Consider the following 56,329-nt stretch of genomic DNA (forward strand, 5'->3'; position numbering starts at 1 on the left):
GCCATCACAGAGACCCAAAATAGACTGAGGGCTGTGTTCAAACACTGATAATGTCAGCTTTAGTAATAAACCAGGAGGATTTTTGAAGATATGAGAATAAACATGATCACAACTGAACAAATGTTCTATGTACTAATGGCTTATTTCCACTAGCAAAGTCTCAAAGCAAGGTAAGGTAAATTTAAAAATAAGTTCAATAAAAGTGTAGAATTCACACCTAGGACCAATCACTTATAAAGTACACAGAAAGGGTGCCCAGCTCATGAAGTGAAAAATCCAACCCACTTCTCCCAGTCCACTGAAATATACACACACATTTTGTAAATAACTCTTTAAATGATTTTGAAGGTAGCGGTCAAAGGGCTTTGTTGTTGTGATCAAACTAAAGCTAACCCTAGTAGCTGGAGTCAATATGGCCCGGGATAAGAGCTAAGCTGACAGCTAGCCAGTCACTTCTGGCCCAGAGGCCTCTGCTATTTAACAGAAAACAACTCTGATGAATTCAGGGTGACGGCAGAGCTCAGTAATCTATGCCCAGGACTCATACTTACAATTCACACATTGTTATTAGATCTATATACACAAAGGATAGATAGGCCTTTCTCCATTTTATGTATCCTACTGACCTCAGATTCCCGTTCTTATCTCAGAAATGACTAGCATTATTGACTGATGTGGATATGTGATTGAATTGACTGTAAACATTGGATTGACCACTTAATAATCCAATGCTGTCAAAAATAAACTCATTCTGCTCATTCTGAAAAAACATACACCTATTTTGTGAAATCCGCTGATCATCCCACAAACAAAAATTGCATTAACAATATACTGGTAGATCTCTAGCAGAGAGTGTAATAGCATTTCTTTCTCTTGATGCGTTTCTTCCTTGCACCCTACTACCTTTATAACGTCACTTGCCACTGGCCATTTTAGGGAACTAGATGAGAAGCAATTAAAGGAAGTTGTTCAACCTCAATCCCATTTTCTCGACAATAAACCAAAAAACACTTTAGCTATACAATAAAGCAGCAAACAAAAAATACACACCAGTCATAACCACAAGACACTGAGTCCTGTCATGTTTAGTTGTGGCTCACCTCATCTAAAGCGCATCTATGCAACCCCCATAACCAACTCAGGAGTGTAGTCAGGATATCCACCTTACATTTGTCATAAATTCTACCCCTTAACCTTTTCTTATTATCCCTGTCAGCTGACTTGACAGTGCTGTTTGATTTGTTTTCCAGATAGGTGGCTATGAGGATGCACTTAAGTGCCCATATTCACAGTCTCAGAGTAGGAGTGCTGATATAGAATCATTTTTGCCTTTCAGATCATAATGAAAAGGGGGAGACCTGATCCTAGATCAACACTCCTAGGTCTCGGTCTGCTCTGCAGTTCCTTAAAGTGTCAGAGGCTTTGACCGTGTGTATCAACTGAAACGAATGGTGTCCTTTATGGGGTTTTAATCACGGCATGTGACACAGCTCTGTAACCATACTGATGCTCCTATAGCAGATGATAGAAGGTTATTATAACCTAGCTGGAGGTCACGCACGTCATGGGAAGCACAGTTCACTCAGTCACAGAATGCCCTCTTAATTTAGATCACTCCTATTATGTCTGGGATGGGCTGAAGTTTGGAAACAGCAGATAGTGAAGCCCCAGAGTTTTAGACTTCAACAATGGTCAAAAAAAGTGATACCGGCATTACATGACAGACTCAATAGTCCATTGCTCACTGACCAGCCTCTCACTAATAGAAAAAAAAGTTAATTTAATGTAGATAAAACAGTTATATCAGATGGCGTCACTGTGATATGTAATTGTGTACAAATAAAAGTGTTTAACAGTGCTATGTTTACTAACCATAAAACAATAAATAGTATACAAGTACAGCAAACCAAGGTTATCAAACTGAGTTTTTTTAATAACAATTCAAAAAACTGAAAATCTTTTCCTACCACAGACTGTTAACTTCGAACCCTTTATCCTAATGTAACATAGAACTAGGCTTGCAAAATTCCGGTAACTTTCCCCAAAATCCCAGTTGGTAAATTCCCAGAAACAGGAGGGCATAACCAGGAAATCCTGAATCTTCCAACCAGGATTTCTGAAAGACCTGGGAATTTTGAGAAAGTTAGCGGAATTTTGCAACCCTACATGGAACCCTCTATTGTGTGTACAAAGTGGAGTAATACCTTATAATACTGTATGTACTCTCACACCCGGAATGCTTTTGGGGTTCCTCTTTTTATAATGTTGTGTATAATTTTGTGGCTTAAAACAGGATTGCAGGAGAACGATTTTGTACTGTAAGTAATACAGAGATTGTAGGTTAGGACTGTCGTCGTGTTTCTTGTGCTTAGTCGATTGTGTCACCAGTAAATGCATAAAATGTGGTGTTTTATTAAACACTGCTAATCCTCAAATGTACTCGACAACAGGGAAGTGTTTCGGGTTTTCAGATCAACAATCGACACATTTCTATATAAAATGGTGTTGTACAAGGAAAATGAATCTTGTAAATACAGTACAATTTCAATTGCAGACCCTGCAGCCAATCTGATGCTGTATGAGATATACACTTACTTTGCAATGGCAGAGCACTGTTGATTATTTCCTTCAACGTTATTGGTATGTTTTAACACTCTTTCTTGATAGGGGAAAGGCTGGAAGAGATAACACATTTTTGTATGGAGGTCAAAGCCACAGATTTGAGTGCAGACAACCTTTTACATAAGGAAGCCAACCGCTGACTTATTTGATCAATATTCCACTATCTTAGACTGTCATTCAGGCTAGTTACATTGGTTGCGTCCCAAATGGCACCCTATTTCCTATGTGGTGCTCTACTTTCAAACATATCCCTCTGGGTTTAAAGATCTATGTGTCTGGGCCTTGGTCAAAAGTAGTACACTCTAGGGAATAGAGTGCCATTTGAGAGACACATATTGTGTTAAGTTTATTCTGACCATACTGAGAACATTGCTCTGCCTGCATTATTCTTACTCTCTCAATGTCATAGATTGCTGGTCCTTGTAGCAAGAGCTACAGTCAGGAAACATGTTTTGTACTGCCTAGGAAAGGTGGATCACAGGTTGAGTGTGTGACTACTAAATAATAAACATAGGGCAAGTCTGCATGTACAGTTGAAGTCAGAAGTTTACATACACCTTAGCCAAATACATTTAAACTCAGTTTTTCACAATTCCTGACATTTAATCCTAATAAAAATTCCCTGTCTTAGGTCAGTTAGGATCACCATTTTATTTTAAGAATGTGAAATGTCAGTATAATAGTAGAGATGATTTATTTCAGCTTTTATTTCTTTCTTAACATTCCCAGTGGGTCAGAAGTTTACATACACTCAATTAGTACTTGGTAGCATTGCCTTTAAATTGTGTCAAACGTTTCGGGTAGCCTTCCACAAGCTTCCCACAATAAGTTGGGTGAATTGTGGCCCATTCCTCCTGACAGAACTGGTGTAACTGAGTCAGGTTTGTAGGCCTCCTTGCTCACACATGCTTTTTCAGTTCTGCCCACAAATTTTCTATAGGATTGAGGTCAGGGCTTTGTTATGGCCATACCAATACCTTGACTTTGTTGTCCTTGAGCCATTTTGCCACAACTTTGGAAGTATGCTTGGGGTCATTGTCCATTTGGAAGACCCATTTGCGACCAAGCTTCAACTTCCTGACTGATGTCTTGAGATGTTGCTTCAATATATCCACATACTGTTTGTTCCTCATGATGCTCTCTATTTTGTAAAGTGCACCAGTCTCTCCTGCAGCAAAGGACCCCCACAACATGATGCTGCCACCCCCGTGCTTCATAGTTGGCATGGTGTTCTTCGGCTTGCAAGCCTCCCCCTTTTTCCTCCAAACAGAACGACGGTCATTATGGCCAAACAGTTATATTTTTCTTTCATCAGACCAGAGGACATTTCTCGAAAAAGTACAATCTTCGTCCCCATGTGCAGTTGCAAACCGAAGTCTGGCTTTTTTATGGTGGTTTTGGAGTTGTGGCTTCTTCCTTGCCGAGCGGCCTTTCAGGTTATGTCGATATAGGACTCGTTTTACTGTGGATATAGATTGTTTTGTACCTGTTTCCTCCAGCATCTTCACAAGGTCCTTTGCTGTTGTTCTGGGATTGATTAGCACTTTTCACACCAAAGTACGTTCATCTCTAGGAGACAGAACGCATCTCCTTCCTGAGCGGTACGACGGCTGCGTGGTCCCATGGTGTTTATACTTTCGTACTATTGTTTGTACAGATGAACGTGGTACCTTCAGGCATTTGGAAATTGCTCCCAAGGATGAACCAGACTTGTGGAGGTCCACAATTTTTTTTCTGAGGTCTTGGCTGATTTCTTTTGATTTTCCCATGATGTCAAGCAAAGAGGCAGTGAGTTTGAAGGAAGGCATTGAAATCCATCCACAGGTACACCTCCAATTGACTCAAATGATGTCAATCAGCCTATCAGAAACTTCTAAAGCCATGACATCCTTTTCTGGAATTTTCCAAGCTGTTTAAAGGCACAGTCAACTTAGTGTATGTAAACTTCTGACCTACTGGAATTGTAATACAGTGAATTATAAGTGAAATAATCTGTCTGTAAACAATTGTTGGAAAAATTACTTCTGTCATGCACAAAGTAGATGTCCAAACCGACCTGCCAAAACTATAGTTTGTTAATTAACAAGTGGAGTGGAAGAAAAACAAGTTTTAATGACTCCAACCTAAGTGTATGTAAACTTCTGACTTCAACTGTATATTGACACTATCACAATGTTGCCTTGATGTTGCATAATACAGTTACAATGACCGCAAACCAAATCTGTGTATCAAAAGTGAAAAAAGGCTAACTCAATAAAACAGCTTGTGAAATTGTTGAAACATAATGTGTCTTTTTACATACGACATATAACATGTACACACTGAAACCCATGTGGTAGAAGAATATAAAGCCTATATTTACCAGTATATCCAACTTTCAAACCTAATTTATATCCTATTATAAACTAGGTGGTTCAAGCCCTGAATGCTAATTGGCTGACAGCCGTGGTATACCACGAGTATGACAAAACATTTATTTTTACAGCTCTAATTATGTTGGTAACCCATTTATAATAGCAATACGGTATCTTGGGGGTTTGTGGTATCTGACCAATATACCACAGCTAAGGGCTGTATCCAGGCACTGCGCGTTGCGTCGTACCCATGAACAGCCCTTATTGGCCATATACCACACCCCCTTGGGCCTTATTCCTTAAATATATAACTCCACTTTGTACATTTACTAAACAGTGAATACAAACAATGAGTAGCCTACATACAGTGAAGGTGCCCCATAGCTCAGTGGTGGATCTCAACAACCTGAAGTCATCCCAGAATAACATCTATGTCAGTATTCATCCCTGACCTTCGGACCAAGCCCATTTATTACATCCTAATAAACTGGGGTTATTTTCCATGGGCCAAATGTACAGTGGTGTAGCCTATTTAGCTCAATTCTGATTTCAGTGGTAACACATTATAGACATCGCTACATTTAACAACTTTGCAGATATGAAACAAATAGTAGGCATCCTGTCTAGAATATATGACAAAGTGGCACTTTGGTGAACACAAATGGGCTGTATGTTTATATGAATGAATGAAAATGTATTTTCATGTCAAGTCGCCAGCTGGCAACCCATCCCCCAATGGGATTAATTGACACATAAACAAACATTACAATAATTCACTGTGATAATTCAGTGATGATTCTTCTTCCTTGTATTTAATAATGCTCTGAGGTTTAGGCTAGGTTCTCATCTGTGTTGTGTTTCCTGTGTGCTTGGTTCCGATTGTTGCGTACCACCTGGCTGATGCAGTAGTCGCTCTCCTGGCCCACCTCTGTCAGGCGGATATCACACTCCACCATGCTGCTGTTGTGACACATGCCCTCTTCCAACACTTTACCACCATCCTGAATGAACACACACAAAACACAATGCACACGGCAGTTGGTTAATACACCACAGATATTGTATGATGCCAAAGGCATCATCATCACCACAGTTTTTGCTCAGCACTGAAAGTGCGCCATCTTGAAAAGCTGACATATTACAATCCTAAAAAAGTGTCTAACAGTGGACTAACACTAAAATAGAGTTTATTTGAGTCAGATTTTCACTTAGTCTCCCACTGACATAAGTGCATTAAGTGGGAGTTAGGATTCTCACACTGCCTGGCATCACACCGTAATCTCAGTCTGGAGAAACTTGGAACAGCTGGGGTTAAGGCTACATAGTATGTAATAGGACATGAAGGATGGTTTCAGTCATTGAAACCACTGGCTGAATTTACTGTGGGCTGCGGTGTCATACAAGGCCTCTCCAATGGCCTATTGTACTGTCAACAGTGTTTTATTGTCATGTCTGAGACAAGCGTTTTTCTATTTCAGCGTACACTATACCAAGGTCAGACAGAAATTTTGATGTACGTGACAGTTTTGCTATGCGGGTGATTTTTCACCCTGTGCACTCCAGTTCCACTTCCTGGGATGAACCTGACATCTGAAAGGGGAAGCTGCACATGAGAGAGGGAACAATACATCCCATTGGAAAACAACTCCTACTTAGCTTTCCATTATTGTGTATTTCTGGCATGCATATGAATAATTGAAGATGCAAACAGCTTGGATTGTAGAGCTAACATTTGCCTGTTTACTTTCCCATTGGAACCCAGTCTGTATAAAATGCCCTCTCTTTGTTGCATGTTTGATCCGTTATTTGTAGTTGTTGAACTATAGTACCACCTGAAAGGTGTTAGCAGCAGATATAACGTGGATGCTTCGTTATGCCTACCATATTACAACTTGACTTACTGTTAAATTAGTGACAATTGTTAAATGTTGAATCAGTAATGTGTTTCACTGAATCTAAAGCTGAATGATCTAAAACAAAACAATGCCAACCTTTAAAACAGTACAGTACTATACAACAGCAGACAGATCATACGATGTAGTTTGTGTCTGAGGTAAGTGCCAGCACTCACCATACCCAGCCTGTTACAGGACAGGTTGATGCTCCTAAGCGTATTATTCTGGACCAGGACTTGGGATAGGACCGTGGCTGTGGGCTCTGTCATTTCGTTGCCTCCCAGGTGCAGCCATTTCAGGGTGCGGTTCTTCAGCAGGGCCTGGGCGATGGCCTGGCCACCTTCGTCCCCCAGCCGGTTCAGACGCAGGTTGAGGGACAGCAGGCTGGAGTTCTTGGCCAGGGCATAGGCTATAGCCTGGGCCCCCAGCCCCCGAATGTTGTTGTCGTAGACAGTGAGTCTCTCCAGCTTACTCCTGGTTAGTTTCATTTCATTTTCAATAATTACAGGAGAAAATGTGATAAAAGGGAAGGATGAAATAGTATGAAAAAATGTATCAAAATAAAGTTGAATGAAAATATGTAAATCATTATTTTTTTATGTTGGAAACCCGTTGTATAAAAGTGATAATACCCTCGAAGCCGGTGTTTGGATAATATATTGGCACTGTTTGCCGGACCTCAACTTCATCTTGGGCCTAACAACACCAGTGCCATTATATCCTCCTAACACTGGCTTCTCTGGCATTATCACTTAAAGGGAACACGTGCAGGTGAGGTAGGCAACCTGACAAAATCACACCTGTTGAGCAGCTTGCCGATGGCCCGGGCGCCCCGGTCCCCGATGAGGTTGTGGGAGAGGTTGAGCTCCCTGAGGGACGGGTGGTCCAGGAGGTTGTTCACAAGCTGACGACACTTCTCGTCATCCACTTTGCTTTGGTGGATCCTCAGCACCTGCGGCAATAGCATAGTATGTGGCGGGTAGATCTACGTGTTAAAAAATATATATAAAACAGCAAGCTGGAATCAAATGTCATTCTTTATATATAAATATTATAATATATAAAACAGCACTCTTGAATCAAATGTCATTCTTTCCTCTGATAGAACAAAATGTGATGCTGTGGGCTATTATCTTTTAACAGTTTTGCTCAATTCATTCTAATCAACCTAGCAATTACGACACAGCCCTCACTATTGTCATTGGTTGCACTAATTTAACTGTTGGTCTACATAACCTGGTTCAAGCATTCATGATGCAGTGATGTCAAGACCTTGGTGTTTTTTTACCCAATAAATGACTGGGAGGATATACAATATGGATTGTGCGACTCTCTTTGTTTTTATAGCTTAGTTTATTTTCCATTAGTCAGCACCTCTACATTAAATCATTTTCTCTGGGTGTGCACCAGCTCATGCTTTTTATGTGGTATTATATTATGCCAAGTAGCCAAGAAGCAATGAATCCCTGTGCTGTGCTTGTATGACAGTTGTGTCATACAAGGAAAGGTGTTTAGGGTTTCAGCCTCAGGTATTGTTGTACTTCCTTTGATGTAAGTAGAGAATTATAATACTTCTGTGATACTGCAGTTAGTTTCACCTCATTTGAAACAGAATCTTTGTTACTGATGCTTACTGAGGAAGTGTATGACACAGAGCAGAAAAGAAATGCCCCAGACAACCTGACTCCATCTTGTATAGGAAAGCAGAGCAACAAAGCCAAAGGGCACCATGCCAGTGAACACTGAGAGGGAGTCGATCGATACTCACCCTCAAGGTCTTACAGGACTTCAAGGCCTTGGCCAGAGACTCGCAGTCGCGGAAGGTGAACTCAAAGAGGTTCCACTCAAAGTTCATGCCGCATCCCTTGACCCGGTAGACCACGTGAAACTCCTCCAGATGGCTCAGCTTGTCCAGCAGGATGCAAAAGTCAAAGTGATCCATGGATGGCCCATCCATGCCCATGTCGCTGGCCGAGTCCGAGTTGTCATCGTCCTCTGACTTCTGGGGTTCCTTGATTGGCGGCATCAGCTGTGAGATGTCCAGCCTCTTCACGTAGTTCCGACACAGAGGCACCATGCCCAGCACCGTCTTGGGGTCAGTGGCATCAGGAATGTAGAGCTCGATGATGTTCTCCAGGTGCCTCTCAAAGAACATGCGCTTCCAGCTGTGGCCGTATGAGGAGACGTCACACAGGCCCCAGCGCTGTTTGCAGCAGCGCTTCCAGTAGCCGTCGTCGCTGATCAGGTTGGCAGTCACCTGCAGGGGCAGGGACGGAGAGAGCCTCTCCAGGACATAGTCTTTGTGCCTGGGAAGAAGTTCTTCGAGGATGGGCTTCTCTGTGACCAAGATATAGAGGTTGAATTATGTGATCAAATAAACAACGACTTGATTCATTGACTGAATAAATAACGTAGAACATATATAATAAAACATACCCTGAAAGTTTCTCACTATGTGTTGCAGGCAGAGGTTGGATAAAAGGGGCACTACAGTGAGGGACCACTCTGGATCTTCTGCAATGATCCTGCGCATCTTCCTGGGGTCTGCAGCCAAGTTGAGTTTTGCTACTGGGGGATACATGCCAGCCCCAGGAGACTTGGACATGGTTGCAGTCATGCTTGGGAATTTTGGGGGGAATTACCTGTTCAATATAAGAACAGAGTTTAACCTGAGAGAATTCTCTAAATGCAATGTTATAGTTTGCAAATAAACCATAGTCAAATATAGTATTACTGCCACATTCATTAAAAAAATATCACAAACACTTTTGAGCAGGGATTCTGTAACTTGTTAGGCCCTATCTATCTAGCTACCTTGAACTAATGCTGGCATTATCAGCCCTTCCAAACATGAGAGCTAAGGTTGGCCTAACTAAATTAGTAACTTATCAGCCAGCTAACGTTAGCTAGCTAAGTTACTTGACATAGCAGGATAGTTAACTTTTGCTAACCGCTGCAAAGCATAGCTACCCAAATGCTGCAAATTCTCTATTTATCTGATAACGAGTGCACATGTTAGCTAGCTAGCTTACCTTGTTTTGCCTTTGCTCGACCAACGTTGCCGTGGTTACAAACAAGCACACTTGTTCGAGGGAGAAACGCCCCGGGTGGGAAGTGGTTTCCACTAGAATCCACAGCCACAAAGACAAAATTGGCTATATCGCAAAAATGTATGAAAAAACAGTTATGTCTAGAGTTAGGCATACGTTTAGCAGTGTCGTTATGGTTAGGTTTCACATTGAATTTTAAGAATATAAATTGTAGAAGTAGGCAGAGTTTAGCCATAATTAATAGTTTGTTGCATCAGGACAGTCAAGCAGGGACAATCTGGTAATTTAGTTGCAATGCGCGTAATACCTCCATATACTGACTGAGTGCATGAATGTTTACCTATTATTTTATTATTTCCAGAACCAGAATTATGCATAATTGTTTTACTTCAACATAAAGCCAAACAAATCACAATTCTTAGGGGTGACCAACATTTATGCAGTAGCCGCAGATGTCCCTCAGATGTCCCTCCTGTTTCTCTGTTCCCCAGGAGTCAGCAGCCAAAAAGAGTTTGCTTACATGTGTATAATTTATATTTCCATAAAACATTTGAAATTGGTGGTAGTTATCAGGGGTAGAAAAACCAGTGTAAGATGTTGATACCATGTTGATACCATGTTACCCTACAACCCCAACCCACATCCTTAATGAATGTAGCCAGTAGATAGACACAATAATTATCATTAATTTTATTGACCTGTCTGTTTTATGAAATCAACAATGAGTGGGTGTCATGATTCCCAATTCATGTACATATAATGCATTCACAAAAAGTGTACAATCCCAATCTCAGTAGTTGGGCAAAATGTAATTCAAAATAAAATCTTGTTAGTTTGGCTTAGATAGCTGTAGACAACAGTATTTTCCAGTGTTTCCCCTGCCACAACGGGTTACTGTAGCTGGAGGTCAGTTGATTTCCTGTGGAAGTGAATAACCCAGCCATGTTGGGTGCTGTCAACGGCAACCAAGTAGTGTCCATGGGACCTGCTAAAAGAAGAGAAAACCGCAACTTCAAGATCTTACTCTCAGGGTAGTAACACCAAAGCAACACAATACCAGTGAGCAGGAACAATGTCTCAATTCAATTAATAGTATAAAGCTGACATGCAGCGTGCCTTTGTCTGAGAATGTAATGTCATGACTGATGATAAACTGTGGACAAAGTGTCATGTATTGACAGAAAGTGAACAGCGCGAGCTGCTCACACACTATATTTGTTACGTCTGGAACATATTGTGGCACCTGGTCGTTGACCTTGGATATCTTGGTGAGTTTGATCATAGGAAGGAAGTGGGCCTGCCTCGGAATAAAAGGGGTACCTCAGGCCATCAGTCTTAGACACTTAGTGTGTATGCGGTCACACTTATAACCACAAGGAAGGCAGTGGACACCATCCAGACAGCACACGCTCTAGGAAACAGCAATATACAAGTTAATGTTTTGATGTTACACATTTTAAGTAGAAATGTTTAATTAACAATGCTGTTTATAGAAATATGACTAACTTTACTGAGTAGTTACTAATGTAAGTAGAACGTAACAAGCATTAATTACATAGTAGCCTAATAACAAAACTGAATAACGACAATATATTTTTACAATATATATTTATCCTGTTATCCAAGATGTAAAGTTACAGTAGACCAGGGGTCTCAAATTACCGGCCTGCGGGGCCCAGATTCACAAAACACGCAAAACCGCCTTACGCAAAAAAACATGTAATGACCTTGGTTATATCTAAGATATAAAATACTTTTATCCGTAGGTTATTTTCAATATGCTACCACCTTTAATAACATAAATGGCAACAAACAAACAACATGCGACTGAATCCTATGTAGCCATGTCCTCCTCCCCAAAAAATGTCAGTTAAGAATACATTTCTTCTTAAGAAGGTTTTGTGAATCTGGGCCCTGTGGGCCAAATGCTGTCCTCTGGACTTTGGGGAAGAAGATCAAATGTGGCCCGAAGGCAAAATTAGTTTGAGACCCCTGAACTAGACCATGAAGCAAACATACAAGCAGAAAGACTACTCACAGAAGAAAATGGACAGCAGCTCCACCCGCCCTCGGGGTGACGGCAGCAGGGCAGATATTTGAGCAATCACAGTGCACCATAGAGACAGAGCTCTACACTGCTGCAGAATTGCTGCAGCATTGCTCTGGGATGATATCAGACTCAAGTGGGGGAGAGACAGGAGAGCGTGGTTCCTCTGCAGCCACCTTGTTCAGCATGGGCACACTGCTCTATGGTTGGTAATATTTCGCACACATCTGTTCTGTGGTGTTGCAGCTGTATCCGGACAGGCAACAGTGGGTTATGTTAGAGCAACACTACTTACAAACACACTGCCTAGGAAAAATAAAAGTTATGAGGTGATCTGTGAATACCTTGTAATTCATATGTAATGAATCTCTAATATCTCTCAGTGAGGTCTGATGAGGGTCTTCGTTCTATACTAGTGGTGTCAAATTTGTTTCGTACTCATTCAGGGAAGGGACAGCAGGCGTATCCTCCATTGGTCATACAGCAGGTTGACTGATCAGAGCAGACCCTGCCACCACTAACACCAATGCAGCAATATTCCACATCCAAGGACAGAGAATAAAGTGTTATAGAAGCATTGTTTAATATGCCAAGATTGAAATTAATTATATTGTGACATACTGAATTATTTCAAACTGCAGTTTCACTTACCAGGTAAGGTAAGCCTATGAAACAACTCCTCAAACAACGTAAAGGGCGACTCCTCAAACAAACGTAAATAAACAACGTTAAGGCAGACTCCTCAAACAACGTAAAGGGCGACTCCTCAAACAACGTAAATAAACAACGTAAAGGGCGACTCCTCAAACAACGTAAATAAACAACGTAAAGGGCAGACTCCTCAAACAACGTAAATAAACAACGTTAAGGCAGACTCCTCAAACAACGTAAAGGGTGACTCCTCAAACAACGTAAAGGGTGACTCCTCAAACAACGTAAAGGGTGACTCCTCAAACAACGTAAAGGGTGACTCCTCAAACAACGTAAAGGGTGACTCCTCAAACAACGCAATTAAACAATGTAATTAAGCAACGTAAAGGGCGACTCCTCAAACAACGTAAATAAATAACGTTAAGGCAGACTCCTCAAACAACGTAAATAAACAACGTTAAGGCAGACTCCTCAAATAACGTAAAGGGTAACCCCTCAAAAACAACATCTTTCTATGCTGCATAGTAGATTTAATCTAACCACTTTTAATAAGGACCTAACTGGCCTAACCTGATGTCAATGATACTGACCTCAATTAGGGTTAATTTCTTTATCCAGTGTGTTTTTAAATTGCTGACACCATTCAAACCAATGAGGGTTTGGAACGTTATTGCCAATTATCTCAGAATTATATTTTTGCAGATAGAACCTTATAGTTCCAATCTCTCAAAATTGGTTATTGATCAATACCCAAATGTTCAATTATGCAACAAGGATATTCCATTACCCTCATTAGTTTAACTGGTTGAGGATTAAAGGTGATGTGAGGATTAAAGCACTATGAACAAGACAATTTCAGCCAGTAGAGCTGATTCTCATCAGCAAAAACCCTTTTCCCTGATTTATGTTCAGCTGAAGCTTGGCTGGCAGCTCAAAGACATGCCTGCAGGGAACCTGCACAGTCATGTCACACCACGTCTCACAACAAAAAACTAATACACGTGTAATTACAATTACTGTCTGCCATCTTTGTTTGTGTCTGTAATGCAACATTATATAAATTACCCTCAAAGCACTCATTTGAGTAAATTACTAGTATCCAATCATGTAGACCTACTGCTCTTATTAAAACAATGATTTGATTACATCACACCAAGCTACAATGTATTAATGTTATAAGTATTATAAATCGTACTCAGAGGATGCCTTAGCAAGGCAATTGGGACAGGACTTGGGCAGTGAGCTGTGCTTGGTGCAGAGTGGACAGAATAGCTTACCCTGCATGCTACGCAACACATACTGTACACACTCAACACACAGAACTGTAGATGCAGTGTAGCTGTGTTCCATGATCCTGCTGTGTGGACCATTTGTGAGCAAGCTGGCAGATGGAACGAGGATTTTGGATAAGATGCATTTGGAGAGGATCCATCATCCATCCCAAAGCATCTAAACAAGCAGATTCTCTAGTCTAAAACCATGGTGGTACTACCACACATTAATGTCTTGCTGCTGCAAGAGTCTTTATTATGTGTTGAATGAAAGAATCACACACCAAAACATATCTTAAATCTAATCCATTTTTTTTGCCACATGCGCTGAATACAACTGGTGTAGACTTAACCGTGTAATTCTTTCTTACGAGCCCTTCCCAATGAGGCTGCAGAGTAGATTTGACAAATAATAATACAAATTAAATAGTAACACAAGAGGAATAAAATATCATACACAAGAATGGAATGATCTACAGGGACTACCAGAACAAGACCAATATGCAAAGCTATGAGGTATTTGAAGTAGATTTGTACATGAAGGGTAAAGTGACTAGGCATTAGGATTTAAAAAATATATAGAAATAAGAGTAAAATAAAGAGCAAAGTATTACACGTTAGTTTTTGTACTAACAGAAACAGACAAGAAACACACAACCCAATAATGATGATCGATTTAGAGCCATGAAGCCTATCTGAAGAGTTGGACAATAAAACCTTTACATCATTTTCAGGTTACACTTTACATACTATACATTCTCCCAGACACCGCAGAATCAATAATGAATTGCAGTCTAGACACACAAAAAAAAAAACCGCTAGATCAGCCTTAGCCTTACAAAATCCTCCAATTATGCCATCCTCAGCCTATAACAATGGTCACCAAGGCCTGGAGTTGACCATCTATGACAGGAACCAGTGCTAGTAGGTCTTATCAGTTGCAGAACTACGGAGGCTCCGGAGAGGTGGGTGTGGGACAACAACAAAAGTCAAAAAGCCGATAGGTCCTAATGTTCTGTCTGTCTGTAACCCTCAGCTGGAGTCTGTGTAGCTACCTCTCCCTGATTCCCCCTGCACTCTGTTCTACTGCAGCCATGGTTCATTGAGTGGAGTTTGTTTCTTCAAAGGGTTTGCAGTGAGTTCAGAGGCATGTCAGTTTGGCACAGTAGCACTATGCTGATTCTCCTAACAGCTCCAAGCTAATATAGAAAAGTAGGAATAGGATGTTTACTTAACTTAAAGCTCACCATTTGACAGTATGCATCAATGACACATCATATACACATTCCTATTAGTATTTAGGTTCTAAAATATAGGGCTAAATTATATGGAGTGGGGGAAGGGGTTAGGCAGGGGCAAATGCTTTACTTTATCATGACACTGAAGGCCTAATGACATAATATGGTGTATTAGGAGGATATTCGCTTAATTATGTAATAAGATGGGTAATCCTACTTAGTAACTTAATGGGACATGACCGGTCACATGGTGCTACCCAAACGCTTCAGCATGATGAGGGGGGCAAGAGAGAGAGGGTAACTGTTCTTTTCATGACACATCATGGTAGAGGCTCCTGGGGGAGATGGAGGGATGGAGTGAGGAGAGCGACGACTCTGACTAGGGCCCCGGGGCTGACCGTCACTGTCGCCCTGGTGTAACGCAGTCTGACAGACACACGCTTTCCTTGCTCTTGGCTTCTAATGAACTGGCATGACATGGGCCTTCGCCACAGAGCAGTGGAGAAAAGGGTCTCCAGAAGCAGGCACTGAAACGCGCTCGGGATATCAACCTAGTGGGGGTGAATGAATCAGTGTTGGCGATCCCAGGCTGCATCTGCTCTAGCCTGGAACTGAAGAATAATGTGTGGGGAAATCCAGTGTCATCTATGAGTCTTGCAGGGCTTAGTGATGTTGTTAGTTAGGCTTTGCTCTTTAAGTACAACCTCTTGTCCCCATTGCTTTGTGTCTGAAGAACCCAAAAAGATCTGTAACACAGTGGGGAAAATCTGCATGTTGGTAAGACTAATCAAAGTAAATGATCAACAAAACCATATAATTTATGGTGGTCGTTACAGTAGAATTGACATTGGACACATCTATGATTGAAGAGCAGAGAACACTGACTGCATTCTCTATTGACAGGTTTAAAAAATGCCCACATATTTCCAGAAGTGCTGATGTCATTGCATTCCCAGTTAAAAGCCAATTTATGCTTAATCCTAAAATGTGGTAGAGGCACCATATGGATGGTCTGACAATCAGAGCCTCTGGAGGCGCAGAGTGCAAATTGAGCTCCATACCACAAATGTTACAACAATGGGGAGGGGGCTCCGTATTGACATGACTGTTTATACAGGACCTACCGTCAACCAAACTCACTTCCTTCACAACAGCTCTGCAAAGCGCAAGAAGTTTGAGTGCCTTGATTTCTGCAGAGGCCATATCACCATAAACGCTTCACGGCCACCGCAGGCATCCAATTGACCATGTGGCACCTTTAACAGTGCAGGGTTCCCCTCTGCTGCATCATACAATACAGTAGGATATTGGCCCATATATCCCACCTAGTACTGCCTGTTTCATACAGAGAAGAGCTTTTCTATTGGAAAATGCAGTAGATACCATCTTACAGAATTTACAATGCCTTGAGTGTTCACACCAAGACCTTTTCTGCTTTGTTATAACAGTCTGGATTTAAACTGGATTAAATTGAGGTGTGTAGATCAGTGACAAATACCTTAATGTCAAAGTGAAATTGTTTTCAGAAATGTTTACCAATTAAATTCAAAAGGAAAAGCTGAAATGTCTCACCATTAAATAGTCAACCTTTTTACAGCAAGACTAAATACATTCACAAGTAAAAATGTGCTTAACTATGCCCATAAGTTGCATGGACTCACCGCGCGCAAGTGTTTAACAATCTTGAAATGACTAACCCCTCTCTGTACCCCACATACAGATAATTGTAAGCTCCTTAAATCAGGCAGTGAATTTCAAGCACAGATTCAACCACAAAGACCAGGGAGGTTTTCCTATGGTTTGCAAAGAAGGCTACCCATTGTTAGATGGGTAAAAAAAACATTTTAATATCCATTTGAGCATGGTGCAGTTAAATTGTAAACTGATGTATCAATACACCCTGTCACTAAAGATACAGGCGTCCTTCCTAACGCAGCTGCCAGAGAGGAAGGAAACTGCTCATGGACCTTACCATGAGGCCAATGGTGACTTTAAAACAGTTAGAGTTTAATGGCTGTGATGGGGAATAACAGGATGGATCAACAATATTGAAGTTATTCCACAATACTAACAAAATGACAGTGAAAAGGAAGCCTGTACAGAATAAAAATATTCCAAAACACATCCTGTTTTCAATAAGACACGATAGTAATACTACAAACAAAGGTGGCAAAGAAATTAACTTTTTGTCCTGACAACAAAGCATTGTTTGGGGCAAAGCCAACACATGACAGAGTACCACTTCAAATATTCAAGAATGGTGGTGGCTGCATCACGTTATCAGTATGCTTGCCATTGGCAAGGACTTGAGATTTTATTTTTATTTTACTTTTTTAGAGGTAAAAGCGCTAAGCACAGGCAAAAATCCTAGAGGGTAACCTTCAGCCTGCTTTCCAGACAGACAAATTCACCTTTCAGCAGGTCAATAACCTAAAACACAAGGCCAAATACACACTGGTGTTGCTTACCAAGATGACATTCAAGGGTCCTGAGTGGCCTAGATACAGTTAGATTTTCAAGCCAATTTAAGTTATCGCAAGACTTGAAAATGGCTGTCTAGCAATGCTCAAACGACTTTACGATTTGTTTATAAAATAACAGGTATATATTATTGTGTGCAATTTTTTTTTTTACAATTGTACCTTTATTTTACTAGGCAAGTCTGTTAAGAACAAATTCTTATTTTCAATGACTGCCTAGGAACAGTGGGTTAACTGCCTGTTCAGGGGCAGAACGACAGATTTGTACCTTGTCAGCTCGGGGATTCGAACTTGCAACCTTTTCGGTTACTAGTCCAACGCTGTAACCAGTAGGCTACCCTGCCGCCCCTGTGCTTACCCAGAAAGACTCAAAGCTGTAATTGCTGACAAAGGTGATTCTAACATTGACTCAGGGGGTTGAATACTTAATATTTATTTCCTGTTTAATGAAAAAAAAATATAGAATTCCACTTTGACAAGAGGATTTTTTTTGAAGATCATTGACAAAAAACAATTAAATCCATTTTAATCCCACATTTGGAAAAAGTGAAGGGGTGTGAATACTTTCTGAAAACGCTGTAAATGTCTTAACATCTTCAAAGATCCCCTTCTGTAAGGGAATTCAAAACCCAGCACAGAGAAAGATCACCCATCTGTTTATCCATGCAGAGTGCCAGCAGTATTTCCTGCATTATTGTTGGGATGGTGGCACAATCACACTTCTCTATTTGCCTCGATGGCAGGAGCCATTGCAATAGTTGCTAGGCAATGGGGCAGTGTGTAAATTGCCAAAGAGTAGGTGGAAGGTGTGATTTGAGAAGTGGAATTCACAAAAAGATAAGATAAATAAACCAGTTTCACACCCTCAAAAAGAGTATTGTTTTTACTGGCGCCACCTTGTGTCCATTTCTGTACAGAGACATTTTGTGACACGTCAAATGAATGAAGAAACTTTATTCCGTTTCAATGGGAAAATAAATGAACACACAAAAAAAAAGACATTGTTACCAAATATATGAACACTAACGTAATTTATTGTACAATATTGAGTGCCTTAGTTTCCTGTCAAGGACGGGCTTTTTCCTCTGCACTCTCCACGGCCGTCTGACAACCTTACAGGACAATGCGTGTAACAGAAAGAAAAGTCACGTGAAACACCCCAATGTCAAATTGGCTAAAGATCGACATTGTCTACATCTGAATCATCACTGATATAAGATGCAGGGCTAGAGCTCCAAATGATGCTCCCTTCCAGGGAGATGACGGAGCTGAAGCTATCCATGAAGAGGTCACTGTTACTGCTGCTGCTACTACTGCTACTGCTGCTGCTGCTGCTACTACTACTACTACTGTCGTCGATCACCATCACCTCCTCTGGCTGGGCTGTGTGGAGAGACAGTAGTAGAAGGCACTATGAGAGCCCTTCAGACCCACTGACCTGGGTCGTGGTCGGTAAGGCACACTTGTAAACTTACTTTGATTTGACTTATCACACAAACATCCATCCATCCATCCGTCCTTCCATCCATCCGCCACATCTTCACCCATGAATTCCAAGGCTTCCCTCAACAACTTCCACAAACTTAGGAGTGGGGTGAACGCACCTCTCACCTTTCCTCTCAGTGATGAGCACCAGGCGTCTCTGCTTCATATCTGGGCTGAGCTGCTCCACCATGCGATCGATGCAGTTGTCCAGCACCAGCGAGCGAGTCTGAGACAGGATGGCCTGCCGGCAGATGGGGCACTCGTCCTTCCGCTTGCGCCACTCACTGATGCAGTGCAGGCAGAAGCTGTGGGCGCAGTTAAGGGTCACCGCCTGTAGGGGATATATGAACGAAAGATCGAAACCAAACAGCTCGGATTAAAGGCTAACAGCATTCAAAATTCCATTTTACCTGTGGCTTGTATCATATTATACTGTAAAAGTGATATTTTCTGGTTAAAATTAGGGCTAGGCGATATATCAAATGAATGTTTTAGCGTGATGTTCCAAATGCCTGTATTGCATTTTTTAATATAAGAGTGTTCTGTCTCTTTTTAGTCTCATATCGTTAGCTCCTTCTGTGCTGTGTGCACCTTCCCACTTGCGGACACCAAGCCCCTTGCCCTGCCACTCACAACAATGATGAAAGATACACTTCTTGTTGTCAGAGAGGAAGAAGGTCAAGGGATACATTGGGATTTTGGCACTTTCTCAGAGTCAGGTGAACTTGTGGATACCATTTCTATGTCTGTGTCCAGTATGAAGTAAGTTAGAGGTAGTTTTTGCGAGCCAATGCTAACTAGCGTTACCATAGACTTCCAGTCATTGCGCTAACGCAAGTTAGCAACGACCTTCAAACCTCACGCAGAGAAATAAAAATGGTATCCACGAGTTAATCTGAATCTGGGGAAGTAGATAAAGGGCCTCACTGCCAAAATCCCTTTAAACTATTTGCATTGGAGGTTTGGTCCAACAAAATAGTTCATATGGACACCAAAATGCTTTGACATTCTACTGTAACAGTTAAGAAAAAGAAAAAAAAGGATATTGTTAGAAAGGTTGTGTTTCAACTCCCAAAATGTAGAACAAAGCTGACCCTACTAAACCAAGAGTATCAATGAACATGATTGCTCAGTTTGTTGTGTGCGGCGGCATTGCAGTACTGCTAGCAGAATTGTAGACAGACTTATGTGCTAGCAGTCTAGTCTGTTTTATAAAAATGTGCAATGAGCATAAAACACATTTAAATTATGAATTGGCAACTTGTTCTCATTCTGAGAAATAAGTATCTTCTTTACTAGGTAGGCCACTTGATTTCAATATCTTAAAGTGAACAGGCTGTGTTGTTCAAACAGTTGAAGATGGACAGGAGGGTGTATTCATAACAGTTCAACTGTCCTACCTCATTATCAAGCAAATAGATCCAAGTTGCCAAGACTAAATATTAAAGACTAGCTGGCTACTCACTAGCACATGGGCTTTTACTTAATAGATTTATTATGAGACCTATGTACATTTTCTAGAATGCCTGCTACAAGAAGTTGGTCATTATTAGTGGATGTGCATTGGTCTGGTTACATTACATTTTCATAGAGACTTGAAAGGTAGATCAGCAGTCTAAGGCACTGCATCTCAGTGGCGCACAATTGGCCCAGCGTCGTCAAGAGTTTGACCGGGGTAGGCGGTCATTGTAAATAAGAATTTGTTCTTAACTGACCTGCCTAGTTAAATAAAGGTTCAATAATGATTATATATACACTGCTCAGAAAAATAAAGGGAACACTAAAATAACACATCCTAGATCTGAATGAATGAAATATTCTTAAAAAAATACTTTTTTCTTTACATAGTTGAATGTGCTGACAACAAAAATCACACAAAACTTATTAAATGGAAATCAAATTTATCAACCCATGGAGGTCTGGATTTTGAGTCACACTCAAAATTAAAAGTGGAAAACCACACTACAGGCTGATACAACTTTGATGTAATGTCCTTAAAAAACAAGTCAAAATTAGGCTCAGTAGTGTGCGTGGCCTACACGTGCCTGTATGACCTCCCTACAATGCCTGGGCATGCTCCTGATGAGGTGGCGGATGGTCTCCTGAGGGATCTCCTCCCAGACCTGGACTAAAGCATCCGCCAACTCCTGGACAGTCTGTGGTGCAATGTGGCATTGGTGGATGGAGCGAGACATGATGTCCCAGATGTGCTCAATTGGAGTCAGGTCTGGGGAACGGGCGGGCCAGTCCATAGCATCAATGCCTTCGTCTTGCAGGAACTGCTGACACACTACAGCCACATGAGGTCTAGCATAGTCTTGCATTAGGAGGAACCCAGGGCCAACCGCACCAGGATATGGTCTCACAAGGGGTCTGAGGATCTCATCTCGGTACCTAATGGCAGTCAGGCTACCTCTGGCGGGCACATGGAGGGCTGTGCGGGCCCCCAAAGAAATGCCACCCCACACCATGACTGACCCACCGCCAAACCGGTCATGCTGGAGGATGTTGCAGGCAGCAGAACGTTCTCCACAGCATCTCCAGACTGTCACATGTGCTCAGTGTGAACCTGCTTTCATCTGTGAAGAGCACAGGGCGCCAGTGGCGAATTTGCCAATCTTGGTGTTCTCTGGCAAATGCCAAACGTCCTGCACAGTATTGGGCTGTAAGCACAACCCCCACCTGTGGACGTCGGGCCCTCATACCACCCTCATGGAGTCTGTTTCTGACCGTTTGTGGTCTGCTGGAGGTCATTTTGCAGGGCTCTGGCAGTGCTCCTCCTGCTCGTCCTTGCACAAAAGGCGGAGGTAGCGGTCCTTCTGCTGGGTTGTTGCCCTCGTACGGCCTCCTCCACGTCTCCTGATGTACTGGCCTGTCTCCTGGTAGCGCCTCCATGCTCTGGACACTACACTGACAGACACAGCAAACCTTCTTGCCACAGCTCGCATTGATGTTCCATCCTGGATGAGCTGCACTACTACTGCTACTTGTGTGGGTTGTAGACTCCATCTCATGCTACCACTAGAGTGAAAGCACCGCCAGCATTCAAAAGTGACCAAAACATCAGCCAGGAGGCATAGGAACTGAGAAGTGGTCTGTGGTCACCACCTGCAAAAACCACTCCTTTATTGGGGGTGTCTTGCTAATTGCCTATAATTTCCACCTGTTGTCTATTCCATTTGCACAACAGCATGTGAAATGTATTGTCAGTGTTGCTTCCAAAGTGGACAGTTTGATTTCACAGAAGTGTGATTGACTTAGAGTTACATTGTGTTGTTTAAGTGTTCCCTTTTTTTTGAGCAGTGTATATTGTTTTAAAATCAGGAGGTTTAAACGGGTGGAGTTTTGGCTTGTCCGGTGACATAAAAAATAGAAAAATAAAGAGTTCCAAGCCTCTCTGCCAATAACAGATAAAAAGGATTTGATATTGAGATAAAAACAGCCGCATTGGGCCTTTACCGTAACCTTTCGTTGTGATAACATTGGAATTAGAGATTGAGATTACAGTACAGTCTTCCAGTTAGTAACTATACTCCCAAATAGAGATGTAAACTTAACTGTACATGAGACTTATTGATATCCAATGGGAACTCCATAAAACGGTCAAAATATTTACCCTAATGAAGAGCTCAGAACAAATGATGCATTGAAGTTCGTTCTCCAGCACCTCTGTCATTTGTGTTACCACCTCCTCCTTTTGAGTTCTCGCCCTCTCCTTCTCTTCCTGCAAGACAACACATTGGTTTGAAACCTAACCAATTTATTTTAATCCAGGCATGTCAAGTGAAGACAATTTCATTCAAACGAGTTAGGAAATTCAATTGAGTGAGGAAGTCACGCTGAAGGTAGCTTACCTTTGTCACCTCTAGCTCTTTGTCTTTGGCCTTGAGGACATCCTCGAAGCCTTGTCGAGAGAGTGCAAGTTCCTCTATGACTTTTCTTTGCTATATCGATTGCAACAGATTCAAGATTGGTTACACAAATACAAGTGTCAAGCATTTAATACAAGAGCTTAATGTTGTTTACCTCTTGCAACGCCTCCTCCAGCTGCTTTTTTAAACCCTTCTCCTCCAACTGTTTTTTTAAACCCTCCTCTTCATGCTGTGTTTTTTGCACCTTTAAAACAACAAACATTTGCCAGTGTTAAATGAGTCATCGTTCTGGAGCACACCTTGATCATTATCAAATACATATTTGCTCTACTATACACTCAAATACGTTTGTGTAAGTTTCCTCCTGAAAGGTCTTGTCAGAGTCATATAATATATACAGTGCCTTCAGAACATATTCATAACCCTTGACTAAATCCACATTGTTACAGCCTGAATTCAAAATGGATTAAATGTTTGTTACACACAATACATCATAATGACAGTGTTTTGTTGTTGTTGACATTTTAGCAAAGTTATTGAAAATGCAGAAATCTAAATTTACATACAGTAAGTATTCATACCTCTTTGCTATGACAATCCAAATCATCCTTGAGATGTCGCTACAACCTGTGGCCAATTCAATTGTTTGGACAAGATTTAGAAAGAAACACACCTGTCTATAAAAGGTCCCACAGTAGAAAGTGCATGTCAGAGCAGAAACTATACCAATGAAGTCCAAGGAACTGTCCATAGCTCTCTTGTAATGAGGCATACAGGACCAGTCTAAAGTTTGAACACAGACTCATTTCAAGGGGGTTCTCTTTATTTGGACTATTTTCTACAATGTAGAACAATAGTGAAGACATCAAAACTATGAAATAACACATATGGAATCATGTATCAACCAAAAAGGCATAGAGAGTGCAAAGGGTGGCTATTTGAAGAATCTAAAATATTTTGATTTGTTTAACCAGCTTCATGAGGAATGCTTTTTCAGTCTTGAAGGAGTTTCCACATATGCTGAGCACTTGTTGGCTGCTTTCCCTTCATTCTGCAGTCCAACTCATCCCAACCCATGAAGAAACTTTATTCAGTTTCATTGGTGGGGGGGAAAAAATACAATTTGGGTCGAGGTCAAGTGATTGTGGAGGCCAGGTCATCTGATGCAGCACTCCATCCCTTTTGTTCTTGATCAAATAGACCTTACACAGCCTGGTGTGTTTTGGGTCAATGTCCTGTTGAAAAACAAATGATAATCCCACTAAGAGCAAAACGGATGGGATGGCATATCGCTGCAGAATGCTGTGGTAGCCATGCTGGTTAAGTGTGCATTGAATTCTAAATAAAAATCAGTGTCACCAGCAAGGCACCCCCACATCTCCATAATTCACGATGGGAACCACACATGCATAGATCATCCATTCACCTACTCTGCGTCTCACAAAGACAGTGGTTGGAAACAAAAATAGCAAATTTGGAGTCAGACCAAAGGACAGATTTCCACCGGTCTAATGTCCATTGCTCGTGTTTCTTGGCCCAAGCAAATCTCTTATTCTTATTGCTGTCCCTTACTAGTAGTTTATGTGCAGCAGTTCAACCATGAAGGCCTGATTCACACAGTGTCCTCTGAACAGTTGATATTGAGAGGAGTATATTATTTGAACGCTGAAGCATTTCTTTTGGCTGCAATCTGAAGTGCAGTTAATTAACGATTTGAGGCTAGTAACTCTAATGAACTTATCCTCTGCAGCAGAGGTAATGCTGGGTATTATTTTCCTGTGGTGGTCCTCATGAGAGCCAGTTTCATCATAGCGCTTGGTTCTTGCGACTGCACTTAAAGAAACTTTCAAAAGTTCTTAATTTTCTGGATTGACGGACCTTCATGTCTTAAAGTAAAGGACTGCCGTTTCTCTTTGCTTATTTGAGCTGTTCTTGCCATATGGACGTGGTCCTTTAGGGCCATCTTCTGCATACCAACACTACCATGTCACAACAACTGATTGGCTCAAACACTTTAAGGAAAGAAATTCCACAAATTAACAAGGCACAACTGTTAATTGAAATGTATTACAGGTGACTACCCAATGAGCTGTCATCAAGGCAAAGGATGGCTACTTTGAAGAATCTCAAATGTATCTTGATTTGTTTAACACTTTTTTGGTTACTACATGATTCCATATGTGTTATATAGTTTTGATGCCATCACTATTATTCTACAATGTAGAAAATAGTAAACAAAATAAAAACCCTGGAATGAGTAGGTGTGTCCAAACTTTTGACTGGTACTGTATAAATGGGAAAGGGTAGAAAACACATTTCTAGAGTAATGAACATAAGAGCACAGTGGTTTCCATCATTGGTAAATGGAAAAATTATGGAACTACCCAGACTCTGCCTAGTGCTGGCCATCAGATCAAACTGTGCAACTGGTAGTGCTGAGCAATGTGCTTTGAGGTTGTTTCAGTTAGACAAAAAAAAAAAAAAAAAAAAAAAAAAAAAAGTTTTCGGTTTCAATTTAAAAAATGTACATTAAATGCACGATGCGGGTTGAATGCTGTAAAACAGAATAAAAACAATACATTGGTAACCTCATTGCTGCTATTCCTGCATTTCAGTTGAATGCCTCCTTGCACTTTCAATTTGCCTTCATTGCACATTTATACATCCCACTTAACATACATTGTATTTAATTGTTTCACTTGTACATTTTTTTGCATTCTTATACTTGCATTTCTGGTCAGATGCTAATTGCATTTCTTTGTACTGTACTTGTACAATGACAAAGTTGAATCTAATCGATGTAGAATATTGGCCAAGCTCTCCACCTATTTGCATAGTTCATTCTGGATATGATTGATCTCTATAGAAACTGTGCAATGTGCACATTGAGCTCACAGAAAATACCCTGAACAAAATGGAATTCACAGAAATAAAGCAATTAGTTGTTTAAAACCCTAGAAATTAGACATTTGAGTTGATCGCTCAGCACTAGCAACCAGGCAAGGACCTTGATCAGGGAGGTGACCAAGAAGACAATGACCACTAACAAAACTACAAAGTTCCTTGGCTGAGATGTATCTCTTCGGGCCTCCCGAGTGGCGCAGTGGTCTAGGGCACTGCATCACAGTGTGCCACCAGAGACTCTGTGTTCGCGCCCAGGCTCTGTCGCAGCCGGCCGTGACCGGCACGCTGTGTTAAGAAGCAGTGCAGCTTGGTTAGGTTGTGTTTCGGGGGACGCATGGCTTTCGACCTTAAGTCTCTCCCGAGCCCGTACGGGAGTTGTAGCGATGAGACAAGATCGTAACTACTAACAGTTGGATACCACGAAATTGGGGAGAAAAGGGGGTAAAAATATATATTTATATATATACTTTTTAAAATGTATCTCTTTGGCCTGACTGCAAAGCGCTGTCTCTGGAGAAAACCAAGCACAGCTTATCACCTGTCTAACACCATCCCTACCGTGAAGCAAGGTAGTGGCAACATCATTCTATGGGGATGCTTAACAGCAACAGGGTCTGGGAGACTGGTAAAGACAGAGGGAACAATGAATTGAGCCAAATAAAGGGGGGTCGAAGGTTCACATTCCAACAGGACAATAACTTCAATGCCGGAATGGCTTCAGAAAAGTGGCCCAGCAGAAAGCCCAGACTTGAATCCCATTGGAAGACTTGAAGAGTGCTGTTCATTGCCACTCCCCATTTAACTTAACAGACAGTGCGAAAATCCCCAAATGTGCAACGCTGAAAGCTGTAATTGCCTCCAAAAAGGTGCTTCTACAAAGTATTGAAGGAGGGCTGTGACTATTTATGTAAATTGCATATTTATGCATTTCATTTTCAATATACATGTAATACTATTTCTAAAAGTGTTTTTACTTTGTCACTGTGGGCTACTGTGTGTAGATGGGTAAGGGAGGAAAAACTATTCAATCCATTTTGAATTCAGGCTGTAACAACATGTGGAATAAGTCAAGGCGTATGAATACTTTCTGAAGGCACTGATCACAACAACAAAAAAATAGGCTAGCAACGGGGTATAGGTCTGTACATTTTATGTGACTGGAGGATAATCTTATAAAAAGCAGAAATTCTGGATGAATCCCTGATATCCCCTTACTGAGGCTCACCTCCAGGCGGTTCTCTGTCTCACTGATGGACCTCTCCAACCTCTCCATCCTGTGCAGCTGGCCCCTCAGCATCTCCAGCTGGCTCTGCAGCTCCCTCACCTGCTCCTCCCGGTGGGGGTCATCCCGCTGTCTCCCCCCCTCAGCCTCCAGGGCATCCACCTGCCGCTGGGTGAAGTTCATCCGCTCCCGCAGCACCAGCATGTTCTGGCTGTACCTAGCAGCCAATCAGTACATTTTTGTTTATCAGTCTGGATGTTAATAATGAGAACACCTGGCTTTTTCTGCAAATCTGTCCTCCTTTCCTCTTTCATCGTGCTGATCTAGGGTTGCAAGATTTTGCTAACTTTCACAATTTCCCAGGTTTTCAGAAATACTGGTCGGAGGATCAGGATTTCCTGCTTATTCCTTTCTGACTCCAGAAATCTTCCTACCAGGATTTCTGGAAAAGTTATCAGAATTTTGCAACTCTTTGCTGATCAAAATAATAGACCTGGTGACAGCCAGCCTAATGATGAGCTTCCATCATATTTTTCCACCTGTCAAGTCTTTTCCAATCAGTGCTGACAAGGAAAGGAGGACTGATTTCTAGACAATTGAGAAAGGGACATATTCTCTTTCATATAGAACCTGCCCAATATGTGATAACTGTAGCAGCAGGAGACACAGACGTACATTTGCAGGCTGGACAGACTCTTGCTAGGACTGCTGGGTCTCTCTAGAGGAGAGTCCAGCCGCCGATGCTGCCGCATGCTGGGCCCGGCCTCCTCCCGTACCCTGGTCCCTGGCCTGTCCCGGGGCTCGTCTGTGGGGTAGGGCTGGCCCTGGGACTTGTCTGTGGCAGAGTGGCGGTAGAGCTTGGATTTAGAGGTTGAAGGCTCCAGTTCAGAGTTAAATTTCCTCTTCGTCTTCTTGATTCTGGATGTGGCGCAGGCCCCTTCACTTGGTCCTGTCACTAGGTAGGGTTTGATGTCCTCGAGGCGCTGCCGAACCAGTATGTACTCATACTCCACTTTGGTGCCGACGATGGGCACCCCCAACTTTATCGAGTCCCCAAGCCTCAGGAGGTGAGCTTTGTCCACAGGAATTCGTTCTCCGTTCACCCACACACCATTAAGGCTCTGAAAAAATAAACTGCTTACACTTTTTTTTAATAATAAAAAAACTATTTATTTTAAAGTTGGATAAATGGAGAAGCTGTACCTTCTTATCGGTCACCGTCCATTGGCCGCCGTCTTGTTGCTTGAACATACAGTGCATTCTGGATATCATTAGGGGGCAGCTTGGGGACACGAGCTGGTGAGTGACATTTAAGCCACGTCCAATTGTGACCTGAGACAAGAATGGAGCTTAGGAAATTTTCAGACAGTAGCGCGTTATACTTTTTTTGCATAATGTTTACAATAATATTTCTTTGCAGAGAGCAGAATAAGAGTCCATAGTTCTCTATGATAGAATAACATCACTAGAACATTTATCTGTGACATGTGGCGACCCGTCATTCAGGGCAGGTCAGGGCAGTTTTGTATGTTATTTTGGCATTAATAGATGTGAACTGACGTTACAAACAATTTAAAGCCACATACAAAAATGGTCTCTTTTTCTTGAGTAAAGCATCTCCAAAATGCAAGTGTTTCAACTAGAGGTCGACCGATTAATCGGAATGGCCGATTTCAAGTTATAACAATCGGAAATCGGTATTTTGGGGCGCCGATTTGCAGATTTAAAAAAAAACAACCTTTATTTAACTAGGCAAGTCAGTTAAGAACACATTCTTATTTTCAATGAAGGCCTAGGAACTATGGGTTAACTGCCTCGTTCAGGGGCAGATTGACAGATTTTCACCTTGTCTGCTCGGGGGATTCGATCTTGCAACCTTACAGTTAACTTGTCCAACGCAATAACGACCTGCCTCTCTCTCGTTGCACTCCACAAGGAGTTACGCGAATGCAGTAAGCCAAGGTAAGTTGCTAGCTAGCATTAAACTTATCTTATAAAAAACAATCAATCATAATCACTAGTTAAACACACATGGTTGGGGAGACACGTGATGCCGCGGAGCTGAGCAGACGTTGACAAACCGAGCTCTTCAAAGTTATTCTATTTTTACCTAAATAACAACGTTGAAACAATATTCTAACATCGGCTGATAAATTGTCAAGTACTTACCTTCCCAAAGAGCCATGGACCTCCGACCGAGAGGCAAGAAGGACGACCAAAACGTTGTTGATTCCCAAGATAACGATAACGCTACAGCTAGCAAGTCTAGCATTAGCCCTCATAACTCAGACGACAGTTCCAGACTGTTGCTCTCAGCAGCCTCTTGCGAGCCTGCCGCCATGCTGGCTACTCTCCTCCGGGAAATTCAGGATGGTAACAGAGGTCTTTCTCTGAAAATCGATAAGAAATCGGCTGAACTCCATTCTTCCATTGACGACCTGAAATCCTCCATGAATGATCTCCTTTTGAGAACGACTGAGGCAGAGCTGCGCATTAGCACAGTTGAAGATACCATCGCTAGAAATGACCATGTCTTGACACAACTGCAAAAGGACAATGCCTACCTCAAAAACAAAGTAGATCAGATGGAGAACCAGAGTAGACGTAGTAATATCCGTGTGGTGGGATTGAAAGAGGACTGCGAGGGCCGTGACCCGGTCCGTTTCTTCACTCAATGGATCCCGGAGGTCCTAGGCATAACCAACTCCACCAAGCCGCTGGAAATCGAACGCGCCCACAGAACATCAGCGCCGAAACCCCGGCCAGATGAGCCCCCACGAGCCGCCCTGATCAGGTTCCTCCGTTTCCAAGACAGAGAGAAGATACTGCAACTTGCAAGAGCCAAAGGGGACATCGCCATCGATGGGAAGAGGGTCAGCCTTTTCCCGGATATGAGCGCGGACCTCACCAGACGCCGCATGCAGTTCAGACCTGCCGCCAAAGCACTGAAGGGTTTAGGCCCACTGCTTTCCCCGTCATTTATGTTAATCTTTCGTAAAGAGACTCAAGCAGCCCGTACCGTGGGCAGTAAATATTCAGCCATAAATATCTATTCACAACATTTGTTTTCAATTTAGAGAGCTCGCAGGTTTTAGTTTAAGGTTTAGCTAGTAAGAGCAAGATGGAAAGCGAGCAGCAACATATCTCTACAAGTGTATTCATGTTTGATTGTTGTTCTAGTCTGACAATCGGGGTGGATGGGATTTTTATTATTTTTTTCTTCCTTTTTTCTACGTTTATTGTTTCCTTCCTAAAGAGACACACAGGTCACTTGTGCTCAAACCAAAGTTGAAACATTTCCTAATTATCTGCATATGATAGATTTCTATTCAGTTACATATTTGAAACCCAACCTATGCTTAATCCACTAAAATATGTCACATTCAACGTAAAAGGTCTTAACAGCCCGATTAAAAGGAAAAGAGTCTATACATACCTTAAGAAATTAAAGGCTGACATTGTGTTTTTACAAGAAACACATCTTACAGCCAGTGTACACAAGAAATTGAAGAGGGAATGGGTAAGACAAGTTTTTGCATCTTCTTTTAACTCCAAAGCCAGAGGAACTGCAATTTTGATAAGTAGACACATTGAATATTTATGCTCCTAACTTCGATGACCATATGTTTGTTCAGAATGTCTTCAGGTTGCTCAAGCACCACCAGGATGGCTACTGGTTGGAGGAGATTAATTTTTGCTTAGATACAGTTCTTGATAGGTCTTCTGATAAACCCTCACTTCTTACCAAAGCCGGCAAGCTCACCATGTCATTCATGAAAGATTTCAACTTACTAGACATCTGGAGACAGTTGCACCCACAGGATAGGGACTACTCTTTTTAGCCACACCCACACAAGACACACACACATAGATGACTTTTTACACAACTGTTTCATAGAGTGTTAGATGTCGAGTATCTTCCCAGATTGCTTAGTGACCATTCTCCTCTGGTATTATCAATCTCCATTCCTACCAAGGTAAATGGAGCATATAGATGGAGACTAAATTCTACACTTTTAAAGCAACCTGAATTTTGTGCATTCATCAAAGAGCAGATCAATATTTTTACTTTGACAAACAAACCCTCTGCTCCTGACAGCTTCATTCTTTGGGACACATTGAAGGCCTACCTGAGGGGACAGATTATTTCCTATGCTGAAGGGCTGAAGAAAAAACACGGTGCGGAACTGAGTGCTCTTGAATCTGAAATCGCCGAGCTAGAGAAAACCTACCAAAGAGGCCCGACTAAAGATCTATACAGGCTTTTGGTAAATAAAAAACTTAAATATAATATTCTGAACAAATATCAAGCTGAGAGGGCCATCACTAAATCAAAACAGCATTATTATGAGCTTGGAGAGAAAGCTCACAAACTATTGGCATGGCAACTGAAAGCAGAGGAAAGTAAGAGGACAATTAATGCCATAGAAACTCTCACTAAAGAGATATCTTTCGACCCTACTGAAATTAATAATACTTTTAAGAAATACTATGAAAACCTCTACACTTCCCAATCAAGCGATGATCTATCAGAGAGACTCCTTTCTCTCCTCTCTCAACCTCCCATGCCTGTCAGGGGAAGACAGCGAGTGCCTGAGTGAACACTTCAGTCCCTGAATTGTTGGAGGCCATTAAATCCTTACCTTCTAATAAATCTCCTGGGGAGGATGGCTTCCCTCCAGAGTTCTATAAAGAATTTAGGGAGCTGTTGGTCCCCTACCTTATGGAGGTACTTAAAAAAGCCAGAGAAGACAACTGCTTTCCAGAGTCCTTCTCTCAAGCAGTGATTACTGTAATCCACAAGAAAGGGAAAAACCCTCTAAAGTGCGCCTCCTATAGACCAATCTCTCTCCTTAACACAGATTGTAAACTGGTCACCAAGATGCTATCTAAGAGACTAGTCATGTCTTCCCCTGTTGGTCAATCCAGATCAGACTGTCTTCATAATTAATAGATTGTCCTCCAATAATCTCAGAAGGTTCTTTGATATAATTCACCTTGCTAACAAAAACTAAATACCTGGTGTCGCAGTCTCCCTCGACTCTGAAAAGGCCTTTGATAGGGTTGAATGGCCATACCTCTTTCGCGTCTTGGAAAAGTTCGGTGTTTGTAAATTTGATAAAATCACTCTACAAATCTCCTAAAGCTAGGATTGCTACCAATGGGATTACTTCCTCCTCTTTCCCTCTTTATATGGGGAACAGACAAGGTTGCCCAATTAGCCCCCACCTCTTTGCCCTCGAACCGTTGGCTGAGACTATTAGAACGTGCCCTGACATACATGGCTTTGAGGTGGGCCCCCATACCCATAAATTATCACTCTTTGCGGACGACCTTATCTTATTCTTAACAAACCCAGAACACTCCCTCTCTCACTTGCAGATCCTACTACAGTGTTATAGTTCTTTCTCTGGATATAAGGTCAATCTTGATGAAAGCGAAATCTTACCGTGGTCTGTCTTTGACCATCATACCATCAAGCATAAGTTTCCTTTTAGATGGTCGCCTATGGGCTTCACATATTTGGGCATAATGGTGGATGGTAATCTGAACAACCTCTATAAACTAAATCTGGCCAGTTTGTTGCAAAAGGTGGAGGCTGACCTTTGTAAATGGATGGACTTACATTGATTCTACCCAGTAGAGTGAAAGGTAATTAAAATTAATGTCCTGCCCAGGTTTCTATATCGGTTTCAATCTCTCCCTATCCCTGTTCCCGCAGCATTTTTTTCCCTCTCTCGACAAGCTGACCAGACGGTTTATCTGGCACGGCAAAACCCCTAGGGTTGGCCTGGATAAACTGACCCTTGATTACAGTCAAGGGGGCTTAAACCTCCCCAATTTTAGAATGTACTACTGGGCTGCACAGTCTAGGTTTCTGGCTCAGAGGTTTGACAATGGTCCCTCTCCCTCATGGTTGAACATTGAAAAGCTTGAGGTAAATGATGACACTGGGGCAGATTTGTTTTTACAAATGGGACAGAAAATCTATAAAAACCATCACAGACAACCCTTTAATCATACATTCTGTCCTGGCATGGTGCAAACTGCATGAGCTGTTCGGACAAGGGGGATTCCTTTCCCCTAAAACCCCTTTATGGAACAATAGATTGATCCCTATGTTTTTCCAGAATAGTAACTTTAGACCATGGTCTGATAAGGGGATCACTCTTCTGGAACATTGTTATGAGGAGGGAGTTCTTATGTCTTTTGATCAGCTGAAACAGAAATACCACTTGCCTAACAGGGACTTCTTTAGCTACCTACAACTACAAAACTTTATTAGGGTGACTCAAGGGACAATGGAACCTACCTAAGATGTCACCTATTGAACAACTCTGCCACGCAGACCAACCACTGTTCAAGACCATTTCCCGTGTTTACAATGCTCTTATGTCAGGACTAACACTGCCTGGGCTAGATAAACCCCGACTTAGATGGGAGAGAGATCTGGGTATTGATCTTGATGAGGATCTATGGAGTGACCTGTGCAGGGATGGGGTTACATCCACATTGAACTCCAGATACAGACTGATCCAGTTTAATTTCCTCCATCAGCTCTATATCACCCCATCTAGACTGCACAGGTTCAACCCAGATATCTCCTCCCTATGTTTTAGATGTGGCTCAGATGAAAGAACATTCCTCCATTCCACTTGGCAGTGTTCAAAACTACACGGTTTCTGGCAGGGGGTATGCGATACCATATCCTCAATTCACAGGGTTGCATTCCCTTTAGACCCGGAGGTCTGTCTACTGGGTAACTTTACTAACACCAATCTTAGGCAAAGCCATACTATAAAGCTAACAGAAATATTGCTAGCGATTGCCAAGAAATGTATTGCCTTGAAATGGAAATTGGATTCCTCCCTGCCAGTTGCAATGTGGCTTTCGGAAGTTAATAGTTGTATCCCTTTGGAGAAAATCACTTACTGCTTGAGGAATAAGTTAAAGACATTTTACAGAATTTGGCAACCTTTTGACTATATGGAGAATCTCCCCCCACATCTCATTGATTGAATCTATATATAATCCTCACATAATGTTTCACACGTAATGTATATTATGTAGCCTACGGCAGGTGATCCAATGTCTCGTTAAAAAAAAAGGTAATTTTAAATAAAAAATGTATTTTTTATTATTGTATGTTTGTTTATATAACTATAATTATAATTTATTTTTGTTACATTCGTCTGTTACTGTCACTGTCCTATCATTGTCTAATATCTTTTCACTTTTGTTTTGAATGTTCTTAATTGGAAAATGCAAAAATAAAATATTTTAAAAAATTTATGATGATATTACTAGATATTATCTAGCGTTTCCTGCGTTGCATATAATCTGACTGAGCATGCAAGCATACAAGTATCTAAGTATCTGACTGAGTGGTGGTAAACAGAAGCAGGCGCGTAAACATTCTAACAGCACTTTCATGTGTTTTGCCAGCAGCTCTTCGTTGGGCGTCAAGCATTGCGCTGTTTATGACTTCAAGCCTATCAACTCCCGGGATGAGGCTGGTGTAACCGAAGTGACATGGCTAGCTTGTTAGCGCGCGCTATTAGCGTTTTAAATGTCACTTGCTCTGAGCCTTCTAGTAGTTGTTCCCCTTGCTCTGCATGGGTAACGCTGCTTTGATGGTGGCTGTTGTCGTTGTGTTGCTGGTTCGAGACCAGGGAGGAGCAAGGAGAGGGACGGAAGCTATACGGTTACACTGGCAATACTGAAGTGTCTTATAAGAACATCTAATAGTCAAAGGTTAATGAAATACAAATGGTATAGAGAGAAATAGTCCTATAATTGCTATAAACTACAACCTAAAACTTCTTACCTGGGAATATTGAAGACTCATGTTAAAAGGAAACACCAGTTTTCATGTTCTGAGCAAGGAACTGAAACGTTAGCTTTCTTACACAGCACATATTGCACTTTTACTTTCTTCTCCAACACTTTGTTTTTGCATTATTGAAACCAAATTGAACATGTCTCATTATTTATTTGAGGCTAAATTGATTTTATTGATGTATTAAGTTAAAATAAGTGTTCATTCAGTATTGTTGTAATTGTCATTATTACAAATAAAATAAAAATCGGTATCGGCATTGAAAACTCATAATCTGTCGACCTCTAGTTTCAACCTAGCTCAGTGCTTGTGGTGGTGGAGCAGCAAGCGGAAAATATGGAGCGTAAGGGTTGGTAATGTTCTCTAGTTGCACTGTGATTGGCTCAGTGTTCTGTCACTCATTAGGGACATTACCTCACCGCACAATCTACAGGTAGAGCTCAAAAATTCAAGCCCCTTGAGTGCTGCCATAGAGTTACATTAGAAGTGCACATCCAAGAAGACTCAAGGTCATTTGCCACAGATAAAATGACATCAATTCAGTTTATAACTACCGTAGCCTTGATTAGACTGATGTCCAACCTCATACTTCTAAAAATCTTAGCTAGCAAGCAGTCATCATCATGAATCAAGTCGACAATCTACTGGCAAATCCTTTTCAATCCTTGTCATATGAAGAGAAATTACAGATAAAACTTAGTGCTCATCGGCCATAAACATTACACAACAAGCTGGAAATCGCAAATTCAACAATGAGTGGAAGGAATCAGTGGCTAACTGCAAGCGTTGCAAAGCAAATCACTAGCCTGCTATTCAGTGGTGGGGGTGTGTGGTCCAAGTCTGGGTTAAAGGCTCTCTTTTCTAAATTTAAAATAAAAACATTCAACACCATTGGCCATAAAAGGTTGAATACATTGGCCATGCTGTCAATCCAGCATGACTTCTGCCACGTTCAAATCAAAACAATTGGAAACTCAGAATTTGAAAATCTCCAGACTTCGGTGAGTTTAAGCCAACTGGGAACTCTGGGGGTGGGAGAGCTCCAAATCGGGCCTCTTTCTAGAGCGCCGACCTGAAGATCACTGACGTCATGATTCAACCTTGTTTATGTTGTGTAGTAAGCTGTCAGTAGCCCATGTGCCTCCCCCTATGTATGTAGTGCATTGACGACATCGGTCCTAGCTCGATTATTGTCTTAACCGAAATTACAGATGGCCTCTTATTCACTCGACCCCTTATGCCATAGTTTGTACATCTCAATTGTCAGTAGAAAATCCATTTGTTTAACTCCTCTAGGGTAGAGGGCAGCATTTGGAATTTTGGATGGAAATCGTGCCCAAATTAAACTACATTCTATTCAGGCCCAGAAGATGGGATATGCATATAATTGGTACATTTTGATAGAAAACTAAAAAGTTTCCAAACTGTTAAAATAGTGTCAGAGTATAACAGAACTGATTTGGCAGGCGAACAACTGAGAATGAATAGAAAACAACAATTTTATGCCATTACAGTATCCATTGACTTAGGACTCAAATTGCAGTTCATATGCCTTCCACTAGATGTCAATAGTCTCTAGAAATTGTTTCAGGCTTGTATTCTGAAAAATGAGGGATTAAGAGCAGTCTGAATGAGTGGACTCTGCCGTGTCACAGAGCTTTTCATGCGCGCGACCGAGAGAGTGCCTTTCTTGTTCAGTTTTTATATTGACAACGTTATTGCCCGGTAAAAACAACCCGAGGATTGAATATAAACATCGGTTGACATGTTATGGACTTTACGGATACAACTTGGATTTTTTTGTCTGCCTGTTGTGACTGCGTTTGAGCCTGTGGATTACTGAAGAAAACTGAGGTTTTTGGATATAAAGAGAGACTTTAATCGAACAAATGGAACATTTATTGAATAAATTAATGTCCTCTGAGTGCAACCATATGAAGATCAAAGGCAAGTTACTGTTTGTAATGATTTGTTTGCTGGGCGATGTCCTCAAATAATCGTACGGTATACTTTCGCCGTAAAGCATTTTAAAAATCTGACACCGTGGTTGGATTCACAAGAAGTTCATCTTTAAACCTATGTTAAATAGTTGTATCTTTTCTGAATTTTTATCATGAGTATTACTGTATTTGACGCTCTGCAATCTCACTGGATGTTGGCCAGCTGGGACGCTAGTGTCCCACATACCCTAGAGGTTAAGGCAGTAATAAAGGTTTGTTATCCTGTTACCCTCTTCACTAGCTTCCTGTCTAGCCATAAACTGTAAGGATTGGAGAAGGAGGAGTGTTTTAAGTAGGATGTATAACTGTGAAGTGAAAAATGTTTTGCTGTCCGATTACAGCTGTACAGAACCTTTGGGAAGAATTAAACTTGGTTAAAGCTTCTCTAGTGTCTGAGTTATTTACTCTGAAAAATAAGAACCTAACACCACATTAGAAACATATAATAGTTGGTTGCTGCTTTAGGGCACCTAGTGCTGATGTGAAATATCTTGATGTAATATGCAAAATGTTGGATAAGATATGAAAATAGGTAAATATATTTTTGGGGAGAAATGAATATAAAACATGTTTAACACCAACTGTCAAATAAGAAACATATATTTCTGTTGCCAAAGTATGTAAATTGACCCAAGTTATAACATTTCCAACAGCAGGGGTGGAAAAAGTACCCAATTGCCATACCTGAGTAAAGTATTGATACCTAAATAGAAAGTTACTCAAGTAAAAGTCACCCAGTAAAATAAAACTTGAGTAGAAGTCTAAAAGTATTAGGTTCTAAATATACTTAAGTATCAAAAGTAAAATGATTTTCAAATTCCTCTTATTAAGCAAAGCTGATGGCACCATTTTCTTGTTTTTAAAATGTACTGATAGTAAGGGGTACACGCCAACATGATTTACAAACAATGCATTTATATTTAGTGAGTATGCCAGATCAGAGGCAGTAGGGATGACCACATGTTCTCATGATAAGTGCGTGATTTATAATTTTCCTGCCATGCTAAGCATTCATCCTGTAAAAAGTACTTTTGGGTGTAAGGGAAAATTTATGGTGTAAAAAGTACATTATTTTCATTAGGAATGTAGTGAAGTAAAAAGTTGTCCAAATTTATAGTAAAGTCATGTACAGATACACACAACAACAAAAAACTTTAGTACTTTAAAGTACTTTTACACCACTGCCAACCAGAACGTTCACATCATCAACTTGTATCGATCACATTTTTACTAACATGGCTGAACATTGTTCTAAAGCTGTATCAGTGGCACTAGGTTGTAGTGATCATAACTTGGTTGCACTCGTTAGGAAAACAAGCTACCGATGGTCCGACAGAGGGTTCAATCAGGACTCATTTGTGGATGAGATTAAGAATGTGCAATGGTTAGAAGTGTGTTGTAAGGATGATCCTGAAATGTCACTAAATTAATTAAATGATTTGAGTATAGCTGATAAGCACGTCCCTAAAATGCACTGAGGTCAAACGGTGCCTCATGGATTGATGAGCTGAGAAATGTTGAATCATTACGTTATGATGCCAAAACAGCAGCAGATAAAGAAACAGATAAACAAAATTAAAGAAGGGTTTCGATCAGCACAAAATAAATGTATGAAGTGTGATGGGGGGGATGGAGAATGTTGAAGGCCATTCTAGGTAGGAATTATAACATGTCTGCCTCTGTTGAATCAGAGGGTATATTAATTACAAAACCACGACATAGCAAACTACTTTAATATTTTACAGGCAAAGTGGACAGGTCGAGGAATGCTATGATTCCAACTGATGGCTCCATGTCATATACCCTAATAAAAGATTGTATGATGACGGAGAGGCAACATATGTTTAAATTTCACCAAGTATAAAGGGAAGAGGTAGAAAGGATGCCGTTGTCTCTTTCACCTGGTACAGATAATCTTGACACCAAATTGCTTAGAGTTACAACTAACCAAAAATCTACCCCAATCCCTCAGTGCTTGATGTATGGGGTGTGCACAGAAGTCTGGAAAGAGTCAAAGGTTATTCCACTAAGGGTTCAAAAAAACCTGCATTCACTCACTGGTCCTAATAGTCGTCATATAAGCTTGCTACCTGTGTTGTGTCTGTAGAATTCAAGGATTATTTATCATGTAATGGTCTGACAACAGGTTTCCAGCATGCATACAAAGGGAATTCTATAAGTACGAGTGACTTCATGGGTGACTCACGGGTCACCTGGGTGACTTCATGATAAATGTCATGTAGCACACTCATTTTGGAAGTTATCATTCTGAAACTTTGCACAAGTACTGTTGCCCTCATGTTTTTCACTGAAATTGTCCCAATCAGCCTATCTGAATGTTTGTTTTGTCTTGTTCATTTTAAAAGGTGATACAACAAAAATAAAAAAAGTATGTTTTTTTTCCATTGTATTATCTAAACCAGATCTATTGTGTTATATTCTCCTACATTAAATTCACATTTACACAAACTTCAGAGTGTTTCCTTTCAAATGAAAACAGGAACATGCATATCCTTGGTTCTGGGCCTGAGCTACAGGCAGTTAGATTTGGGTATGTCTTCAGGTGGAAATGTAAAATAGTAGGGGAGTAGCTGTAAGAGGTTAACATGAGTCTTCAATATTCCCAGGTAAGAAGTTTTAGGTTGTAGTTATTATAGGACAATCTCTATACCATTTGCATTTCATATACCTTTGACAATTGGATGTTCTTATAGGCACTTTAGTGTTGCCAGTGTAACAGTATAGCTTCCGCCCCTCTCCTCACCGCCACCTGGGCTCGAACCAGGAACACATCGACAAAAGCCACCCTTTAAGCAGTGTTACCCATGCAGAGCAAGGGAACAACCACTCCAAGTCTCAGAGGGAGTGACGTTTGAAACGCTATTAGCGCGCACCCCGCTAACTAACTAGCCATTTCACATCGGTTACACCAGCCTAATCTCGGGAGTTGATAGGCTTGAAGTCATAAACAGCGCAATGCTTGAAGCATTGCGAAGAGCTGCTTGTAAAACGCACAACAGTGCTGTTTGAATGAATGCGTACGAGCCTGCTGCTGCCTACCATCGCTCAGTCAAACTGCTCTATCAAATCATAGACTTAACATAATAACACACAGAAATACGAGCCGTAGGTCATTAATATGGTCGAATCCGGAAACCATCATCTCGAAAACAGGAAGTTTATTCTTTCAGTGAAATATGGAACCGTTACGTATTTTATCCAACGGGTGGCATCCATAAATCTAAATATTCCTGTTACATTGCACAACCTTCAATGTTATGTCATAATTATGTAAAATTCTGGCAAATTAGTTTGCAATGAGCCAGGCGGCCCAAACTTTTGCATATACCCTGACTCTGCGTGCAATGAACGCAAGAGAAGTGACAATCTCCCCTGGTTAATATTGCCTGCTAACCTGGGTTTCTTTTAGCTAAATATGCAGGTTTAAAAATATATACTTCTGTGTATTGATTTTAAGAAAGGCATTGATGTTTATGGTTAGGTACACGGAGCAACGATGTTTGGGAATACCCCATCTAAGACAACCCAAGGACAAATCACCTTTACAGTTTTATATAGAGCCAAAACTGAATGGAGCTCTTTACCAATCCATATTTCTCAGGCAGAAAGTAAAGCCACCTTCAAGAAAGAAAAAATTAATTTCTAATGCGATAAACAATATGACTGGACAGGAAATAGAAACCATCAACTGAATGTTAAGTGTGTTTCTGGTCAGGTATTTTAATTGTCTATTTGTTAAATGTTTGTAAAGTAATTAGCTAATGAAGATCCTAATAAAAATTCACAAACACACACCCGGCTACCAGCGAAGCCTTGTCTAGCAGTGAAGGAGTTCATTCACCCTCTTACTGTATTTGGAGAAAAAAAAAACATAGCAGAGCCCCACCTGCCTTGAACAACGGGTCGCCACTGCTGGCATGAATCTAAAATGTATTTTTTGCTTCACCAAGATTTACATGCTAAAATCGCCACTGGTGACATGTACTGTATGTAAGGGTTGTCATTTAAAAACAAAGTATTTGTGTTTAGTGAGTCCGCCAGATCAGAGGCAGTAGGGATGTTCTCTCGATAAGTGGAAATTGGACCATTTCTATCCTGCTAAGCATTCAAAATGTAACGAGTACTATTGGGTGTCAGGGAAAATGTATGGAGTAAAAAGTACATAATTTTCTTCAGGAATGTATAAATAAAAGTAGTCAAAAATATAAATAGTAAAGTAAAGATATCCCCCCAAAATACTTAAGTGGTACTTGAAAGTATTTTTACCACTGTTAAGAGCTAATTGTATATTTTGCCTCCCGGAACAGGATGGTTGAATCATTATGTAAGACAAACATGGAGATGGAGGAAGCTTTATGATGGAGGAAGCTTGTCATGAAGTGCGAAGCGTCTTATGATGGAGGAAGCTTGTCATGAAGTGCGAAGCGTCTTATGATATGTCTAACGTTACGTAATTATACCTACGGAGGAGCGGCTTTTACGGAGGAACTTTGAACTCCCGAGTTGGTTTAAAATGTTGGACCTTGCCAAATGTTAAACTTGTGTGTGCCGAGCAGCACTAGAATAACAAACATGTCTTAAACAACGTTCTGTAGTTAATAAATCCAATGTGAAACGTGATAACTATAGTACCCTTTACTTGCATTGAAAAAGTAAATTCTCTAAACAGCAAATATAATTGTAATATGTTTCATAAACAGGTGTATACTAACAGCGAAATGCTTACTTACGGGCCCTTCAACAGCGCAGAATACAATACAGAAAAAACATGTATAGTAACACGAGGAACACATACACAATGAGCAATGATAGCTTGGCTAACATATAGATGGGATACCAGTAAGTTACCAAGTCAATGTGCAGGTGTACGAGGAAATTGAGGTAAAAGTTAGATCTGTAACAGGATAGACAAACAGTAGCAGCGTATGTGATGAGTGTGGAAGTGTGTATGTCAAATGTGTGCACGTGTAATTTATTAATTAAAAACTAGTAACGTTGTTGTCCGTACTAGGCTAGAGTAACCTATTCTTCAGAGGGTAACCTACACTGTACACACCCATTGGCAAATATAACGTAAACTCACCCCATTCCGTACAAATGTGCGCAACCGCAACATTCAAACGAGGCTACAAAGAAAACTAATGGGATTGTGGCGAATGTGTTGACTTCAAAATCGGGGGTGTGAACTAGGTTTCTATTCAAGCGTTGATCGACATGGTAATGGCTCTATAGTATTGGATGAAAAGTTAAAAACTGACCCTCCGTTACATCTTGACGTGCCATGTCGTAATGTACAGCACGCATAAAGCCACTATTTCTGTCTTACAATCTCTCTCCACAAGGTGGAGCACTTCTCTCATCCTTTAAAAAGAAGAACTGGACAGTGACTGGGGTAAGGGGGATACCTAGTCATTTATTTCGTCATCATTCTCAAAGCCGCTGTTTTACTTCTAAGATCACTTTAGCACCGCCCTAAAAACCCGATTCAAATTCAACACAAACTTTCAAATAGGTATGTAATGACACATTATATAAACTCTTTATAGTGTTTTATTTACATTTTAGAAGCTATAAGGTGATAAATTGGAGAGATCGAGTGGGGGGAAAAGACATTTCCCCACACGACATCGCTTCTTCTCACTGTCACGCATTAGTTTTGCTTCCCCACCCACCATTTTTAAAAAGACCCGACGGTGCTCATTGCCTGCTTGAATTATGCAGAAACAGGCAGAGTTTAGGTCATGTAATTGATTTTGTTGAAAAGGGGAGAAATTGTGCTTTACAATGGTATAGACATTACAGTTGATCTGGAAGTATTACGTTTTTGGGGCGCTAAAATAAGGGCAATTGTACGGACCAAGGCGATGTACGAGTTTACGTTAGTATTCCCAGCTGGCAGATGCTGGAATAAGTTTGAGTGACAGAGAGGGTTTTGCATATTGAACAAGTCTCAGCCCTTGACTACCATTTCGCATTCAAGAGGGATTTAGCTAACACTCTAGTTAGCTAGCTAGCCAGTAGGTTGAGGTTCAACTTTAGCACCAAACAGCTAACTAGTCAAAATGTACATACAACATGTATGTTTGATTCGCAGCTACATTTACTAACGGCTAAGTTAACTATCGTTAGCTAATTACTGTACCTCTGTATTCTCGAACAAGCGGAGCCAGTCCAAATCTTTCCCGACTCGTGTCAAACACCATACTAATTTCTTCGCAGATTCATCTTCCTCGGCTGTAGAGAAATTTGAGCTTTCTATTTGGTCCATTTTACAACATATTACAGCCAGATAGCTGAGCAAAATATGTTTCGTTTTCCCTTCTTGGGGGGTGACAGAGATTCAGAGGAAAATAAGTCACGTGACTTATATTTTAAAAAGTCCCACAATGCCTCACTCTAAAACTTGCTGTGTTTTCACTACTTACCCAAGCCACAAAGTCCACATTGACTCCATCGTAAAACGTAATTAAAACAAACATTTGCTTTTCTGTCTCAATTTAAGGTTAGGTTTATGCATAAGGTTAAAAGTGCGGTTAAGTTAAATCTCAGGTTTAATATTACATTTTAAGAATTGGGCGGGGTTTATAACTTCGTGGATGTGGTAACTAGTGACGACCAAACATTTTCTTCATGTCTGGACCATTGATTGTTCTGGAAAAGGGCTCCAACAAGTCGATCGCGAGCTCGCAGCCCACCTACCTATAAGTAGCTCGTCAAACAATTATGAAAGGGCATGTATGGATGGCATAAACAAATCTCACAAGTATCAGACACCTCAAGCCTCAAGCTCCCGGCTACTATCCAATCAAATCCACATTGACATTATCAAACCTATTTAGCAACAATTGGCCTAAAAAGCCAAAGGTAACACATCTGCCAATTAATTGTATAGCAACATTGCCCCTGTAAGCCAAATCAAATGAAACGCGAACGACCATTGATTCACGTAAACACGAGAAAAATATACTTTTACTTTCGCAGCAAGCATGACGCTTTTGACCGCGTTGACGCTCGAGGCCCGTCTGTTTTCTAAGGAAAGGTTAACATTGTTTTACCCGAAACAGTCTTAACACTAGTAATTAGAATTATTCATTTTCTTTTCTATCTCTTTTTTTCTCCACTTGTCCAGTGTGCATTTCAAATCAAATCCAATTTTATTGGTCACATACAAATATTTAGCAATGTTATCGCGGGTGTAACGAAATGCTTGTGTTCCTAGCTCCAACAGTGCAGTAGGATCTAACAACTCACAACAATACACACAAATCAAAAAGTAAAATATATAAATATTAGGATGAGCAATGTCAGAGTGGCATTGACTAAAATACAGTAAATACAGTGCCTTTGGAAAGTATTCAGACTCATTGACTTTTCCCACATTTTGTTATGTTACAGCCTTATTCTAAAATGGATTCAATTGTTTTTTTCTACAATCTTCACACAATACACCATAATGACGAAGCACAAACATGTTTTTAGAAATTGTTGCTAATTTAAAAAATAAAAAAACTGAAATATCACATTTACATAAGTATTCACACCCTTTACTCAGTACTTTGTTGATGCACCTTTGGCAGAGATTACAGCATCGAGTCTTCTTTGGTATAACGCAACAAATTTGGCACACCTGTATTTGGGGAGTTTCTCCCATTCTTCTCTGCAGATCCTCTCAAGCTCTGTCAGGTTGGATGGGGAGTGTTGCTGCACAGCTGTTTTCAGGTCTCTCCAGAGATGTTAGTTCGGGTTCAAGTCCGGGCTCTGGCTGGGCCACTCAAGGACATTCAAAGACTTGTCTCAAAGCCACTTCTACATTATCTTGGCTATGTGCTTAGGATCGTTGTCCTGTTGGAAGGTGAACATTCACCTCAGTCTGAGGTCCTGAGGGACCTGGAGCAAGTTTTCATCAAGGATCTCTCTGTACTTTGCTCCGTTCATCTTTTCCTCGATCCCGACTGGTCTCCCAGTCCCTGCCACTGTAAAACATCCCCACAGCATGATGCTGCCACCACCATGATTCACCGTAGGAATGGTGGCAGGTTTCCTCCAGACGTGACGCTTGGCATTTAGGCTAAAGACTTCAAACTTAGCTTCATTAGACCAGAGAATCTTGTTTCTTATGGTCTGAGAGTTTTAGGTGACTTTTGGCAAACTCCAAGCGGGCTGTCATGTGCATTTCACTGAGGAGTGGCTTCCGTCTGTTCACTCTACCATAAAGGCTTGATTGGTGGAGAGTGGCAGAGATGGTTGTCCTTATGGAAGCTTCTCCCATCTTCACATAGGAACTCTAGAGCTCTGTCAGAGTTACCATCGGGTTCTTGGTCACCTTCCTGGCCAAGGCCCTTCCCCCCTGATTGCTCAGTTTGGCAGGGCGGCCAGCTCCAAGTAGAGTCTTGGTAGTTCTAAACTTCTTCCATTTAAGAATGATGGAGGCCACTGTGTTCTTGACGATCTTCAATGCTCCAGAAATGTTTTTGTACCCTTCCCCAGATCTGTGCCTCGACACAATCATGTCTCAGAGCTCTACGAGCACTGCCAACTGTGGGACCGTATATAGACCGGTGTGTGCCTTTCCAAATCATGTCCAATCAATTTAATTTCTCACAGGTGGACTCCAATCAAGCTGCAGAAACATCTCAAGGATGATCAATGGACACAGGATGCACCTGAGCTGAATTTCGAGCCTCATTGCAAAGGGTCTGAATACTTATATAAATAAGTTATTTCTGCTTTTTATTTTAATTACATTTTTTAAATTTGATCTAAAAACGTGTTTTCACTTTGACATTATGGGCCAGTGCGGGCTATTCCACCTCGCCGCACTGGCAGGGCGACCGAGAGTATTCAACCAGGTAAGGTTGGGCAGGCTCGGTGCTCAAGAGCTCCAGTGCACCTGCACGGTCCGGTCTATCCAGTACCACCTCCACACCCCAGCCCTCCGGTAGCAGCTCCCCGCACCAGGCTTCCTGTGCGTGTCCTCGGTTCAGTTCCACCAGTGCCAGCACCACGCATCAGGCCTACAGTGCGCCTCGCCTCTCCAGCGCTGTCGGAGTCTCCCGCCTGTCTAGCGTTATCAGAGCCTTCCTCCTCTCCAGCGCTGCCGGAGTCTCCTGCCTGTTCAGCGCAGCCAGAGCCTTTCTCTTCTCCTGCGCTACCGGAGTCTCCCGCCTGTTCAGCGCAGCTAGAGCCTTCTTCCTCTACAGCGCTGCTGGAGTCTCCTGTCTGTTCAGCGCAGCCAGAGCTGTCAGCCTGCATGGAGCAGCCAGAGCTGCCAGTCTACATGGAGCAGCCAGAGCTGTCAGTCTGCATGGAGCAGCCAGAGCTGCCAGTCTGCAAGGAGCTGCCAGTCTGCAAGGAGCTGCCAGTCTGCAAGGAGCTGCCAGTCTGCAAGGAGCTGTCAGTCTGTAAGGAGCTGTCAGTCTGCAAGGAGCTGCCAGTCTGCACGGAGCAGCCAGAGCTGACAGCCTGCATGGAGCAGTCAGAGCTGTCAGTCTGCATGGAGCAGTCAGAGCTGTCAGTCTGCATGGAGCAGTCAGAGCTGTCAGTCTGCATGAAGCAGCCAGAGGTGTCAGTCTACATGGAGCAGCCAGAGCTGTCAGTCTGCATGGAGCAGCCAGAGCTGCCAGTCTGCAAGGAGCTGCCAGTCTGCAAGGAACTGCCAGTCTGAAAGGAGCTGCCAGTCTGCAAGGAGCTGTCAGTCTGTAAGGAGCTGTCAGTCTGTGCCAGTCTGCATGGAGCAGCCAGAGCTGCCAGCCTGCATGGAGCAGTCAGAGCTGTCAGTCTGCATGGAGCAGTCAGAGCTGTCAGTCTGCATGGAGCAGTCAGAGCTGTCAGTCTGCATGAAGCAGCCAGAGATGTCAGTCTGCATGAAGCAGCCAGAGCTGCCAGTCTGTAAGGATCTGCCAGTCTGCAAGGAGCTGCCAGTCAGCCAGGATCTGCCAGTCGGCCAGGATCTGCCAGTCAGCCAGGATCTGCTGAAACCACCAGCCAGCCAGGATCTGGTAGATCTATCTACCTGCCTGAGCTTCCTCTCACTCCCGAGCTTCCTCTCACTCCCGAGCTTCCTCTCACTCCCGAGCTTTCTCTCACTCCCGAGCTTTCTCTCACTCCCGAGCTTTCTCTCACTCTCACTCCTCACTCGAGCTTTCCCTCAGTCCCGAGCTGCCTCAGTCCCGATCTGCTCCTCAGTCCAGTGGGGTTCTGGGTGAGGACTACTAGGCCATGGTCGGTGGCGAGGGTGGACTATCCAGGGAAGCGAGGACAGGGGACTAAGACATTGACTGAGTGGGGTCCACGTCCCGCGCCGGAGCCGCCACCATGGACAGACGCCCACCCGGACCCTCCCTATTGTTTTGAGGTGCGTTCGGGAGTCCGCACCTTAGGGGGGGGGGGGGTCCTGTCATGCCCTGATCGAAGTATTTTGTATTTATCTTTATGTATTGGGTCAGGCCAGGGTGTGGCATGGGTTTTTGTATGTGGGTGTGTATATATCGGGATTGTAGCTAGTGGGGTGATCTAGCAAAGTCTATGGCTGTCTGGAGTGGTTCTCAATCAGAGGCAGGTGTTTATCGTTGTCTCTGATTGGGAACCATATTTAGGCAGCCATATTCTTTGAGTTTGTCGTGGGTGATTGTCCTTAGTGTCTTTGTTCCTGTCGCTGTGTTAGTTGACAAGTATAGGCTGTTTCGGTTTTCGTTACGTTTATTGTTTTGTAGTGTTTGTGTTTATTCGTGTTTACGTTGTTTATTAAACATGGATGCAATCTACATGCTGCGGTTTGGTCCGACTCTCCTTCACACCTAGAAAACCATTACACATACACTTAAGTTGGAGTCATTAAAACTCGTTTTTCAACCACTCCACACATTTCTTGTTAACAAACTGTAGTTTTGGCAAGTCGGTTAGGACATCTACTTTGTGCATGACACAAGTCATTTTTCCGTTCAATTGTTTACAGACAGATTATTTCACTTACAATTCACTGTATCACAATTCCGGTGGGTCAGACGTTTACATACACTAAGTTGACTGTGCCTTTAAACAGCTTGGAAAATTCCATAAAAGGATAGTGAAGACATCAAAACTATGAAATAACACATATGGAATAATGTAGTAACCAAAAAAAGTGTTAAAGAAATCAAAATATATTTTATATTTGAGATTCTTCAAATAGCCACCCTTTGCCTTGATCACAGCTTTGTGTTATTTCATAGTTTTGATGTCTTCACTATTATTCTATAACGTAGAAAATAGTAAAAACAAAGAAAAACCCTTGAATGAGTCTGTGTTCTAAAGCTTTTGACTGGTACTGTACATAAAAAAAAAAAATCACCACGTTGGGGAAAGTAAGTAGTGTGTACACTTTGTCACTGGTCTAACATTCCAAATGCACGTTGATGTGCTAAACGGTGTACGTGACCAATACACTTTTATTTGATTTAATCACTATTTGAAGCCACCATTGCCACAGCAAATCAAGTGTAATTTAATTAAGAACAACTGACATGAAATAGCTTTTTTTAATATAGTCAGCCACCTTACATACATCATTCACAAAAACAAAACAAAATCATAGGAATTTACAATATCCCAATTCCAATCCAAATAGTGTTCAACATAAGTAGCATAAAAGACAAAGTAGCATAAAAGACAAAACATCTGGAATACAACAACTCCACATGCGCAGCTAACTCTAAAGATGGTGTGGTAGGGTGTAGCCATTACTTGGATCCTATACCTGCCCCTATACTCTCCCTTCCTCAACCCTATTGAGAAATTATTTTCAGAATGGAGGTAGAAGGTCGCCATCTCCATGAGCGTGACACCCTCCTTCTGGCCATGAATGAGGCATGCGACGACATCAATGCAGATCAATGTCAAGTTAGGATTTGCCATTCCATAAGGTTTTTAGCATGAGGACATTCATTGTGATGTGGATGAGAATTTAGGGCCAAATGCTCAAGACAGACTTGCTGCAAATGAACGCGTGCTAAACGTTATGTTTCATTTTCATGAATTTAATTTGTTTAATTTAATTTCTTACATTTGCTTACTGACAGTACACATATGTTGCAATTATATCTGAAAAATATAAATACTTTTTATGCATGAATGATTGTAAAGGATCTTCATTGATCACACCTTTGATTACACATTGGATAGATTTTATGGAAATTATAGATTTTCTGACAATTTTGTTGGGTAATGTATGTCTATTGCCTAATGTGAAAACTGTGTAATCTACTATAAATTACACTACTGTAGTATATTACTTTCAGCACTTCTAAGGGAGATATGAAACTAGTTTCTTGCATTGTTTGCTATTGGATTATCTGGTAGATAATACGACTAAATTGAAATGATCTAATTATAATAATAATAATATAATAATAATATAAAATAATAATTAATAATTATGTTGTGGTGATTAAACCAAAGTTCTCATTACATCGCACAATAAATGTATATGTTGAATCAATGGTTGTGTGGTGAGAGATGTTTACAATCCAAATGAAGACAAAATGACAGGTTTTAAATGAAAAACTGGCCAGTTTGGAGTTTTATACTTAGAGTTGTGAAAATGCATCACATACTTGTGAAAATAGTACCAAAGTGACTACAAAAAACTAAACATGCCATTAGTTGGGTGTAACTCTGTAACTAAACATGCCATTAGTTGGGTGTAACTCTGTAACTAAACATGCCATTAGTTGGGTGTAACTCTGTAACTAAACATGCCATTAGTTGGGTGTAACTCTGTAACTAAACATGCCATTAGTTGGGTGTAACTCTGTAACTAAACATGCCATTAGTTGGGTGTAACTCTTTAATTGAACATGCCATTCGTTGGGTGTAACTCTGTAACTAAACATGCCATTAGTTGGGTGTAACTCTGTAACTAAACATGCCATTAGTTGGCTGTAACTCTGTAACTAAACATGCCATTAGTTGGCTGTAACTCTGTAACTAAACATGCCATTAGTTGGGTGTAACTCTGTAACTAAACATGCCATTAAACTCTGTAACTAAACATGCCATTAGTTGGGTGTAACTCTGTAACTAAACATGCCATTAGTTGGGTGTAACTCTACTAAACATGCCATTAGTTGGGTGTAACTCTGTAACTAAACATGTCATTAGTTGGGTGTAACTCTGTAACTAAACATGCCATTAGTTGGGTGTAACTCTGTAACTAAACATGCCATTAGTTGGGTGTAACTCTGTAACTAAACATGCCATTAGTTGGGTGTAACTCTGTAACTAAACATGCCATTAGTTGGGTGTAACTCTGTAACTAAACATGCCATTAGTTGGGTGTAACTCTGTAACTAAACATGCCATTAGTTGGGTGTAACTCTGTAACTAAACATGCCATTAGTTGGGTGTAACTCTGTAACTAAACATGCCATTAGTTGGGTGTAACTCTGTAACTAAACATGCCATTAGTTGGGTAACTCTGTAACTAAACATGCCATTAGTTGGGTGTAACTCTGTAACTAAACATGCCATTAGTTGGCTGTAACTCTGTAACTAAACATGCCATTAGTTGGGTGTAACTCTGTAACTAAACATGCCATTAGTTGGGTGTAACTCTGTAACTAAACATGTCATTAAACTCTGTAACTAAACATGCCATTAGTTGGGTGTAACTCTGTAACTAAACATGCCATTAGTTGGGTGTAACTCTGTAACTAAACATGCCATTAGTTGGGTGTAACTCTTTAATTGAACATGCCATTCGTTGGGTGTAACTCTGTAACTAAACATGCCATTAGTTGGGTGTAACTCTGTAACTAAACATGCCATTAGTTGGGTGTAACTCTGTAACTAAACATGCCATTAGTTGGGTGTAACTCTTTAATTGAACATAACTCTGTAACTAAACATGCCATTAGTTGGGTGTAACTCTGTAACTAAACATGCCATTAGTTGGCTGTAACTCTGTAACTAAACATGCCATTAGTTGGCTGTAACTCTGTAACTAAACATGCCATTAGTTGGGTGTAACTCTGTAACTAAACATGCCATTAGTTGGGTGTAACTCTGTAACTAAACATGCCATTAGTTGGGTGTAACTCTGTAACTAAACATGCCATTAGTTGGGTGTAACTCTAACTAAACATGCCATTAAACTCTGTAACTGTCATTAGTTGGCTGTAACTCTGTAACTAAACATGCCATTAGTTGGGTGTAACTCTGTAACTAAACATGCCATTAGTTGGGTGTAACTCTGTAACTAAACATGCCATTAGTTGGGTGTAACTCTGTAACTAAACATGCCATTAGTTGGGTGTAACTCTGTAACTAAACATGCCATTAGTTGGGTGTAACTCTGTAACTAAACATGCCATTAGTTGGGTGTAACTCTGTAACTAAACATGTCATTAGTTGGCTGTAACTCTGTAACTAAACATGCCATTAGTTGGGTGTAACTAACTAAACATGCCATTAGTTGGGTGTAACTCTGTAAAAACATGCCATTAGTTGGGTGTAACTCAATAACTAAACATGCCATTAGTTGGCTGTAACTCTGTAACTAAACATGCCATTAGTTGGGTGTAACTCTGTAACTAAACATGCCATTAGTTGGGTGTAACTCTGTAACTAAACATGTCATTAGTTGGCTGTAACTCTGTAACTAAACATGCCATTAGTTGTGTAACTCTGTAACTAAACATGCCATTAGTTGGCTGTAACAACTAAACATGCCATTAGTTGGGTGTAACTCTGTAACTAAACATGCCATTAGTTGGGTGTAACTCTGTAACTAAACATGCCATTAGTTGGCTGTAACTCTGTAACTAAACATGCCATTAGTTGGCTGTAACTCTGTAACTAAACATGCCATTAGTTGGCTGTAACTCTGTAACTAAACATGCCATTAGTTGGGTGTAACTCTGTAACTAAACATGCCATTAGTTGGGTGTAACTCTTAATTGAACATGCCATTCGTTGGGTGTAACTCTGTAACAAACATGCCATTAGTTGGGTGTAACTCTGTAACTAAACATGCCATTAGTTGGGTGTAACTCTGTAACTAAACATGCCATTAGTTGGGTGTAACTAAAACATGCCATTAGTAACTGGTTGTGTAACTCTGTAACTAAACATGCCATTAGTTGGCTGTAACTCTGTAACTAAACTGCCATAACTAAACATGCCATTAGTTGGGTGTAACTCTGTAACTAAACATGCCATTAGTTGGGTGTAACTCTGTAACTAAACATGCCATTAGTTGGGTGTAACTCTGTAACTAAACATGCCATTAGTTGGGTGTACTAAAAACATGCCATTAGTTGGGTGTAACTCTGTAACTAAACATGTCATTACTAAAACTAAACATGCCATTAGTTGGGTGTAACTCTGTAACTAAACATGCCATTAACTAAAAACATGCCATTAGTTGGGTGTAACTCTGTAACTAAACATGCCATTAGTTGGTGTAACTCTGTAACTAAACATGCCACATGCCATTAGTTGGGTGTAACTCTGTAACTAAACATGTCATTAGTAACTCTGTAAAAACATGCCATTAGTTGGGTGTAACTCTGTAACTAAACATGCCATTAGTTGGGTGTAACTCTGTAACTAAACATGCCATTAGTTGGGTGTAACTCTGTAACTAAACATGCCATTAGTTGGCTGTAACTCTGTAACTAAACATGCCATTAGTTGGGTGTAACTCTGTAACTAAACATGCCATTAGTTGGCTCTGTAACTAAACATGTCAAGTTGGCTGTAACTCTGTAACTAAACATGCCATTAGTTGTTGGTGTAACTCTGTTGGGTGTAACTAAACATGCCATTCGTTGGGTGTACAACTAAACATGCCCATTAGTAACTAAACATGCCATTAGTTGGGTGTAACTGTAACTGAACATGCCATTCGTTGGGTGTAACTAAAAACATGCCATTAGTTGGGTGTAACTCTGTAACTAAACATGCCATTAGTTGGGTGTAACTCTGTAACTAAACATGCCATTAGTAGGGTGTAACTCTGTAACTAAATATGCCATTGGTTGGGTGTAACTCTGTAACTAAACATGCCATTAGTTGGGTGTAACTCTGTAACTAAACATGCCATTAGTTGGGTGTAACTCTGTAACTAAACATGCCATTAGTTGGGTGTAACTCTAACTAAACATGCCATTAGTTGGGTGTAACTCTGTAACTAAACATGCCATTAGTTGGGTGTAACTCTGTAACTAAACATGCCATTAGTTGGGTGTAACTCTGTAACTAAACATGCCATTAGTTGGGTGTAACTCTGTAACTAAACATGCCATTAGTTGGGTGTAACTCTGTAACTAAACATGCCATTAGTTGGGTGTAACTCTGTAACTAAACATGCCATTAGTTGGGTGTAACTCTGTAACTAAATATGCCATTAGTTGGGTGTAACTCTGTAACTAAACATGCCATTAGTTGGCTGTAACTCTGTAACTAAACATGCCATTAGTTGGGTGTAACTCTGTAACTAAACATGCCATTAGTTGGGTGTAACTCTGTAACTAAACATGCCATTAGTAGGGTGTAACTCTGTAACTAAACATGCCATTAGTTGGGTGTAACTCTGTAACTAAACATGCCATTAGTAGGGTGTAACTCTGTAACTAAATATGCCATTGGTTGGGTGTAACTCTGTAACTAAACATGTCATTAGTTGGCTGTAACTCTGTAAAAACATGCCATTAGTTGGGTGTAACTCTGTAACTAAACATGCCATTAGTTGGCTGTAACTCTGTAACTAAACATGCCATTAGTTGGGTGTAACTCTGTAACTAAACATGCCATTAGTTGGGTGTAACTCTGTAACTAAACATGCCATTAGTTGGCTGTAACTCTGTAACTAAACATGCCATTAGTTGGCTGTAACTCTGTAACTAAACATGCCATTAGTTGGCTGTAACTCTGTAACTAAACATGCCATTAGTTGGGTGTAACTCTGTAACTAAACATGCCATTAGTTGGGTGTAACTCTTTAATTGAACATGCCATTAGTTGGCTGTAACTCTGTAACTAAACATGCCATTAGTTGGCTGTAACTCTGTATCTAAACATGCCATTAGTTGGGTGTAACTCTGTAACTAAACATGCCATTAGTTGGCTGTAACTCTGTAACTAAACATGCCATTAGTTGGGTGTAACTCTGTAACTAAACATGCCATTAGTTGGGTGTAACTCTTTAATTGAACATGCCATTAGTTGGCTGTAACTCTGTAACTAAACATGCCATTAGTTGGCTGTAACTCTGTATCTAAACATGCCATTAGTTGGGTGTAACTCTGTAACTAAACATGCCATTAGTTGGGTGTAACTCTGTAACTAAACATGCCATTAGTTGGGTGTAACTCTGTAACTAAACATGCCATTAGTTGGGTGTAACTCTAACTAAACATGCCATTAGTTGGGTGTAACTCTGTAACTAAACATGCCATTAGTTGGGTGTAACTCTGTAACTAAACATGCCTATAGTTGGGTGTAACTCTGTAACTAAACATGCCATTAGTTGGGTGTAACTCTGTAACTAAACATGCCATTAGTAGGGTGTAACTCTGTAACTAAATATGCCATTAGTTGGGTGTAACTCTGTAACTAAACATGCCATTAGTAGGGTGTAACTCTGTAACTAAATATGCCATTGGTTGGGTGTAACTCTGTAACTAAACATGCCTATAGTTGGGTGTAACTCTGTAACTAAATATGCCATTGGTTGGGTGTAACTCTGTAACTTAACATGCCATTGTAGTGAACATGCAGTACATGTGATTGAAGTCATGGAATGGTCTGGGGAGTTTGAGGTGTTTCAGGTGGAACTTGTGTGAATTACAGTGTGTGTGTGTGTGTGTGTGTCTCTTCAAATTCTGCAGAGCCTCATCCATAGTCTTCGGGCTGTAGTCCTCACTCTTACTGACATCCAGAAAGACACACACACAAGGTCAAAGGGTCATCACCACAACATATTAAAGGCCCAAGACATAGACATTTAAATATGTTGCCTACCTGCTACAAATTATTAGATGTAAATATTAACTGTCAAACAATGTCACCGTTTACCTTTGGATTTGGATTAACACCAAACAGAATGACATGGCTAAATGTGTTTGTAAACAACTTGAACTGACTTGAGACAAGGGTTGGAAGGAGAGAACACTCACAGACAGAAGGGGAACTTTGGGTACAGGCTCAGCCTGACCAGTGGGTCGCCCATTAGAGGGCCTGGGAGGGGGGGGAGAGAGAGCAGTGGAGAGAGGAGAGAGAAGAGGAGAGGAGAGAGCGAGACAATAGAGAATGAAGAGAGGAGGAGCCAGATAGGTCCGGTCGACCAGCTGGTAAGATAGGACCGGCCTGATAGGGTGGTCCGACCGGCCAGATGGAACCAGTCGGCCTGACAGATGGGACCAGTCGGCCGACAAGATAGGTTGAGCCTCGACACAATCCTGTCCCGGAGCTCTACGGACAATTCCTTCGACCTCATGGCTTTTGCTCTGACATGCACTGTCAAGTGTGGGACCTTATATATACAGATGTGTGCCTTTCCAAATCATGTCCAATCAATTGAATTTACCACAGGTGGACTCCAGTCAATGAACGAACCTGGGTTTGGCGGATGCCAAGAGAACGCTACCTGCCCCAATGCGTGGTGCCAACTGGTGGAGGAGGAACAATGTCTGGGGCTGTTTTTCATGGTTCAGGCTAGGACCCTTAGCTCCAGTAAAAGGGAAATCTTAACGCTACAGCATACATTCTAGACGGTATTGTGCTTCCAACTTTGTGGCAACAGTTTGGGGAAAGCCCTTTCCTGTTTCAGCATGACAATGCCCCCATGAACAAAGCGAGGTCCGTACAGAAATGTTTTTTTGAGATCGGTGTGGAAGAACTTGACTGGCTTGCACAGGGCCCTGAACTCAACCCCATCGAACACCTTTGGGATGAATTGGAACGCCGACTGAGAGCGAGGCCTAATCACCCAACATCAGCGCCCAACCTCACTAATGCTTGTGTCTGAATGGAAGCAAGTCCCCGCAGCAATGTTCCAACATCAAGTGCAAAGCCTTCCCAGGAGGCTGTAATAGCAGCAAATGGGGGACCAACTCCATATTAACTCTCATGATTTTGGAGTGAGATGTTCGACGAGCAGGTGTCCACATATGTCAAATGAGGTACTGGCAAATTACAGTATGAAGGAAATATGCTTTGAAATCTGTCAATTTTCCACTTGATCACATCCCTTTACTGGAATGACCGGTATAAACTAGCCCATACCTCCCCCAATTCAATGCTATTCTATTTGTGGGATGTAGTGAACAAGTTCACACTTCAGGAGATTTGGGATGCATCCCAGTAGCCTAGCAGCTAGAGCATTGGGCCAGTAACCGA

At 41.3% G+C, this 56,329-nt stretch overlaps 2 protein-coding genes across 8 annotated transcripts; both read right to left on the reverse strand.

Annotated features, from left to right (window-relative positions):
• Positions 1 to 1,907: 1,907 nt before the first annotated feature.
• tcte1 (t-complex-associated-testis-expressed 1) lies at positions 1,908 to 15,392 on the reverse strand. 3 transcript variants are annotated; one of them, XM_035758296.2, is made up of 10 exons: positions 12,620 to 15,392; positions 12,313 to 12,485; positions 11,960 to 12,214; positions 11,165 to 11,332; positions 9,904 to 10,906; positions 9,308 to 9,513; positions 8,640 to 9,208; positions 7,672 to 7,823; positions 7,048 to 7,345; positions 1,908 to 5,977 (listed from the first exon to the last, which is right to left on the reverse strand). In XM_035758296.2, the coding sequence occupies exons 6-10, from the start codon at positions 9,486 to 9,488 to the stop codon at positions 5,807 to 5,809; spliced, it is 1,371 nt and encodes a 456-aa protein (XP_035614189.1). In that variant the 5' UTR covers positions 9,489 to 9,513; positions 9,904 to 10,906; positions 11,165 to 11,332; positions 11,960 to 12,214; positions 12,313 to 12,485; positions 12,620 to 15,392; the 3' UTR covers positions 1,908 to 5,806. The 3 variants fall into 3 exon arrangements, with proteins under 3 accessions (XP_035614189.1, XP_035614187.1, XP_035614188.1); XM_035758294.2 differs by having other exon boundaries at positions 9,904 to 10,909; XM_035758295.2 differs by lacking the exon at positions 12,620 to 15,392 and having other exon boundaries at positions 9,904 to 10,909; positions 12,313 to 12,606.
• Positions 15,393 to 18,547: 3,155 nt separating this feature from the next.
• rnf8 (ring finger protein 8, E3 ubiquitin protein ligase) lies at positions 18,548 to 43,326 on the reverse strand. 5 transcript variants are annotated; one of them, XM_035758298.1, is made up of 9 exons: positions 43,095 to 43,325; positions 28,295 to 28,423; positions 27,767 to 28,212; positions 27,095 to 27,308; positions 23,120 to 23,209; positions 22,948 to 23,037; positions 22,710 to 22,817; positions 19,220 to 19,424; positions 18,548 to 18,991 (listed from the first exon to the last, which is right to left on the reverse strand). In XM_035758298.1, exons 1-9 carry the CDS (start codon positions 43,218 to 43,220, stop codon positions 18,783 to 18,785), a joined length of 1,617 nt encoding a protein of 538 aa, XP_035614191.1. In that variant the 5' UTR covers positions 43,221 to 43,325; the 3' UTR covers positions 18,548 to 18,782. The 5 variants fall into 5 exon arrangements, with proteins under 5 accessions (XP_035614191.1, XP_035614193.1, XP_035614194.1 ...); XM_035758300.2 differs by having other exon boundaries at positions 19,213 to 19,424; XM_035758301.2 differs by having other exon boundaries at positions 18,813 to 18,986; positions 43,095 to 43,326.
• Positions 43,327 to 56,329: the final 13,003 nt, after the last annotated feature.

Source organism: Oncorhynchus keta, chromosome 19, assembly GCF_023373465.1.
Source record: "Oncorhynchus keta strain PuntledgeMale-10-30-2019 chromosome 19, Oket_V2, whole genome shotgun sequence".
NCBI lineage: Eukaryota > Metazoa > Chordata > Actinopteri > Salmoniformes > Salmonidae > Oncorhynchus > Oncorhynchus keta.

Bases quoted from the DNA above. Each gene is read 5' to 3' on its own strand.
- tcte1 (XM_035758296.2), bottom strand. From the start codon at position 9,488: ATGACTGCAACCATGTCCAAGTCTCCTGGGGCTGGCATGTATCCCCCA. The intron at 7,824-8,639 runs GTGAGTATCGAT...CTATTGCCGCAG, and splicing joins AGTCCTGTAAGACCTTGAGG to GTGCTGAGGATCCACCAAAG. The intron at 7,346-7,671 runs GTGTGATTTTGT...GAAACTAACCAG, and splicing joins ATCGGCAAGCTGCTCAACAG to GAGTAAGCTGGAGAGACTCA.
- rnf8 (XM_035758298.1), bottom strand. From the start codon at position 43,220: ATGGACCAAATAGAAAGCTCAAATTTCTCTACAGCCGAGGAAGATGAA. The intron at 28,424-43,094 runs GTACAGTAATTA...TTCTTGTCTCAG, and splicing joins GCTTGTTCGAGAATACAGAG to GTCACAATTGGACGTGGCTT. The intron at 23,210-27,094 runs GTGAGCCTCAGT...GTTGTTTTAAAG, and splicing joins AGACAGAGAACCGCCTGGAG to GTGCAAAAAACACAGCATGA.